At 35.5% G+C, this 56,285-nt stretch overlaps 1 protein-coding gene across 1 annotated transcript; it reads right to left on the reverse strand.

The window, feature by feature from the left end:
- Window positions 1–3,926: 3,926 nt before the first annotated feature.
- Window positions 3,927–54,744, reverse strand: WDR27 (WD repeat domain 27; the record flags this gene model as incomplete). Its single annotated transcript, XM_010023528.1, has 21 exons — window positions 3,927–4,025; window positions 15,043–15,145; window positions 26,257–26,354; window positions 31,388–31,509; window positions 31,804–31,901; window positions 35,923–36,056; window positions 36,647–36,768; window positions 40,823–40,912; window positions 41,286–41,389; window positions 42,124–42,195; window positions 42,733–42,811; window positions 44,456–44,532; window positions 45,865–45,998; window positions 46,943–47,010; window positions 47,519–47,622; window positions 49,727–49,859; window positions 51,216–51,330; window positions 52,197–52,267; window positions 53,376–53,427; window positions 54,032–54,145; window positions 54,620–54,744. Coding segments are annotated over 21 exons (2,114 nt in total), but the record flags the coding sequence as incomplete, so codon positions are not given.
- Window positions 54,745–56,285: the final 1,541 nt, after the last annotated feature.

Here is a 56,285-nt window from a genome sequence, read left to right on the forward strand (position 1 = left end):
GCTGAACCCATGACAATCTGAAACTAATGTTATTTGAAATAGCTGTACTTCTAAGCATAAAATCAGACTTACAAATTAATATAAAATATATGTATATTCTATTGAGTAAAAATTTTCATTAATACCTTCCACACATGTAAATTAGATATTTTACTGACAAACAAGCCACTAGCTGAACTTAGGTGGTAATCAAAAGATGTTTATGTATACTACATGGCAATTTTAAATTTTAAATTGCCATGTCTCCAGTGACAAGAGATTTCTGGAGCTTGGCTATATATCACAGAGAATAATTCAGTTTGCAGGGATATCATGAAATCTTACCATCCAGCCTGCTCAAAGTAAGGTCAACACTGAACTCAGACCAGGTCGCTGAGGACTTCCTACATTTTAGTCTACTTTTGATCTGTGGTGGTTTTTTACTCTTGAAGCTATTTCTCAGTATATCAGTTGGATGGTCACATCATACTGTCATATATTTACTTCCTTTAAATCTATAGACAAAGGGAACGGAACAGACTTGCCATATTTCATACAATGCAAATTATATTTTTTGTTATTTTTTATCAAATGCCCTACACTGACTTATTGAGCGTGTGTTTAAACATCTGTATACTTCAAACAGGAAGCCTTCTTGAGGAAATGGTCTCTTCCAACCTTTTACTCAAAATAAGGTCAATGCTGAACTCAGATCAGGTTGCCCAGAGCTTGTTCTATTTAAGTGTAGTTTCTGGTGGTTTTTTTTCTCTCTTTTGAAGCTACCTCTCTGTATATCAATATGGTGGTAGCAATTGCATACTGGTTTCGAAATCATGATTCTGTCATGAAACAATAAGTTACAGCACAATATACAGGCTCAGAGTTTGGAGCTTTTTTTCTTCTTTTTTTTTTTTAATTATTTTTCTTAAGCAGCTACTAATGAGGATAATAATATGCAAGAGTGTACTTGGATGGTTTTGCCATACAATATTTACTCAGCTTGTACAAAGATGGAACCAACACTCAACTACAAGCCACCAAAAACCAGCTGATGATGGTAGTATCCCCATTTGTTTTTATCCTGCTTCAAAAACATTTTGAAGAGAGATGATTTATTGTTCCCATATTTGGAAGATAAGACTCCCACCCTATCTTAACTTAGATTGATACAAATGTGTTATAGTTAGTTATTACAGTTAAACAGCATGATATACCTTAATGTATATTCCCTAAAAAAAATTGAAATTCAATTAATATTTTTTATAAGATAAAAACTTTTTGCTAAGTAAGTTTTAAACAATAAGTGAAAATGAGGAAGTGACAATGAGAAGCTAAAACTGATAAATCATAGAATAGATATGGTTGGAAAGGACCTTAAGATCATCTAGTTCCAAACCCCCCTACCATAGGCAGGGATACGTCACACTAAACCATGTCAATCATCTTGAAAATAAATCTAAGATAAATGCAAAGCTTCTATTTATTTCCCTTGTCCACCTTTCATAGCAACCATTTCACAAATCATTCCAGAGTACCATATGATGAAAGCAACAATGCCCCCCATCAGTTAAAAAATCACTGTTATACCCATCCAGGTTTTTTCCCTTTTCTGGAAGAACATTTATGCAAGTGAGAGTTATAATAATGGTTGGAATAAACTACCTCACGGGCAGGTGCTGGGCAAGCAACCACTGAACTGGAGTGCTGCCAGTACACCTCACTCTTGGCTGGATCTTTCCACAGCAGAAAGCTTAGCCATAATGTTTGAATTTCACTCATGAGCCACTTCCCCTTTTTCACCCCTTACTCCTTCCCTGCCAGTGTTTCCCACTGAATGCAATGGGGCTTTGTGCAGAGGTTATTCAGAATCCAATAGAATTCTTATTCGTATTCATTCAAACTTTGGATGAAACAGGAACAGTGTCAACTTTAAATCCCTAACAAGGGGTAGGTATAAAACTCTTCTAGTGTTGGAAACACTGGCTGCCTAATGAAAAGTCGTTCTTCCAAGGTATGGCATTATTCTTTTCTGATTTAACAGAGCTTTTCTTCCTTTCCACTCCACACGCTTACCATTTTATTTCTTAGCTTCTTTTCCGAACTCCATGCTACATCCTATGTTAGAAAGTCCAGGTGATTTTTTTTGTTTGTTTGTTTGTGGTTCTGCAACTCCCCCAGAAAGACTTATTTAGAAAACATTTTGGAGTGCTTATTACACAGATTGACTCGATTAACAGAATTTACAGTGCAGTTATAATCCTTCAGAGGAGCAGTTTCTGCACATTCTTTGCTTTTTAGTAAAGTCTTCCTGATAACATCAGCTTCAAAATCTTCCCCAAAACCATATCTATAGGGAAATATAGCTGGTTCAAATCCACAGCTCTGGCTTCCCAGGAAAGCTCTTCAAGAAAAGGCTTCCTGGTCCTTGGACTTCAGATTTGGCTCTTAATCAAACTGACTTTTCTTCATACACTTTAGTATTAAGGGCTTTGAGCCCCAAGGAACACTTTCCATTTAGACCAGTCTGGCTTGTATCCATAGCCACTGTTTATTTTATACCATTTATAGATTCTACCCACCTGATCAACAACTTATTTGCATAAACTCAGTTACTTCAAAGTCTTGATTCACAGCATGATTGCAATTGAGCCTCTAGATTTTTAACAGTTAAACTTTAATAAGATATTTTCCACCAAAATGCATTCCAACAGCTGGACCACAGATTAGGATGCTGCAAGACTACAGACAGCTCTATTACTCGGTATATAATAACATCTTTTTTGCAGAATTCTGCCCAGTGCTAAACCTCAAACTAGACTTTATCTGGGTGCAAAATTTAATAAACTGTACCATTTGATTGAACATAGCATTGCTGAATCCAAAGAACAGAAATACATAATGTTCACCCCAAGATAGCAATTAACAATTTCTCAGTTCAAACACATACACAAGGAATAAAACTTTAGAAATTCTAATATCACAGAAAGACTAGCATCTTTATTTACAAGTGGAAGGAGATATGTAAATGCAATAAAATTCCCACATGTGAAGAAATCATACTTACTCCATAAACATTTTTAAATAGTACCAAGTACGGTCAGTGTCGAGGATGTAAAGAGCTACTGTGTACTCTTTTGTATGTAATGACCACTGTTGTCTCTTTAAAATAAGTATAGAAAGTAGAAAGCTTCAATCCTTCAATGTATTTTCATGTTTCAACACATGAAAACAAAGAAGATAAGTCTATAGGATTCAAAACAATGTACAAAAAAAATCACGTGATAAGCTGTAAGAAGCTCTTGTTTCAAGATAAAACATATACACAGAAGTCTGTTTTCTATTGCTGCACTATAATTAAACCATTACGTTGAAATACAATGCTGTTAACACAGCTAGTATTAATGATCAGTAAAAAATAGGAACTGTCATTGCCTAATGCCTAACTTACTTCGAGTACTTTTTACCTACACAACAGTGATAGTTGTTCAAAAAATTGTGATAAAATTATTACACTATTTATTCTGACATAGCACATTTAAAATAACATTGCTTTTTAAACCTTTTAGGTATTTGAGTAATTACAGCACACTTAATCCCCTAGCCATTTCCCTGCCCCGACTTACTTCTCTTATATTCTCTGAATTAGTAGTCCAGTCAGGTAATTTGAAGTGGGTGTACATTTTCTCAACATTCAACAAGTACAGTTTTGCAATAGTTCTCATGCCAGAATTCTTCTTTGTAGGCAGTTAGTCAAAGCATTTGTCTCTGTAGCGTGAAGTATTTTGCATGAGTTTATAACTGACACAATAACCACACTGGAAGTAGATGAACAACCCTTACAGCTGCACAGCACTTTGGCAGATAAATAAGAGAGTAGTAAAAAGCAAGCTTACAGTGAAGATTTTACACTTTTTAAATACAAATAGGGGAAAAAAGCTATGACCTACCTGTGGAGATGAGGGACTAAAAGTCACATTGATAACAGATTCTGTGTGTCTCCCCAGTTTTTGTGAAAAAGTGCTTGAACACATTTCATATATGTAAGCCTAAAAAATAGTAAAAAAAAAAAATTATATTTTCATTTTAAAGAAATATATTTTGGAAGAATGAAGTTATAGTATACCAAGACTAAAGATTCAGCCTACAGAGAAGTTAGAAAAATTTCATAATAGCTAAACAGATTGAAAAAGTAACATCTTAGAATTGATTTTCATAATTCAGGATAATTTAGCAAATGCTTAAGTTAATTAAAAAAAAATACTCAGAAAGAGTAATGCAATCTTTTCTCCTTAAATAACAAACATTAGTTACATTCCAAGCAGGCAGGCTAAAAATACATTTTTAAAGGGTGTCCTTCAGAATTTAAACCCTTTTTTTTTAAAGTAGAAATATGTAGCATCTAAAACCAAGGTTTCAAAACCTTGGTTTCTAAATCAAAAAACTCTTAAGTTTGTTGCTACGTTAAATAAAACTTTTCAATCTCTACACAGGTCTTTGCAGTTTTTAATTAAACAGTGTAGAATTCACTAACAGGTCAATAATATTATAAGTGATATGGGTATCAAAAATGAGAAAAGCATACTCCCTGCTTTTTCTCCTCAAAGGAAAAAGAGAAAAGTACTTTCCAAGGAGTACATTAAATTTAGTAGCAAAATAATTATATTCTTTAATGAAAAAGTATGAATGCAAAACTGCATTAAGAAACCAATCCAAAATTCAGTGAAAGTCATAGACATACTGATACTATGAAAACAGTTGGATTGTAGTATTAAATTAGCATTATCCTACATAAATAAAACAGAAAATCTTTCAAAATAAATCCTGTAGTATAAGTCCTTTGCATAAGAAACACTTGCGAGAGTAACATACAGGCATATAGCATTGTTTTAGACTACGCCTTATCTAGTAAAAATAACAATTATTTGCAGGATACAGTCAGACAGTATGCATACACAAGGCATATCAAAAAAGACACATAACATGTATATGCAGACTTATTTTGTACATTATAAATAAAATGTGTCTCTAAAAATAATATTTTGTAAAACATTCAAAAAACAGTCAAATATAACGATCCAAACTTTTCAGTTGCTATAAAAAATTAAAATGTTCCGTTGTCTTTACTAAATCTCTGCAGTTAAGACTATGAACATGGAATTCAGAGCACAGCCTAACATAAATTAATCCACGCTGCATAGACACTATTATGACCATATATTACTCTGTGACACTTTTTTCGTCGATGCCACCCTAAAATTAGTTATCATTCAGAACCAAGGCAGCTGAGCTTCCCCTAGCTGATGGTGAACTACTACTAGATACGTGTCCCAAAAATTTGTGCACTCAACAGATAGTCTTCCAAATTTATTAAAAGATTCACGGACCAGTGCAGGTCCTGAAAAACACTTAATGCCTCCCTCAGAAAACAAATCTTATCAGTCAACTCCAAAGATTCTCCAGTCCAAGGCAGCACTGAAAATACACCAGATAGATAGTCCTCAGTGTCAAATATTCCATTCTTGACCATATTCACTGAGAGGTAAACCAACAGGCCAACTGTAAATCTACTTAATTGCATCCAGTTTATATACCTCACATATGCTGGGTTCAGTCCAAGATATGGAATTAAAACCATCTACTGGCATAAACGAAGTACTTACTTAAAAACAGACAGAAATGTAGGTATCCATTTTTAACCTCTGGATCTTATATAGCATTCCACAAAGATATTGCCATAATAACTGGGAAAGTAGCACAGTTCCCAGTAACATGTTAAAACCATTGCATCCTTCCTAAAAGGATACAGCAAATGCTTGGTAATTGGAAATTCTCCCTTAAAGAGTAAGACCCTCCTCCTTGCTTTTCAAACATCTCAGGAAACTGCTCATAATAATGAGCATTTGATTGCTAGTAATACAAAAGCAGAAATTTTTTTATGTTTGTTTTAAAGCGTATGGCCACACTACAGTGCTATGACTTACACCATTTGGGACATGATCACGGAACAGATAGGTAAGGGGAACCCCAACAAGATAAAAGTGATGTGATGCCACAAAGAAAAGCATTCTGCTGTGTCTATAGACATGAAATTATTTTCTCTGATGGAAAGTACAGAATTAAAAAGAATAGAACTGAATGAGGAAAATACTGGAGATAATTAAATCAAGTCTAGCATTCATAGATTTATGAAACTCCTATTGCAAACAATTATTTACCTTCACAAGCTAATTACTCTGCAATTGCAAGCTTTTTGAATGCCTGCATCGGTCCTTCTGCATATACTAAGACCAGTCTTTGGCAGAGAGGTATAGGCATCAGACAGCATTATGCTTTCTGTCACTCACCATCTTTTCTCTTTCTGGCCCCAAATTGCCTTACTTTTACTTTTGAAGCCTATTTTCCTCCCTCCTTTTCATGAAATAAGGCACAAAGAAGAGGGAAAGTCAAGGACAGTGAGAGTCAAAGCACAAAATGCTTTGAATCACAAATCTACAATGCCTTCCAGCAATTTCTGAGCTAAGAAGAAACATGGCTTCATGTTTTAACCAAGTGAACATACCACAAAGAGACATGGTTAGTGAAGCTGAAATTTTTCCATCCTAATCTAGTGGCTTATAGACCTTTGCCAAACATATCCAATAAAAATTAATTTTCCATTCCAGGTTCTCAGTTTAATTTGGGGAGAAGCACATTCAATTTTGGCTTAATCTCTATGTCCCCACTCCTCTCTGTAAAGTAGATGTGATAATGTTTCACTGTTGATTTTTTTTTCAAGACAAATCAAATGTTTGTGAAACCCAGGTATTCTAGTAATTTATGCTCTTCCACACAGTTCCTAATTCAACCATTTGGCTCATATCTTTCTTTCAAAAAATGCTATGAAGCAGTTGTGCAGCTTCAGTAGAATCTAGCAAGTGTGTATTCAGTTGTTGAAAAAGAGATGATACCTAATTACACTTCTCTAACTAAAAAGCATTGAAACTCTTACAGAAATTATTTCAAGCCCTGAGATAGAGGTCAGGCCGGGATGCAGCACTCCTTTGAATCACCACATTGTTTAACAAGATTCACTCAGTCAGAGAAAAATTATGACAAGGAAGTACAGAGAGAAGCCCACCTGTAGCTAACCACAGAAGCATTCATCAGCTAGACAAAACACACAGAACATGGCTGAGAACACAACTTTCCCATTGTACTTTATTCATACAATTCTATCCTAACAGAACTAGTGTTAGGCTTCTTTCTGATACTGAATTTCTAGCCCTATAAAACTTAAATATTTAGGGGGGGGTGGTTCAGCTTAACCAAAAAAAAGTGGCAGATTCCCTACCTACATCCCAGAATAGTTAATTATGTAGTTGCAGCTAACATCTCTTCCAATTATGGTGGCTTTAAGGAAAGTATAGCAAACATTTTAAACCAGAGAAATCTTGACATGTAACACAATAAAATGTGATTAGAAGAAAAACATCACCATTAAAAAGTATGTAAAATCAGCTTCTATTTAAGTAACTCTGGTCACAGATATTTAAGCTAGCCAGTGATAGTCTAAATTCTGAGAATAAAAGTTAACTTGGTGCAAGATTGAAAATAAACTTTTCAGTAAATTTATTTTTATCTTCAATAAGGGAAAAAAAAAAAGAAATTGTATTTTAACAGAAATTACATTCAGGTATTCATAAGAGGTGGAATAACTCCAGTATAAACATTCTCCTACTGTAGGCTGCCATCAGTGTAGTTCTACTACATTTTGAAGTCATTCAAATTGGTTTTCAATTCTATACTTACTAAATTTTTTTTTAGCATATTCTTCTTTACAAAAGAAAACATAAAGAACAGTAAGTGAATTATAAATGATACCATAACACTAGCCACAGAAGAAAAAAAATAAAGTTGAAAATAATAATTCAATGACAGAGGAAGAACAGATTTTCAGCAAACCAAATGTAATAAAAAAGAAAGCAAACCAGTCTAGGAAGTAGTCAGCAATCCCCAAAATGCATATGTGCACATAATCTGTTATAGACTGTAGCCAAAGTCAATCCCTTTTTTTTATATTAAGACCAATTTCTTGTAATAAAAATACTGCTTCAGTAGATATTGGTATTTCCTTTCCATTTCTGTCCAAGGGTCAGCCAAAAGGAAAAATCGTTTACCTGTATCAATAGCTTCCAAACAAGTTTCCTGCACCTATAACCACATACATACTTGTGTTTCTTTTCACTTCAAGTTTGAAGAAAATTTGAAGTAGTCAGTTTTCATTAACCCACAGTGTAAGAGTATATTTAGCACCTTACATATATAGACAAACTTGTGCTTTCTTCTTTAAATTTGTAGTAACAGACAAGGAAGAAGGGTGAAGGTCCCTCCTTAAGGGGAAGGATCTGTATCAAAATGGAAAACTACTTAATTCTACTGTACTGGTAGAGAGGCTGTGCTATATAAATTGACTCCTTATCTGCAGAGTTTCACTAGAAATTTTTTCCACTGTTTCTTATACTCTGTCTTCAAATGAAACTTGTCCCCATCTGTTCCCACTGCCCCCTAGTCCAGTCCATTGCTATATGCATTTGAGTTAAACTACTTGCACTCCTATTCCCTCTTAAGAAGGGAAAGAAATGGAAAGAAATCATAGAACCACAGAATCATAGAATGGTTCGGGTTGGAAAGGACCTTCAGATCATCTAGTTCTCACCCCCCTGACATGGGCAGGGATGCCTCTACCCCAGACCATGTTACCCAAGGCTCTGTCCAGCCTGGCCTTAAACACTGCCAAGGATGGAGCATTTATCACTTCTTTGGGCAACCTGTTCCAGTGCCTCACCACCCTCACTATAAAGAACTTCTTCCTTATATCTAACCTGAACTTCCCCTGTTTAGGTTTAAACCCATTACCCCTCGTCTTAAATCAATCAAAGAGAAACACTGAAAGCATAACAGAAAAATTCTCCTTTTTATCAGCTTTTTCACAGGGACCAGAAAAGCAACAGCACTTTCATAAAAAGACATTTGTAACTGCTGTGGCTTTAAATTGGAGCACATATTTTACAAACAAATCAGAGAAAAAAATAAAAGGAAAAAAAAAAAGAGAGACAAATTAGGTATCCAGGATACCTAATTTGACTTTACACAAATAAAACTTTTTTTTCTTCAGAAATTTTGCATCGATTAGCCAGCCATCCCTTTCCTACAATTATTTCTACTAATATTTCATATGAGCTACAGAAGATGGAAGCTTTAAAGCCTCTTGATAGAAAAATAAGTAAATAATTTTACTTACACTTTTATGAAAAGATATCTGGATTCACTAATAAGGCATTAGTCTCCATTTGCCTTCATTAATTCCAGCAAACCTGATGCACACTCCCACACTACGTGATATAATTGTTTGGCTTGCACTCCACCACCATCCCCTGTTTACACTGGGGCACATCTCCCACTGAACCACGTATTTTTCCTCAATCTCAAGGCGAAAAAGCACCTGAACTACTTATACTAAAATAAAAAATAACAATCAGCCTGAAGCAGACACCCAGCATGGAAAGTTTCAACCCAAAATGTTCTCAATTATAAGCAACTGAAAACAGAATTATAGTGGAAAGTGTTAGACTATGGTAACTATAGGCATCAGTGCCAAACCCACACATAATAAAACAGATTTCACAAGTATCCTAAGCACTGATTAACGTTCTTCGGTCCCAAGATATCTTATACACTTGCCACATGGTAGCATGGAAAGTCTATTCAACTCTCTCACCAAAATGTTGACTACAGTATGCCCTCTGAGAGGTCCTTCCCCTTCTAAATGCCACTCGTGAAGGCTTTTTCTGGTAGTCACAGGAAACTGCCCACTACACTATGATCCAAGTTTCCATCTGTGTTCTTTCAACATAACCACAAAAGGAGTAAGTGAATATTAATAATGCTTTTTATTATTAAAAAGCTAATATTATCAAGATTGGTCATCTTTCAAGTTGCAGGGGATACTTTTCAATTTGATCAGTGTGCTGGCAATTATAGTTAATGTAGTTTCAATTTTCCTTACTAAAAATAGATTACATAAACCAATCTAAACCATATCTCTGTAACCCACCCTTCTTAGAAGCTTCAAATTTATATTTTTATTGATTTTACTTTCTATATAATTAGCCAATTTCAAAGCCTCATGTATATGGCTGGTTTTACTTACCTGCCTGTGGAATTTGTGTAGCACTAAACACTGTTGTGTTTACTTTTGTTGATTTTACTTTTACAACATACTTAGGTTTGGCAGAGTGCAGAATTATTACTTGAAGATTTTGTTCTAAGGAAACAGAAAACTTCACTTCTCATTATGAAGCAGCATAGTTGGATTACACAAACTCTGGACATGCCTCTTTTCTGACTGCTGCTAAAACTCTTTTCTCTATTAACTGAACCAATAATTGCATTCCTTGTTTGTGTACGGCAAGATTCACATGATGCAGAGGGTCTTCATTCAGATCTTCAGGTATAATAGGGAATTTCATTAGCTTTACAAAGGATAGCCCCATCTTAATAAATTTGCAAGCACAATTCAATCAACTTGTAGATTTATAGGCATATGTACCAATGACACAAAATTCAACAATTCAAAGTTGTAGAGTAGGACGTGTACATATAGAAAACACAAGCCCGCTGGGTATAAATCTATACATATCTACTTTTGGCACCTCACTGCTACATGCATTCCAAAATGAAACTCGGGTATTCATACCTGCTTTGGCTTCCTGTTTTACCCACATTTGAATATGGGCTATTTTCTATAAAATTGTTTTTCTTTAGCGAAAAGGCTAATTTCTCATACTTTCACTCAGCTCTCAAAAGTATTACCAGAATTAAAGGTTAACATAGTAACACACTGCAGCCTCATAAAATTCAGTTTAACAGGCCACTAGAAAAAAGATGTTCTGTAGTGGTTAAATATGCACACATCCACAGCCAGCAGAAAATCCTCCCATAATTTCAACTGCCAGTCTGTTTTCTTGATGGTCACTTCAGAGGTGTAGAGGCTTAGATAAAGCAATAGTCCAAATTGACCAAGAAGCAAATAAGAACAGCTGATGTACGCATGCTCACATAATATCATGGTTCATAAAACAAACTACCCAGGCTAAGATTTTTAATCATCTCCAAAGATATACCCAAGAGACAACCAAGTAACGGCACACTGTAAAGTCATGACTGTATTAATAAGAAATCAATGTTTATCTCTTCCCTCCTAGGATAATAGGTCTAAGAGACAACCACAATACCAAAAAATCCAAGAAACTGAGGTTCAAGAATAACACAAAGTTGTGTTCTTCTTTGGCAAGGGATAGATTTTCTCCAGCTGGCAGAGAGGTATTCGCAGTGTCTGTCGTTCATTTTCTGCCATGGATTTCCTTCTGCCAAGCAATGTCAGTCCTAGTTTTTCCACAGTAAACATTACTAATGCTATTTTCTCCAGATGTTTTCTCTTAAGGCCTATCTTAGTTAAACAATATGGACATATGAAATAAAACTTGAGCAATATATCATTGGGATACCAACGACTCTGAAAACCAAAATACCCCAGATAGTCCCCAACACTGCTTCATACAATACATTCTGATCTGCAAGCCCTCTGGTATGAAGTGTAGACCAAGACAATATATATGACAACACCACTATCAGACATTTCTAAAAGTAATTTTCCACTAAAGAAAATATCCTCATAGTTTTCCAAACCCTGTATTAAAGTCAACACTACAGCACACTCTATTGTATCAGAGGGAAAGTAATAAAGATATTATGTGATTTGAGACACTGAATAATGAGACAACTAAATAAATATATGGTAGAAAAATATTAAAATATATTGCTCAGTAGGACTAACATTCTATTTGGAATATCAGCCCCTGTAACTATTTTAAACGAAGGTGTTAACTGTAAACAAATTCTACAGTTTGCATTATGCCAGATGCAGAACCTTGTATATGAAAACAACTGAGTCTGCAAGCACTATCAGGTCCAGGCTTGCATCCAGCCAGAACTCACAAGTTTGCAGAATTCTTTGGACATGTCCTCTGACTAGTATGTTTTCAGCATCACTTGCATAATAGAAATTTACTTTAAAAACAATTGTGTCCAGATGTTAATGTTCAGGGATTAACAAGTGGCTAGAACTCTATAGTGTTACGTATAAGCACCAAATTGCCTTATCCTGTCTCCTGTTACTTCTTTCAGTGTTGATGCCCTCTGAAGAAGAAGAAACGGTCTTCTTACTCTCTAGCTTTGGTGCCTTCACAGTTAGAAAGTATAAATTTAATCCTGGATTTAGAATGTGTTCCAAAGACAGTGTTGTAGGCAAAATCATATACTTTGATGAAAAGCATAAATAAAATGGAAGACAATTGCATACATTACCTGTTATACTCAAAAACTTCTGGGCTTGCAATATGGGTCAGTCAGTGTGAACTGTAAGGCCAGGCTTTGAGATTTGACGTGGACACAGTTTTATGTCAGCAAATTCCATTTCAGCACTAGGGTCAAATATGCCGCTTAAAGACTACAGTTCAAAGAGAGCTAGCAAGAATGAATATGAAAACAACAAAAGAGCCAAATCTTTATTTCTGTATTCCCTACTTTATTTCTGGAAACTTGGAATTTATTCAGAGAACCCTAAGGTCTTCAGAGACAGAAATGAAGAACCTAATTAGATATGAAGTAAAACAGCTAACTAGAACTACAAGGAGCACAGGAGTTTAGCAATTTCTATTTTTTAAAATAGCATTTAGCACCCTCCAGATATTTTTGTCCTTTTACACTAAGATTGCTTTGGCCAACAAATGTTTAGGTAAACATAATTGTATAGAGCCCAGGAAAATAGAAATCTAAATCAAGTTAGAGTATTTTTCCAGCATCCTTAGTACTATTGTCTGATAAAGAGAAACTTCACTCTGCCCTTTTGTAAAATGGTTAGAAATGAAAATATTATGTGTGTTCAGTCAAGAAAATGACAATTTATGTCATTTGTAACCTTAGGCTATTTACGATGAAGAGAAGATATTAGAAATGTCAACTTTCTCTGTTTTCTAATCACAATGAATTATGGAAAGGATAATCACAGTTCAAAGCCAGAATACTGCAGGTACCTGCTTTGATCATACTGTCAGGACCTACACGTGTCTTGACAAAGGTTCTCTTAAAGAACTTGTAGTAATTAGTTAGGGGAACACTTTTGACATATGAATTACAATATGTACAAATCTCATACTAACACACACAAAAGCACTTCAAATAAAAACAAGTGGCTACTTCAGCCACACAGAAGCTGTACCAAGCTGTTCTCATATAATATAGGTCATCTACTTTGTAAGTAGAGAAAAAGGCAGACAGAATTTACATCTGTTTGTTTACAACAGCATATTTCAGTTTATTAGTTTAGCGATATGAATGAACTATTCAGTGCCATGTTCAATTTTCTTTTTCGATAGGAAAACACAAAAGTGCATCCAGTCTCAACATTTTAAAGAGAAACGTCTGAAAATGCCCTTAAACTGTATTTTGTCCTAACAGTACAGTTGTAGCAAGAGTCTGAAACTTGGCTCTGTTTTCCTAAGGGGACAACAACAAGAACAATGAAAGTTCTCTACAGACATATGATGCAAATTATGCAAAATTCCAACCCAGGAGCCATACTAAAAAGTATTGACTGGCACTGTGCCCACCAGGGACCACATGCCAACTGAAGCACGATGCAGTCCAGCTATTCAGCTTCCTATGACAAGCAACCAAGTGCCAAGAATTTGGAGTAATGGCAAAATCAAGCTTTATGCCTTTCTTTTCTTGTATCAGCAGTAATTCCAAATAACCTTAATGCAAGAGAGGAGACAGAAGGTCTTGTGACTGCACCTCTTTATATGAATAAAAATCAAATTTAATTAGTAATTATATCATACATGTCATGAGCTGAGATCAATATTAGATGCATTTTGTTTCACAAAGCAAGCAAAAAGCCTTTCTTTTGTATTTCAAACTACATTTTGAAATGCATATTACCAAAAAACGTGAAAAAACTATTTTATCATGGAAATGTCAAGAACACATTAGGCATTGCCAAACCTCTAGCAATATGCCAATAAAATCTCTAATCTTCACACATGATTTGAGCCAGTATTTCAAAACTATCCACAACAGTAAATTCCTCTTGTTTTGAATTTGCAGAAATTCAAAACAGACCAGAAACCCTGTGACATGGTCCTGGTGAGTCACCTAGAAATACCTAGAAGTTAAACAGCTTTCCTACCCAGCTGTTTTGAAAGGATGCATTTACAATGAACCCAACCCCAGCACAATTTCAAAGACCTATACTACAAGCTAGCAGTCATCTACCTCTTAGCAAACACCAAGAAATTGTGGCAACAATGCAGGACTTACTTACTGAATTAAAACTAGGTGCATAGTCAAAAAGGTAGTAATACACTTTTACTCAGGACTCTTTGCTGAGTGTAATAATTTAAATACAGTTGACATTGAATGAGAAGAGAACCTGTCTGGGGAGGAAATACACACATAAAATTACACTGTGAATTATGAAAAGTTCTAATTACAGTTGATTGACTTTTCATTTTGTATTCAGCTGACTGGTTCATACAAAACCAGTAATGAAAGAGTCATCATGCTGCATTTGGGAGCTTAAGTAAAATAATGTGTAGTTGCTCCATAGTTCCTTAGTGGTCGGATATGTACACACTACATAAAGCTGTGCTACAGCTGTACCGTTCCCATCTTTGATGGTACGTGACAATTCAGAGTCAAGCACTACAAAAACATCCAGAAACAAGCTTTTAACAATTACTTTGAACACAAAGATTTGGTTGTTCAGGGATTTTTCAGGCAAAATAAAGAACATACATATCAAGAATCATATATAACTGCTACATAAAAACGAAGGATATGAAAGCGTAATAAACCTGTTTTACAATAAGCTGAATCCTAGAAACATGCATAAAAAGACCCCTTTGCATACAGTATGAGTAGCTCCTATAGCTTAGGAGGAAAATAAGGAAAAACATTACTTACGCATTTGTCATCTGATCCACTGGCTATAAACCGTCCACAAGGAGACACTGCAATTCCACATGGATAGCAGCGGCTACTGTGCCCTTCAAAACGACGTTCACACCTTCAGAGAAATTTCAGTCTCATTAACACTAACTGAAAACTCGCTCTTTACTGCCATTTTCAAGAAATGCTGCTGAAGTCTCATCCATTTTTCTTAGTCTACAAACTTACTGAGGCAAATTCGCAACTTAAGTTTTAAACATCTCTACAGTAGGATTCTGACAAAACTGAAAGTCATTAAAGAATATTAATGACTAAAACCAAAATGAACACACAAAACTACCCCAGGAAAATGCCCATAACCATGCTTGGGTGTTGTTTAGTTTACAAAGATAGAAAAATCATTCCCATTTAGAAATGGGAAGCTGCAATGCCTACCATTAAGTTACCACTAGTTAGCCATCACAGCGGGCAAAGCCAAACTCCCCTGTATTAAGAGGACGGTGCTGTGAAAGCCAGTCTGCTCTCTGACACTATAGAAATCTCCCTTGAGTAATTTATAATATCAAATGAAAATCCAGTATGTGGAATCATAACATAAATAATTATTGCTTGCTTTTCTTATACCCAAATCTGGATATTAAATCTGTGTTACTCTATTTACATTCCTATTCCATGCTCTAATTTATTTGATCTTGTAAATTCAAGAAAGGCACTATACAAATGACAATCAAACTGATAAATCTAGCTATCTACCCTACAGCTGTAGATAACTTCTTACCTACCTGTGTTAATATAGTCTAAAGGAATGAATGCATTTAAATTTAATGAAAGGAATTAATTTCCTACTTTTCATGTTAATATTGCAAGGTAGTATTGTGGAGTAACTTCTTGATAGCTGAGCACACTTGAAACATTTAAAACTAATGTTTTTAATAAAATGAAGATTAATATCCATCTAAAAAAATCCATGGTTGTAAAGATAGCTTTGTAGTCACTACAAAACTAAGGAAAAAAGCAGTATTTAGAGTTACTTCTATGTTAAAAGACACTTTAATACAAGTTTCAACCACATTCAAAATTATCATTTACATATGAATATCTCCTTTCAGAGCTTTATTTTTGTAGCCATGAGGTATCATTTCAAAACAGACATAATAATCTGTATTCTTCTTTTGCCTTTATTATGAATGTCATCAATGTGCCCTTCTCCTTACAAAACAAACTGATATACTTCACCATAATGCAGCTGTCACACATTCATTTTTTTTATGTATGCTAGGTCCAGGAACGAATCTGAGAGAGTAATATCTCCTGCCAACACCTGTGATACACACATTTTCCTGGCCAGTGAAATCACAGATGCTGTGTTAATTCAATTGACTGAATCCATATGCAGGAATCTCTAAATTTTTATACCACGTTGTTCTGTTTTAGACACACATGTATATGTAAGAATGCACTGAATGCTAAGTTGATTTTGCTCACCCAGGTGAAACAGGCACACTTCAACAAAAACATTATGAAAAATCCAATGGGTATCATGTAGTAAAGCATAAAAAAGGACACATCATTTTACAGAGTCTAATTCTGAACTTTCACTGCTAGTACACATTTGGCTTAATTTCTGTAACTAAACTACTAATATCAATCGACAATTTGAGTATAAAGTATACTTTCATCTCAGACTAGTTCTACACTAAAACTGTGGAAGAGAACACTACAGTTCAGAGAAGTAACTTATAAAGACAGTCAATTACTGTGACTAAAATGTAAAAACAATTCTTTAACTTCAGTTCGCACATAGGCTCTTGCATGAATATTCAGGGACTTAGAATAACCAATGGCTGCATTTGGCCATGGAATAACCTACTTTCATTCAAGCTTCCTACTGACACTAAAGTAGGATATTAGCTACCTCGGTCTCCTCTCAAATGCAGCATTCTAACATATACAGCTCCAAAGTTTAGGCAATGTATGACAAGCCAGGGAATACGTATGTGATTTATACTTTCAAAGAACCACACTTTTTGGAAGATAATTTAAGAGAAAACATAAAGGGTAGCACATGCTTCCCATATCACAGCTATCAAAGAATCATGTAATGATTGAGGTTGGAAGGCACCTCCGGAGGTCATCTCATCCAACCTCCCTCCCAACCTAGACTGCTACTGAGGACTGGGTCTGGACAGGTTTTTAATAACTCCAAGGTGCAAAACTCACCAACTATACTGGGCTACCTGTGCCAGTGCTCAGTTTTTCAGGAAATGTTTTTCAAAATTAGTTGTTCCATCACCTTCCCAGGCACCAAGGTGAAACTGACCAGTCCATAGTTGCCCAGGATCTTCTTCTTGGCCTTTCTGAAGATAGGAGTGACATCTACTTTCTTTCAGTCTGCAGATACCTCTGATCACCATGATCTTTCGAAGATAATTGAGAATGGACTCACAATGACAGCAGCCATCAATGAGCTGAAGGCAGGTTTTGAAGAAGGCTGAGGTAGGCTCTTTTCAGTGGCACCCAGTGACAGGACAAGAAGCAATGGACAAAAATTGAAATACAGGAGGTCCAGTCGTAGCATCAGGAAACACTTTCTTACTGTGAGGGTGACTGAGCACTGGCACAGGTAACTCAGAGATTGTAGAATCTCTGTTCTTAGAGATATTCAAGGGCTATCTGGGTATGGTGGCAGACGAACAGCTGCAGGGAGCCCTGCTTGATGAGGGAAGTTAGACAAGATGACCTCCAAAGGTGCCTTCCAACCCCCATCATTATGTAATTTTGTGATTAAGCAGCAAAGGTGTTATTGTAACTTTGGGCAAGTCTTTCTTTCAAATAACTTAAGCAGAAATAAAAATGAAACATGATGTGTATCATCTGTCAGCTGTTCCCCTTTGTGGTCTGATGTGGCATTACAAGATTTTGCCCTCAGGCTCCCACCAAATATTCATTGTATAAAGTAGATCTCTCCCACATCTTAGTCTCAAACATGGGTTTTTTTATTGTCTTTGCCAGAGTCCCAGTTGCACTACTTGTAAATTTCAGAGTAGCCCCCAAATTAAAGCCCTTTTCAGTGTCTTTTCTCACTGTCACATGTGGACAAATTCCATAGAAATGTTTGAAGGAAAAGTTTCTTTTTAATCTTACGCTTGTAACATTCAACGGCATCCCATGAAAGAAATTTCCTCATAAGAAAAATAAACAAAATTCATATATCCTCTGTCCCTCCTGAATATGCCTTCAGGATCACTGTTACATAGAGCACTGGCCAACAAGACTAGTTCTCAGTGTTTAAGACCTTGTTCTCAAGGCCTGTAAAAACTAACTTTCTCAATGAGGTGTTTCTTCTTCACAGAATAGTCGCCTAATAAATCACTGCAAACAACTTCCTTTCATAGGAGTTTGACTCCTCCGCATTTCTGACCAATAACTCAATTACTCCACCTAGAAAGAGACGTGTAAGAACTAACAGGATTCCAGTGCTTTCACTGGTCTTTTCACTGCTATACCACAGCAATATTAAAAACAATGTCTGAGTGACAAGACAGTGACACTCTTCCTGAGCTAGTATGGTCGTAGTAATAACTAACATCCTGGGTTCTATTTTCTTAATTGTTTTCCTGTTCAACTTTTCCATTATAATCAGGATGTGTGCATTTCAAGTATAGCTACAGCCCCACCCCATCAAAACCCTGCTTTAAAAAGACATTTAAAAAATTGATTCCAATTAAACTTTCCACAGAATCCAGCAGAAACTTTGTTATGCAATTAACTCCAGATACCTCCAGGATATCTGGAGCAATGGAAAAAAAGTGGATAAAATAGCTTAGAATAAATAGATATTATGTATATAATTTTAGCTTATTCTAGGAGTTCTCTTATTTCAAGCTTTTTTTTTTTCCCCCTGTTATTTTTTAAGTAGCAACAGGTGGTGATTGAACTTATTTTGGATTTTGCAAGCTTTACGTAGCCAACTGGCATGCTGTCCAGCCTCCTAAGAATGCTTCTCTGGTCAGAGCTTTTCAGGGGTTACCATGACAAACATCTGGTAATTGCATGGGACAACAAACAGCCAAGTTTTCCCTATGTTCTCCATTGTACAGCTTCTAGTCCACATTCCAAAATATGTATCTTTTTATGTTGCAAACAAGTTGCAGAATATTAGGGAAAAAAAAAAGTAACATGTTTTTTGTCTCTGTAAGAAAAGGATACTGGAATGGTGTACATCTTTACAAAATACTCTCACAGATAAGTCTGTTTCATTCTACTTGCTGCATTAAAAAAAATAACTTGACAGCAAACCAAAGTTTTCTCTTTTTTTCAACCAGCTTTCCTTGTATTCTACTGCTTTGTCCTAGTGTTCTGGTAGTTGTTCAGAGACCCTTCAGTACTAGCAGTTCCACTGAGGCTTTACAAAATCCAAGTATAACTTGACAGCTGTAGAAGCTCTGTGAAACACACATGTTTAATTTTAAACATACAGCAACCTTTCACATAGGAGATCAGCATGTTTTCACCAATGGCATCCATCAGGGACCGTGTGTTCCCCATCCTATATACTTTCATGCATCCCCAGTCCCAAAGTTGGAGGAACTCCAGCCACTGCTTTATTCCTTTTTCTGTCAGAATCCAGACAACAAGACTCAAAGCTCAAGGTAAAAAAGAGATGACAAATCATGGGATCCTCACGTTCAGAAAAAACCAAAAAGTAATTAAATTATGAGTATGTATATATGCAAATCTTGATAAGTATGATGTCAAGCACTCAGTTCACAGTGGAGATACAAACTGAAAAGTATCCGAAAATTTAAGGGCCATTCACTCAAACTGCATGTCTGACCCTAAGGCCCTCAAAGGGTAATTCTTAGAAAATGTATGAGATATGCTCCATGTGGCTGCAGGAATTCTACTAAAATATGTTGCCAGGGAAGTTTATAATCCAGTTGCACAGGATGATAATACAAGTTGGAGATTTTACCTTAATGTCTAAAACTATCTTTATATGATTGGCAATCCTGAGTCTGAGAAAGGGTGAAATTGATTTTCCCTGGGATCATGTATCAAAGCACTATCATGCATCACCTCCCTTCTCCCAGGGTATGCTGGTGCCTGAGGATTTCTCTTGGTGACAAGGGGACTTTGCACTTCCCCTTGCTGAACACACGAGGCCCCTCGTAGTCCATTTCTCTAGACAGCTGTGGGCCTACATCGCAGCACAACCCTCCAGTGAATCCCAATTTTGTGTCACCAGAAAATTTTTTACCTCTGCCCCATGATCCACATACTTAATGAAGATGTGGAACAGGATTGGTTTGAACCAGTACTGATTCCAGAGGTACACTGCTAAATACTGGCCTCCAATTAGACTTCATGCCTTTGAGCAACCCTCTTCAGTGTTTGCTCATCCAACCCATACTTCATCAGGTTCTCTATAAGGATGTTATGGAAGACTGTGAAACTCTTACTGAAGTCACAGTAGACAATATCCACTGCTCTTCCCTTATCTACACAGCCAGTAATTTTGTCATAGATGTTAATCTCATTGGTCAAGCATGACTTCCTCTTGGTGAATCCACGCTGACTACTCCTGAATAGTTCCTTGTTTTTTATGCGCCTGGAAATATTTTCCAGGATTAACTGCTCCATCACCTTCCCAGAGATTGAGGTGAGCCTGTAGTTCCTTGCATCATCTTTCTAGGAGTCTCTGAAGGGCCTTTTCCTCCTAAATTTAAAGAAACTATATCTTCTTGTTCAGCTAGAGATAGGAACAATTACTGAATAGATACAGTAAGGCAACATATAAAAAACGCCCAAGCTGCAGCTACAAAGACAACTTGTTCCTTGTTTCATCTCATGTTCTGCCAAACACGATGTGTCTTAGGTTAAGAAGTCTGCTGTTGATGCAGGTGTTCTTCAAAGGGAACAAAATGGCTGATAAGAGCAGAGATAGAGTATTTTTTTATGTCTTAAATATGAAAAGACCTGAGCAGCTCTTCACTCACCCAGAAATGTTTCGATGGGATAACCTCTGCAAAGTAAGTAAACCTTTCTTCAATTATTCACCTAGCTTAAATGATCAGCATATTCATATGCTGATTGTGCTCACAATCTAGCAAATTCATCAGTTCATGGCTCCCCTACACCGAGGTATTGACCTTGCATTATCTTAATCTGCTTATAAAACAACTTGCAGAGCTGTGTATATATTACCTACATTACTATCCCTTTCAGAAGTGGAAGGAATTACTTTCAAGTTAGGAGTATAGCTTACAACACTAAATAGCTTATGGGTTCCAATTAAGTACATGGATCACACACTTGATAATTACCAGGACCAACTTATCAGCACTTTTTTGGGAAGCAGATATGAAAATAATTTTGAAGACCTATGCACCAAGTGTGAGAGATAAATATAATGGTGAATATGCATGTTAGAGTGCAGCAAGAGCAGGGCTGCTGCAAGAGGAAAAATGAATGAGAAGCCAGTGGCGGTCATGGCACAGTCTTGTCACAGACTAGGGCACTGTCCCACCATATCTAAACAGGCTGGGCAGAGTAACATACTGATAACAATGTCCGTTGACAGTCCCAGAAAAAGTGAGGTGACAAACAAGGCCCATGGTCCATCCTAGGAGTCCAGTCAGGAGCAGCAGCAGATAGATGCAGATACAGGGCTGGAGATAAGATTGCAACATGGGTCATAATAGTTCTGGAGACAGAACTTAAGGCAAACTACCTACAAGGCAGATCAATGTTCATGCAGAAAACAAGGCCAGAGGCAAGACCTGAGACAGGTACACTGACAGCACAGTTCAGGCAACGACTAAATGTCTAGGCCCAAGCTTAAATGGAGTGTCTAAAGCAAGGAGCACGTGTGGGGTTCCAGGGCTGACCACGGCAATTAAGGTGCAGTAGTGGACTCAGGGCTCTCGGAGAGCAGTCTGTAACATCAGTAAAGATATATCTGAAAATCTGAGACCAAGGAGGCCATACAATCAGTGTCACAAAGACAGATGAAGCTTTATTGCACCATGACTGTGGTCACATTTTACTGATGAGCAAGGAAGGTCCACATCAATGCCTGAAAGCTTTGCAGAAAAACTGAAATCTGCCATGGGCAAGAAAAAGTTACACTACTACTGCACATTCTAGAACATCTCTTAGGAAAGTGGCTCTTTGGATGAATCATGCAAGGGAAAAAGCAAACTACTGCAGAAATCTGAACAGCTGATTTTTCTCAGTATCAGCCAGTCATGAAGATGAGGCTATTCATGTAACTTTGCCAGCAAATGTGAGCTGGTGCTATAACTAGGTGTTTAGTCAATATTCTAAATGCATTTAACAATGTGAAGAGGACAACACTTTGAATTTATAGTTTTCTCTTAACATAATTAATGAAGGAAACTTTCTTTCTTCTAGATGTTTTAATACACTGAATTATCTGATCAACAAGTGGGAGGAAGTGAGAAATTAGAAGGATCCAGACAAAATTAAAAACTGTCATGTGAAATTTAAGTGACATATGAACATATTACAGCAGCTGGTAATTAGTGTAGTCTGACATTTTGTGTTCTTACAGGTTTACTGTGTAAGGGAATGGAATTTTCCTAATCCCTAAATTTCTACATACTTTCTATGCATTGGTTTTACAGCACTAGGATGCTGAAATATCTGTCTCTCACTGCCCTACATGTTCATGAACATAGTCAATATAAACAGGCGGTACTGGCAGATAAGGAGGCTTAGTGATTAGAGATTTCTGATATATAGTCTGGGTGATCTATAGGACTCACTAACTTATGTCGTTCCAATCAAGACTTTCCAAAAAGATTAAAATTAATTAAGTGGCGACAACTGGTATAGATCCCTATGAATCATTGCCAGATTCCTGAGTTCAGATGGAGTTGTGATGTCTCTGAAAGACATTCAATAAACAGACAGCAGACAGAGGTAGAATGATAAAGTTTCTTGTGCCTTATGAACAATTAAGAGTCTACAATGATTCATCATACAGAACACAAACTCATTCACAACATGTAAGCATGCATCAAGCTTTTGTACCTCCTGATAATTAAATGTTTGTCTGACTCTTTCTTGGTAATCCTGAAGGTCATAACTGTAATGTTCTCTTTCAGTTTTCCATTGCACCTCAATCTAACTCCTGTTTTCTGCTTCCACCTTGGACCCAAGAGAAAGTATTTTCCTTTGTTCTCCAAGTAGCCATTCTTTTAGACAAGATAGACTTAAATTTCTCTTCAAAATTCTTTGGAATCTAGTCAAAGGTCATTATCTTACCCTAATGTATTTATTCATAAAGCCTTATAGTTTATTATCCTAACCTGGAAGAAGAGTAGCCAAAGTTAGTTCTTCTTCCAAAAAGATCTATTCTCCTTGGTTCTTTATTCATAAGTCTGCTTTGTAGATTGTCTAGAGCTTTTCTTAGCTACAGTTATAAATGAGGGGAATGCAGAAGTATAAAAACATTTGAAATCTTCAGATGAACCTTTACATATTCATGCATTTCAAAGCAAATGAAGCACAAGTCTGAGTAAATCCAAACGCCACTAGCAGTGTCCAAGATTCCCTCATTTATTGGCAAGATGACCTGGCTGCGTGAGGTTGGCTGACAAGATCAGAAAGCTAAAATGCCTTTTCTTGTACCACCTTCAGAGGAACCCGTAAGATTTTCTGGCATTCTCTGAAGCAATCTTGGAATGCCTCCAGATCATCAATAGTGAAAGAGAGAGACAGATTCATGGCTTTATTCAGTAAGGATGATGAAAATGGAAGTTGCAAAATACTCTCATATATATATATATATATAAAAGTTAAATTAATTCTCACTGGAAAAAAAAATGTAGTTTGATAATACAGACTGAGTGGAACTCAGATTAAAAAAAAATTGATATATTCAAAACCTATAAAGCCACAGGCCAGGATAACAACTCTGAAGATTTACTCTAAGCAAAGATCAAAAAAAATCCCTGAGCATCCTGCTGTGATTCCTGAGTCAATTAAGAGAACAGGAACACATGTCAGAAGAGTAAAAAAAGCAACCATCAATGAAATTGAATAAAGAAAAACTAAAGAGTCCCAGGGAAACTAAGCAGTGTTACTCTGAAAACTATTCCCCATGCTTTCAACTGCAGCTTTCTAGAGCACCATGCTGAAGATTTTTTTTCCTATTTAATCAGAATTTTGGACTTTACAGTATTATTAAATAAGGTAACAATGGATTGAAATCATGAAGGGCAACAAGCAAATTAAACAAAAGCAAAACAATTTTCACTGTGGATGTTTAGAGTAAATATTTAGAACAAAAATCAACAAACAATAAAGTTGAGATCCCACGATTAGTGTTATTATCCACAGCACTGCAAACAGTATAAATGAGAAGCTGGACTTACCTTCGCTATATTTCAAGAACACTGGACAAACATTTCACTAAACAAACCCTATTCTGGCAAACCCAAAGCAGAAACAAAAAGAGGTCATTCCACAGGGACCATTCAAAACACAGTAATGGCTGATGCACCAACTTTACAAATCAACAGCTTTAAGAGATTAAAGGTACTGGCCTACCATAAGATTGTATAGGAACTAATGTCCCCTTTAAGCACCCAACGGTGCAAGAGATGGACTGAATTTGATTGGACAAGACTATGAACAAAGAAAAAAAAAAAAAAGGCAAAAGTTTTCAGTAGTCTGTGTAACTGTATAGTAGACCTAACACTTCAGTAGAGACTCATTCCAAGTTCAGATAGAGCTTTCCAAACTCAGCCATGTCAATTTTATTTATGTGTAAAACACCTGCTGAAGAACACTTTTCTTCCTTCTGAGAACTCAAGAATAGATTTTAAAATACAGAAGACTCAATCTCTGTTTTGAGCAATGAGAGAAAATTTAATTTTAAAATTTTTTTTTTCCTGAAAGGTGAAGTGAAAGGGAAAAATAATGATTTATTTTCTCCATTTCTTCTCCACAACAGTTACTACCACTGTGTAATGTGTAACAAACACACACATATACATAATACCTAATACCCTTGAAAAAAGTAATTCAAGTCATTAAGGACTTGAGTTACTTTTTTGAAGTTTGGCTAATAGAACTCAGTGGACATAAGAATACATCAACTTTGCCAAATTAAATATAGAGCAAGAACATGCATAAATTATTCCTCTCTTCCCAGGACATATTCATATATTTGATTGCCCAGATTTTACACTTTAACTATTTTACCATTCACCTGCTCTACTTATATTAGCATTTAGAAACAAAGAGATAGATAAGTGATCTGTGAAAAGCTTTCTACTTTTTCATTACTCTTCAGCAACACAGTGTGAATGGCTTATTAGAAAAACATAAGAAGGTAACAGATTCCAACCCCTGCAGTCTCTAGTTTCATTACTTTTTGACATTCAGTGCAGGTAATACAGCAATGCTTTTGGCAAGAACATATATGCCCCCTATAGATTTAATGTATTCTTTCCACAGAAAGATGGAAATAAATGAAATATTCATTAAGCATTTCCTAAATAGAAAATTCAGTACTAAAAAAAAGAAATTATATCTTTCAATAAACATGTTTACATACACACAAAACAAATATAAAATTATTCTTTAAAATATAAACATCCTCCTATCCAAAACCCTTTGCTTTTAAACATAATTCTCTTAGCCTGTGCAACAGAGATTGCCCCAAGTATTTCCTGTCCTGAGCAATGTTCCCTTCCCACCACTATCTCCCTTTGTCCCACGGCTTTCCCAATTACAACACTGAAAGGTTTTTAGCAAGTATAACACTTTGTTCTGAGTTTATGATAATGTATTATGCAAATTCATAGCACTACATACATGATTTGTCATTACATACAATTACGTTTGTATTTTAAAAGCTGTATCATAAATTTTACCTCCTTTAGCAGTAATGATATGCCATTAGCATTCAGTTCAATATAATATTTTATATATACAATTAGATCTACAAAGGTAGGTAAACATGGGTGATAAATCTTGACCATTTAATGGCACAAAACTAACTACTCTTGAAGAAGCAGCATTTAGTTTGGTCTCTTAAAATTAGTAAATTCCAAGTAGCCTTTAATTTTCTTTTATAAAGACCTGACTGTAGATTTGATTCCACCTCCAAATTTCTAGTGGTATATCACAGCAAGGATAACAATTCTGAATAAAGCAAGGAGTTTTATTCCAAGGTACCTAATTCAGCCTTACCTCAGAGTTCTTAAATCCCAGAGTTTGATGCCATCACCTGCAGCTGTGGTCATGAAAAGATTGTAAGCTTCGGGTTGCTGAGTACTGAAGGATGACCCCTGTAAAAGGTGAAATCAGTTTCAGGTAACTATTCTTGTAGCACAAAATATTTACAGAACCAAAGAATCGTAGAATACCTCAAGGTGGAAGGGACCCACAGGGATCAACAAGTCCAACTCCCTGCTGCTCTCAGGACTATCTAAAACTGAACGATTTGACTACAAGCATCATGCAGACACTCCTTGAACTCTGACAGGCTCAGTGCTGTGACCATTTCCCTGGGGAGTCTGTTCCAGTGACCAACCACGATCTCAGTGAAGAATTTAGTCAATTCGAAAAATAAACAATAAGTGTTTGTTAGATTATGTGTAAAAAAGCTTGTTCACCCACACACAAAGGAGTGCAGAAGAAATTTGGCATGTGGAGGAACCTCTGTAACCCAGTCAGAGGAATGGAGCACTGCCTCAACTCCTTGCAGTGTTGTCCCACAACACCCATGTGAGCCATTTGGCCCAGGAGTGACACCCATCATGACGAGTCAATGGGAGAGGCTCTCCAGGTCATCTCATGGACTGCTGTAGATTACTACTTACTGGGGTATGGGATCCTTTATGGGATTCATGGGAAGATAATTTTGTGATTGGACAAGACAATATTTATTTAAGGTAGGAAATAAAGGCAGGAAAAGGGAGGGATCAAACAGTAGTTCAACATTTAATTATAAGCCATGTTTAATTTTGGCATAATGCATATACTTTTCATTGACTTCAGTAGCAATTACATTCATCCATAACAGAACTGATTCTGGCTTTGTACCTTTAAATAATTAAACCCAGTCTATCTTTAAAACTCTGATTTTTTAACATCCACATTGGCAAATCCTTCCCTCTTCACTGGCTACAAACTTGTTTCTCCAGGGAACTAAACGTAAACAGTTAGAACTCCTTCTTTCCTTTCCCCACCATTCACATTCTTGTTCTGGCTAAATACATCACAGAAACCTCAAGGCCATTTCCCGCAATCAGTGCTTGACTGCCAGGAATCTTCTATTTGTTATGAAAACTGGCATATAACTGGAAAATGCTTTAGCATTTAGTCAATAGAATTTCCCAAATGGCAAAACAAAGTGGGGCACTCAGCATTAAAAAGACTATAGGATCTTCCATTTATTTTGCTTAAAGTGGGTTTCCTTCCTAAACTGAGGATTACCACAGCTGCTCTCACAGATGAACTAAAATGCACCATGTAACAAATTTCCCAACAAAGTCTACATAATTTCACATTAGCTGTAACTATTAAAAAAAAAAAGAGTAATTGTAAAAAAGAAAGACAGTAGGTGTCTAAAGGATAGTATTCATTAAAAGTTACAGAGCACACTTTCTTTTTTGCTTTTGAAACTTTTGCTCACCATCCCTTTCTTCAGTCAGCAATGATCTCAGAGCCTAATACAAAAAGTTCTACAGATACATACACTTTTACTTCATGCACTAGTTGGAAATCACTGGTTGAATTTGATTCTATGAATAAAACAGCTTAAAGGAATGTCAACACCAGCCTATCACTGAAAAGTGGGAGATTTCCACCAGTTCCCTTAGGCTAGAGAAGAACAATGAACCTCTTTCCCCCAGCTCCTAAGCACACACTTTGAAAATTAAGCTATTAAATGAACCTGCAGCAGTATCACCACCACATCTGCACAGGACCATGTATTTAGCCCACTTTCCCAATGAAATTACGCTTATGCAACCGTACCGCCTGCTGATTCCCAGCTTTTAACCTGCTTCACTATTTAAATCCAATCTGACAGAGAGATAATGGTCTTATGATAATTATGTTTCCACAAGATACATGTAAATGAGTAATTAGCAAACAGAAATTAAAACTAGCACAGACATTAAGAAAAGTGATTTGCTTTGGCAAGTCATTAAACAGCCAATACAAGAGTAACCTAGAACACACATGGAGTATGGCATGCCTCTCAGCCAGCTAGTAATAAGGACAGCACAAGAAGATAAGGCTGTGATAGGGGAGGAGTCCTTAGGGAACACAGGGAACAAAACTGAAAGTGCATGCGGTGGGGAGGTGAAGGTTATAAAGAACACAATAGTCAAGTTTCCATGGCGGATTTGGAAGGCGATATTTAAGAACACAGGATTTAGAAAGGATGCTCAATTAGTTTTGTTACTGCTGCAAGAACCTGCATAGAAAGACAGAGAAGCTTTGTATTATCATCATATGGTATGTCCTATACTTCAGGGGAAACTGGTGCCAAAAAGCTTTTTAAGGAAACCAAAATACACTGAGGTTTAGAATAATAAACATTAATATGCTCAATTAGATCAAGATTATAGATGTTCTAAACAAGCAGTGTAAGGCCTAAAGTTCTGCAAGCAATTTAGTTGTGTAAGTTTTAATCAGACATAGAGGTTCAAGGGTTAGGCATGGCTTTTGTGTCTTCCTCTGCTGGACTTTGGTAAACTAAATTGCACTACTGTACATCCAGGATTAAGCGTTCTTTATATATTAAATCCTAAATAGCTGTACTAATCTAAAGTAGATGGCAAATGGGAAGAAATGTGCCACATGTAATACAAATATATAAACAAAAATCTGATGGTAAGCATACTACCCAGAACAACCTCTTCCCTAGGTGAGGGGGGTTTTCTTACAATTTTGCCCTACTTTCTCTTTTCCTTTTACTGATTTATTTTGTCCAATACTTTAGATTTGTCATAGCCCCATAAATGTAGGTCTAAAATGGCCTTTTAATAAGTTTCAGAATATCTATCTCCCATCAGAGAGATGCTTGCTGCATTCTTGCTCTGATTTCCCTTCCCTCATGTTGACAAAATAACAAAAATTCACAATGCAAAATACTGTTCTATAGAATATAAGGCAAGACCTGAATAAAACATAATCAAGCCACTGGAATACTATAGATGGAAAGGTATAGTCTGAAAATATTTATATGTTGTTGGCAGACATACATATACAGTGTGTGTATATAGACACACATTACTTTTAATCACTGCTGCAATTTAAGGGTTTCAAATTAAACAGGGTAGTATTAAAATATTTGGCTGTTCCTACAGTTAACAGAGACACAGAAGAAAAGATAAAGTACAGCAACATCTACTTTCCATCATGATGCTGTGTTAGTGTACAGATATATTTTCATTGTATTCCTTATTCTTCATCTCACTATAAATATGTAACAATATAGCACAGCTTCTTGTGCAAATAAAGAAACTACTGATTTTAAAGATTTACCAGCCAAGATTTTTTCTTACATTTCTGTCTGCTCAGAGTCACAGTAACAACTATTTTCCCCCCAACTTCCATGCAATTTTTATAATTTATTTTCAGCATTATACTGTTGATTTTTTTATTTCTGAAGTAAACCTTTGCATTAAAAGCTGGGTTTAAAAGAAGACTTTCTAACTGTGCTATTGCATTTAATTTAAAGTTGTTTAGAATTATTCTTCATATTAAAGCAGAATTCCCAGCCTTCCACAAGTGAGCTTCACTGATGCTGCTCTCTTTGCTTCCCTGCATCCTTCTTCTTATGTCCATTACCTCCCTAAACCTAGTTTCTTCCAGTCTTTGTATTTAACAGGAATTAACAAGAATGTCCTGCTCTTCACCTGTTTCCAGAATATCTTATTATTTATTTAATAATTTGCTAACAGGATTCTCCCACACTTAATCAGAACATATCTTCCTTAGCGTTTTACAAGACCTTCTAAATAGATTTCCCTTTTTTTTATTTATTTAAAGAATAAATCTGATAATCCTCACTTACTACTGTCCAGGTAGCATCACAAAGTAGTCTTGGAACATTGGAACTAATTTTCACAAATCTAAACGAGAAAATGCACTTCAAGAATATATATATTGTAATCGCCTATGAGCATTCAGTCCACAAGGCAAAATTAGGGCTAGTCCAAAGGAAAGCCTTCATAAATTTTGTTGTGTAGGCACTGGATCTTCAGTATCAACTGTTTCACTCCACAGATTTGCTCCTATTGTACCATCCCCCATGAGTAGCTAGCCTTAGACTCCAATAAGTTTTACGCTTTAGACAGAACATAATTTACACACAGCATTCTGCATATTTTTCAAAGTATATAAAATTTTTAGGGTATTTTCTTAATGTAAATGCACTGGGTTATATTTACTCTAACAGCTACAAAGTATACAACTAACAAAACAGTTGATGTGTAATTTTCCTATTGACTTATCTAAAGTATTAATTTCATATAACTGAAAAAAAAATAGAGAATCTTGATCTGTAATTTTAAAAAAAATTGTCAGTTTTCTTTGCTATACCACATACTTTTAGGCTTTTTCCCAAGTGAATACTTGCCCATAGCTTTAAAGTTTTTCTTGATTAAATAACCTGAAGCCACTAAGCTGACCAAGCAAAAAGAAAAGCCAGAACTTGAAGCCTATATGTGTTACAAACAGTACTGAAATAGTTAGCACAATTTTAAGTATTTTACCAGATCACAACTCTCAGGAAAACCCACAAAGAGTTCTACAGAATAGTAATAAGGAATTGTTTTAAACCCACAGAAGCAAAGAATTTCCAACTGGGGATGAGGGCCCATATTCAATCAAATCTAACACAGTAGGCATTCCAGTGTGTATGGTACCATAAGACCCCCAAACATTCAAATCAATCTTCAAGCAATTAAAAAAAAAAAAAAAAAAAGCAAGGATGAGGGGTTTTAAGTCTGTTCTGGTGCAGTACTGATCAATTTATTTTTTTTGTGTTGCAGTTTCTGAAGTTTCAGAGTAAATCAGATGACTTCAGATTGAACTTTAGAAGAGAACAATTACATTAGGAAAAGTTCCTGCTGCACTACAGTATTACAGTCAAGTAAGGCTAAGGGTAATATACAGTCCCCTGATAGCAAACTTGTTCATTCATTCTAACAACTTCCTGCTTTCCATTAGATAACAAATGAGACCTTGCCCATCCTTCCCAACATATAAATATCCTATTACTATCAATAATATTTTTAGCCTCCAATTTCTTTGTTGATGGAGTTGTAGTGGTACTACAAATAAAATTCAGTAAAGTATATACCTTATTTTGGCAGATCTGATGGACCGATCTAGTATGAACTTCTGGTATCACTGCTGTGCTGCAGCCTGCATTGAGGTCAAAAACTTCCAGTGCTCGGTTGCTACCAGCTGTAAGTACAATATCTGCACAGTTCTCTGTGTTAAAGTTAATCTGATCTAAAGGTACAAAAGCACAGATAGAAAAAAAGACAGATAAATAGCTAACAAGACTCTGCTGTATTTACTGCTCTATGAACAGCATCAAAAATTTTACAGTCTGAAAAAGCTTATGTCCAGGTCTGAAGTTCAAGACTACAAAAAAATACAGCATTTTTACTCTGATAGAAAAAGCGTAGTAAAGAATCAAACGTTAATTACTTTATTTCCATGAAATTAAGTCCAAAGAATTATTAAGAAAATAAGAGATATAAAGGATACAAGAGTAGAATTCATTTACAGCTGAAAGGCTGGTAATCTCCATTGTTGAAGCCATGGGAAATTTCTGTACCAATTTGCAAACGCTTCTCTGTTTATATCTGCAAAAAATACCCAATATCCTATGAATGCTAGTGTTAATGAAATAAGTTATGATTTGTGGCCACCAGTAAACTCCTACTGGAATCACAAAGCAAAACAAGATGCTCTCCATTATCAAAAATAAAAGCCACAAATCTTTTGACTTGTTGCTAAACTCTATTAAAAACTTGGTAACAAAACTCATTTGGATGAAAAGAAACATGACATTTCATATACATAAGATAGGTCTTCCATCAACATGAAACACTGAAATAATCATGTATGTATATTGTATATTCAATACACCAGTTTCAGTTACATAAAAAGGAAAAGAATCACTTCATCTTCTGGAATGCTTAGAATTTATCATAATTGAAAAATATTATCTCTCTTACACCATGGATGAGAGTGGATGTCATTCTATGACCCTATATAATGAATCTTATCTATAGGAAAATATGATAAACACCAGAAAATCTAAAGCATTTAGAGATGGTTGCTGTTAGAATCTTATAGAATCATACAATCATAGAATGGTTAGGGCTGGAAGGGACCTTAAGATCATCTAGTTCCAACCCCCCTGCCATGGGCAGGGACACCTCACACTAAACTATGTCACCCAAGTCTCTGCCCAACCTGGCCTTGAACACCGACAGGGCTGGAGCATTTACCACTTCCTTGGGCAACCCATTCCAGTGCCTCACCACCCTCACAGTAAAGAACTTCTTCCTTATATCTAACCTAAACTTCCCCTGTTTAAGTTTGAAACCATTACCCCTTGTCCTACCATCTTGTTAGAATTTGTTTTTTGACTTAGGTACTTCTCATCTAGTTTCCATTCTGTTTCTGATAAAAAACAAAGAGTGTTTAAGTTCTTTGATCTAAATGCTAAAGCTCAAAGGAACTAAGCTTAGAATATTTTTATTACCATACTGCCAAATCAGGTCTGTATAGCCCATTTGCTTAAAAAGTTTAAACTGGCCTAAAGTGTTTTGGATGAAAATAATTATCTTCTTAAACATTAACTTTCCAGGAGTACCTGAAATAATCACTCTCCTATATATAATTAGCATGCATTTTAAACCCACTTAGCATGGCCTTTGCTCTATCCATCTACAATACGTTCTATCATAGTTTCCCATTTAATCAGCATAGGCATTTTATCATTACTTCCCTTGCTGTATGTATAATTACTACAACCAGCTGCTAAATATAATGACTTTTAAAGGCATTGTTTCTGTTAATGGAACACATTTTCTCCTTTTCAAACTCTTTTCAATTTGTTCATGCTGATCTTTAAAACAACATATAAAACTAAAAATGAGGTAACAACCCATACATGTTTTGTTCTGCTTATATTCATACGTGAATTAAAAATAGTTAGGAAACAAACAAAAAATAAACAGCACATTATACTTCATATTGGCATGCACAACTACTGTTGTGCATGGAAATTCAATAGTAATTTTGGAGAACGTAAATAAAATCATTTAGGTTGTGGATAGTTTTCAGATTAATCATAGAAGCGGGACTCAGGATATCTGTATCTTATTCACAGGACTGCGATAAATCTCTTCTATGGCATTTGTAAATAAGGATATATTTAAATAAGCCAGTAAGGAATATAACATTCTTTTTAGTTATTTCCACTTCTCAGTTTTACCTTTAAAACTGAACCAATATTTAACCATTTTATTAAGTTGTGATGCTTAGTTAATTACTACTTATGAGTTCTTTGAAAACTCTGCACAGAGAAACAGTGATTTGTCATTGTATTGTCTTCACCTCTGAAATACAGTAGCAATCTATTGGTTAGCCAGACTGCACTGCCATGCCCTTCTAATTAAGGGTATAAAGCATACTTTGGGTTAGAACTAGCATCTTCTTGAATCAGTTCCATTCAAGCATTCTTACAAACTTAACTCAGAAGGCAGAATGAAAGAGTTGGGGCGGGGGGGGAGGAGGAATGATGCAGCATTCCATAAAAGAAAGAAATGCTGGGAAATTAACTGAATTCATAAGAAAATGTCAAAGCAAATTAACTTTTAATACCTTTTTTATAGATAAACATATATAAGGCCTCAAACTGTTTTGTGGATTTGTTGTAATGTCTACAATTGTGTATTTGGTATTTTGGCATTACACCAATATCTCAGAGAATGTAACTGCACTTTTTTGAGTTAGTATTAATACATCAAGAAATACTGAGGGCATGACAACAAAATTCTGCCATAAGTACAACCCTCCATACATACTTTAACAGCTTTAAACCAGGATATTATATGCTCCTAACAAAGAAATTGGAACAGCACAGAACACCATAGAAGTTCACTGCTCAAGTCCTTGGAAATTACATGAAGTTCCATATTACTTTAAGTTTCTGAACTAACTAGCTTAAAAGCTGGTTCAGACAAGTCTTCCACAACAGTAACTGCAGTATGGATTTTCTTCAGGTTACTGGATACCTCCCCCTGGGAGGTATAGGTATTTGTTAATAAATAAATAAATAAATAAATAAGGCAATATCTAGAGCTGACACATTATATACTGCAATATCATTTCCTTACTGAAGCCTAAGCCCCCACAAATACAAGCGGAAAAAAATTAAATAAATCTTAAACACAAAAAATATTCTGATCTCAACGATCAGAATGTGGTTTTCCGTCTTCTTTTTCAAACTTCTTCCACGATTGCCTCTATAAATTTTAAGAGTTAAAAGTGATATGACAGAAGCAGTTGCTTGCCTCAGTTTCTAAATATTACTTGTCTGCACTATGAATATATTTCTAGCAAAACTGGGAAAAGGAACCGCTTTTCCTGCCTTCCAGGTTCCTCCTTTCTGTTACACCTTGCTACAGGGTAAGCATTTCAGAATGTGAGACCTCTGTTGAACCAGTTACAAGAAAAGAAAGTAGTCAATGGGAGGAAAAGAACCCCAAAAATAAAAAAAAACAAAACAAACCAAAATAAAAAAAACAAACCAAAATAAAAAAAACAAACCTAACCAAAACTTTCAAAAGAACTTGGGTCTTTATTTCAGGGTTAGGTTGTGTTGGGTTTTTTTTTTCATTTTATTCTATTAGTTTTATCCTCCTGATGTAATGCATATACTATAAAATCAAAGCAGGAAATTCTGTATTTCTTAGTATTTAGTTTTCTATTATATTTGCTATATTTCCATTCCAAATAGAGTATACAGCTAAAGTAAGAGCCACAACAGCCCCCTCCATTAAGGATTTTGACCAGAAAAGGAAGATAAAAAGTCACAACTGAGAGTGGATTAACTGAAAAACCAACCAGGTGTCTGAAAATCACAATTAGTTAACCATTTTGAAGAATTTTTAAATAGAACTTAGACCATAATCCATTAGCCACTTTTTCAATTAAGAAGGAATTTCTGCTGCTTAAGAGGTATATTTTAAAGGAGAGACAAAATTTGGCATTTTTTCTCCTTTTGTTTTCTGTATGAGCATTTAACGTAAATAAACAGAATAGTAACAGTAAAAAGTGCATGAATGGTGACTCACAATCAAGAAATACAGGGACAAAATAGCATAATAACTAATCAGATATATCAGTTGGAAAGTCAGTGAAAGTTACAGAAAAGTGATTACATCCATTTGACAGAGAAGGAAGAGAAGTGCCAGAGCATGTTGGTGTCTCTGAAGGAAAAAGTATACAGAATATTCCCACAAGAGAAAGATTTGCAGTAGCTACTCAAACGTAACTTCAGACATTAATTCACACTGGGATGTAAACAAGCAGAAGGTAAAGCTCAGAAGTTTCCAAATGGTAACAGTAATAGAAAAACTGTATTTGCAGCAGTTAAGGTATGCACTATAAAAAAAAAAAAAAAATTATATTTTTTTTCTATTATGCCAGAACAAATATATTTTTACAATTAGCTTTTACTATTTTGGGGTGGGTTATTTTTTCCTTCTTTAATATTTTTGCCCCCCCAGCTGATCTCACCACCCACAAAATCCCAGATCAAACAATATAAGTACTTTCACTGGTCTGTTAATGAGAAATTGTACTCACCTTTTGAGGTCATCCTTGGTTGTATCTGGATGGAAACTTAATACATGAAATTCAGCTCCACAACACAGCAATATAAATGCATCTATAAAATAAAATTGTGCAAAGCGCACAGTCTTATGGAACTTTTCTTTGTCCTGAAATGCAAAGAAAATTATTAAGAATGGATTCTAAGATATTTTTTTTTTCTTTCTGAGATTCCGGGTGTTAAGGCAGTTTCCCTATTTATCCTGATCATATGCCAGGAGGCTAACCAACTGTGTAGTGGCCCTTCCTATTTCTGACATATGTTAATCTCAAAATAAGGTTTTCATCCTACTTAAATTAGTCGGCAATAAAGTTAATAGTATCTAGAGTTTACTGAATCTAATAAAATCTAGCTTCACACTCAACTTGCATTTGAATTGGGGAGTAGACTACAAAGTCAAGTAGAGATGAGCCAATGAATATAGAATAAACAGAGCAGAAAATAAACCCAAAACTTCCAGACACGCCCTCTAGTTTTGTCCACCAAGGTTGGTTTTTTGTTTTCATAAATTATCATGATAAAAGCTTAATTTGAAGCCAGTGAAGACCACCTAGATCATAGTATCAGTTGGATACACCACCTTCCAGTAGCTCTGAAAATGAGACGGCATGTTTCTTCTACAGAGCTGTTAAAATGGAAGTAGATGAAAGTGCAAAACAGTGACCTCTGTGAACCAAACCATGAGAAGTCTCTCATTACCAGAATTAAGGCAGGTTCATTATTGCAGACTGACCAGACTCTTAAAGTTCTGTCTTCTGATGCAGAAACTAACCACTTCTTGTCATGACTCCAGCCAACAGAGTTAACTGCACCATCATGACCTAATAAAAATAATAATGGAAATATCATAAAGGTCATTTCTTGCATTTATGTTTCTCCAGATTTAATTACATTGTTTTAATATAATTATACACAATAGTAAAACACATTTTAAATAAAGGCTTCAAATGGTTGAATTAAAACTGGTAACGCTATACCAGTTTTTGATTTTTTTCTTCCACCAAAAATCATGGAAAAACGCCTCTTGTTAATAACCAGACAATGATAATTCTGACATTTTCAAAGTTATTGGAAGAGCATTTCCAAGAAACATCCTTGGTATTCAATTTAAGCAAAGATACATTATTGAAAAGAGAATCTGAGTATTGTATTATAATGAAATTTTATATTAAACATGATCTGGAAACAAGACTTTGCAAATAGTTGCAATACTTTATTTTATTCATCAGGTTTTTATTACTGAGTTGTCTGCTTTTTTAAAAACACTATGAACGTGCCACTACAACAGCTTCTGCAGGACTTTCTCATTAGATAAAAAAATAGAAATGTAACTGCCTGTTTAAAACCATACTTTAAAATATTATAATCTCCAGTTAATAGCAAAAAGCTTCTACAACAGACTTTTCCAGTTTGGTGTCACACAGTTAAAAAAAAAATTAGAAACTTACAAAGAAAGAACTTCAAATGCCAGAAACATCATCCAGAAGCTAAAATTATTAATGTGATATAAAATCATATTGATGCTGATCAAAAAGGTCAAAAAGAACAACATATGTTAAACAGTTTAACGAACTTTGGCCCATATTATTCAGATTTGTCCAGATGAAGTCTGATGAATTTCATCTAGACTTAAAACATTCAAAGTTCTTATGCTGCCCTCTTGTGCACATTTTCTCTTGACTCAACTTAAGTTTTATATTGCTTTAAACTACAAGAAGGCAAATCGATTTATCTCAGAAATTAACATCTTCTATGATAATAAATATCCATAAAAAGGCTTATAAACAAGATATATTAATTCCCAGTTACCAAAGTCCTGTAGAATTTTCAACAGAATACTTACACATGTAGTTATTGAGTACCTATGTAGTTCTATACAAGGGGGTAATGACAAGGCGTAATGGCTTTAAACTTAAACAGGGGAAGTTTAGGTTAGATATATGGAAGAAGTTCTTCACAGTGAGGGTGGTGAGGCACTGGAATAGGTTGCCCAGGGAAGTTGTGAATGCTCCAACCCTGTCGGTGTTCAAGGCCAGGCTGGACAGAGCCTTGGGCAACATAGTTTAGTGTGTGGTGTCCCTGCTCATGGCAAGGGGGTTGGAACTAGATAATCTTAAGGTCCTTTCCAACCCTAACTATTCTATGATTCTATGATTCATTCTATACTTATTTTATTCTCAACACAAACATCTATTTGAAGGCTTTGGTTTTGTAAAACCATCTGGAAGCCTTGAATCATCTGCATTAAAGAAAAAAAGTAAAAAACCCAACCAGGGACAACAAAAAAAACGCCTTACCAATTGTTTTTATACAAACAATTTTCCTAAATGGTAAGGAACATGAGAAACTTTAGGAAAATATAAGATTTGGAAAATTGGAAGAGCCATGCAAATAAAAAGCTTAAGAATCTCTGCACTCTAGGCCCCCCAGTCCCAAAGCACAGAGAGGGAGGTGCCAGCTGGCTTGCAAGAGGCCAGTAAGCTTCCAAACAGGCATTACTCAGGGTCCCCCATTCCTGAAGCACATTGAGAAGGACAGCAGCTGGCTTTGTAGAAAGACTTCTTCAAAAAGTCCATACTGGCTGTAACACTTTTAATGCTGGTCAGCATTACCTGCACTTCACTATAGGGCACAGACACTTTAAGAGCCAACACTGAATAGGAGTGCAGAACTACTTAAAACTGTAACTGAGCACTTCACAGAACAAAACTGAATAAATTAGGCTTATAGCAAAACTGCTGTTGCTATACCCCTGCTCTCGGATGGTGCACTATAAAAATTATTTCAATAAACAGCTATATTCAGACGTTAATGCTGTGTTGAAACTGATCTTTTTTAACAGAATACATATTAGCCATTTCTTGAAAAAGGAAAGTTTTACATTACCACTGATAGCGGCTCTGAATGAGAGTAATGCATTGTAGTTTTTAATGAACAAAAAATACATTTATTATGACACTTCAAAACCAAAAGCATCTGAAGTAGAAAATAAAATAGGTGATTTCATGATAATTTGAACTATACATAAGAACTACATGAATGAAATAGAATCACAGAATCATAGAATAGTTAGGGTTGGAAAGGACCTTAAGATCATCATGTTCCAACCCCCCTGCCATGAGCAGGGACACCCCACACTAGACTATATCGCCCAAGGCTCTGTCCAGCCTGGCCTTGAACACTCCCAGGGTCAAAGCATTCACAACATCCTTGGGCAACCCATTCCAGTGCCTCACCACCCTCACTGTGAAGAACTTCTTCCTTAGATCTAACCTAAACTTCCCCTGTTTAAGTTTAAACCCATTACCCCTTGTCCTACCACTAGAGTCCCTAATGAGGAGTCCCTCCCCAGCATCCTTGTAGGCCTCCTTCAGATACTGGAAGGCTGCTATGAGGTCTCCACACAGCCTTCTCTTCTCCAGGCTGAACAGCCCCAACTTTCTCAGCCTGTCTTCATACGGGAGGTGCTCCAGTCCTCTTATCATCCTCGTGGCCCTCCTCTGGACTTGCTCCAACAGCTCCATGTCCTTTTTATGTTGAGGACACCAGGACTGTACACAATACTCCAAGTGAGGTCTCAGAAGAGCAGAGTAGAGGGGCAGGATCACCTCCTTTGACCTGCTGGTCATGCTTCTTTTGATACAGCCCAGGATACGGTTGGCTTTCTGGGCTGCAAGCGCACACTGCCTGCTCATGTCGAGTTTCTCATCAATCACCACCCCCAAGTCCTTCTCCGCACGGCTGCTTTGAATCTCTTCTCCGCCCAAAATAAGCATGTAACTGATGGTTTGCAGTTCCTACAGCCCTACAGAACGGTATCTGACAAGGTTACATTTATGTTTCTTTTGAAAAAAACTATATGCACAGGTTGCACTCTTATGCTACTTAAAGAGCACAAAGAACTTGGTTTACACCAAATTTATGTTCTACTTACTGTTCAGAGTAGCACTGCTATAACCAAAAAGACAAAGTTCTTGAAAATCATTTACATTTTAGTTTCTTCAAATTACTTAAAAAGATGTGTTAATAATCTGAAGAAACAAAAAATTCTTTGGGCACGACTGTTAATCTGTTGTGTGCCAGTACTATATTATTAGTTTTACAGATGCTTGTAACAAGCAAGGAAAGGAAATACAGAATTTTGATCTCTTTCGGTTTATTGCTTTTTTTTAATTCTGATTTTCTAAAGTAATGTTAAATATATTCAAGATATATGAGGTTCCTTTGGATAAAATTACTGCTTTTGTTCCAATAAAACCTCACAACACTATTCCTGTGTGCTGTTTATATAAATTGCACTATGAATTTACTCAAATTAGTCTGTGATACATAAAGAAAAATAACTTAAAATACTCTAATTCTATACTTGTTAAGGTCTGCTAGTAAATTACAGTCATCTTCCATTATGAAATTCCACAGAAAATTCATTTAGCAGGACTCATTTAAAACCATAAGATTTACCGTTATTAAAAATTTCACAGATAGTTCTTGCAGAAATTTAGAATTCATTTTTTAAGGCTTATTTGCAATGCTAAGTAATGCAATATATACACAAGCATTACCATTACAACTGCCTTTATTATTTCTATTTAATTATTATAATATACATGCGCAAGGCAGACTGCAATATATATTGTGATAGATTATTATTTACCTCCCAAAAAATATGAAATGGGAAAACCTAGTAAGCAGTTTAATTCTAAAACAAAATTAACCAATCACAGTAATTAATTCTACATCTTGAATTAGCAGTATCTCCTCTCCCTTGTTCTTCTCAGGGTGATATAAATGGAATCTTTTGGTTACTATGCTATTTTAGGTTAAACTCAATCATATATTAAATAATTTCTTAAATAATATAGTTCATAAATCTACCTGAAAAAACATTATATGTATCAGCGAGATTGGAACTGAAGATCAGCACACTTTTGTCAGCCAGGCCGCAAGCCAGCATCTCTCCATCCCCTATAAAGAAGAGTGACGATTTACATTTGAAAGCAACAAGGACCTACATAATAATGCTGTCTCTTTTAATCATAAAAATGACACATCACTTCAACAAAATACAAAACAGATACTCATTTCATACATTTAACACCTATTTTGTATGGACATCACAAACTCATGTTGCAGAATTTGGCAGGAATTCGTACACAATTAATTACTTGACCTGGCATATTCTGAAAACAGTTATCCATCACAAGGTAGAATTTCACTTTTCACCAAAAAAAGGCTACAAAATCTAAGTTCATTGGTCTTAATAAACCATGTCACATAATTATCTTTTTTTCTTTCTGCACACTGACACAATTGTACATTTTATAAAACCTGTACATACCAGAATACTGAATGCAACAAATTGGGGTCGGTTTACAAGTTACAGATATCTCTTTCTCATATTTGATTGGAGGACAAGTTTCCAATGGATATTCTTTATTTTTACTTCAAAGATGGAAAAAAGAGAAAGAGAGGAAAAATATTAAGATATCTAAACCCAGTACCTTTGCATTTCACTTATGAAATAAATGTGCTTTGGGTGTTATTCTAAGCATCTTTGTATAAATATTTCCTGGAAAACATATGATAAATCCAACATAAGAGGCAGGATTAATTTTAAATCATCATAATTAAATTACTTGTGTTATGAATTCATGAGATTAAGAATTAACATAGATTGGTACATAAAATCAAACTTCTTAATTTGCATACCTATTTAATAAAAGTATTTAAAGAATGCAAACTGTCCCTTGTTGTGACAATAAGCAATATGAAAATATCTTCATATGTGAAAATAAGAATTACATTGATCATTTATTTAATCAAGATAGATACTGAAAGAACACCACACAAAACTTAAAATACTAAGTAGCTTAACCTATCACAAAATAGCACAAACCAATCTTGAAATTATCTGAAGTCTTCATCTAAAGTGTGCGAGGATTACAAAAACTTAGTTTTAAGACATTGAGTGTTTTTTAACACACTAATAGGTATGTTTTTTTTAAAGAGAACAATGATGGCATTAATTGTTCTTTACTTGTATATTTGTAGTACATGGAACAAAGACTATGTAATACTAAAGAGAAATTAGAAGTTCCAGTGAGACCTTCGAACAGACCTGTATTTATCCTCATTTTAATTTTTTCCTTCTCTAATGGAGTTGCTAGATAACCTACCATTTACAACTGGTCTTCCACTTAGATACCTTATTTTTCTTCAGATTATTAACTGGGGAAAACATGGTCATTCTACAAAAAAAAAGAACACAGATTCTCCTATATGAAACGTGAAATGTTGTATAAGAGAAATAGTTTATTTCAAACAAAAACCAGTCCAGCTTCCTTCTTACTATTCATGTCTACATGCAATGTCAGTAATTAAGATAATGCACACATTGATGACAACGTAACTTTCTAATGATTTAATGCTCAAGTTTGCACCCAAGTTATGTTTTCTGTGTGTTATCTGTTGAATAATGCATTCTGAAGGTCAAAATCCATTGACATGAAGTTCTCAGATACGCCTTTCTGCAAGCTGAAGAAACAAGAGTTTAATCAGATGAAAGAGACAGAATGCCTAATACAGATATTGAAAGGAAGTTGAACACTGGCCAGAAGCTGTGAATATTATGGGGTTTTTTTTACAACATACTTTTTAAATTGTTTGATAACATCGTATATGTTTTTCATGAGTGATTAATTTCACAGTCATGAGACTATGTGTCTCTTATGTGACAAAACATCACACACCAATAAAATAGACAAAATAGTAATGCATCTACTCACCGTGGTGCTGCTGTATAACCTGACGATTTAATTTTATTATGGAAAACTAATGGCTGATCTTTCACTGTGCTTTTCACTCCTGTAGTAAAATAATTTAAGTTACATTAAAATGGGGGGGGTTTTAACATCATATTTTTACAATTATGTAGATAGGCTAGCACAGGAGAAATACTTGATGTCTCCTTACATTATGAAAAATATTTATTATCAGTCATGCTAAAATAATGATTTCTAAGGAAAGGAAAGAAATATGAACTGTTACGTTGCATAACATCTCTCCTCCAACAATATCAGTGAGAAAGAACTTCTTTAAACTTTGAATTAACAAGAATATCATTCTGAGGAAGTTTTTTCAGCATTCCTTCACAAATGTGTTTTCTCGAGGCCTTTTTTATGCTTTGACTTTATATGCACTACCCATACTGTATTCACACCTTATACTTGGAATATGGGATGCATCTAAAGATCCTTAAATACTGTTGATGGGTAAACATAGATGCTTGGGGTTTTACATGACTTAAGTCATTAATAATGTCTGCATTCACATTACTGTACTAAGAAGCCTGAAGGGAAGCCTCTAGCCCAAAACTAATTATTAGTATTTCATACCAAAACAAACAAACTAATAAAATAAATGTCGTAAAGGGGGAAATCTTGTTCATTCCCCGGGAATACAGGGAAAAATTTCAGGTGCATTGGGAGTGATCTCATGGACATAGTTATGTATGCTGAGGATAGAAGCTCCTTCAGCTCCTACAAGCTATCCTTTCTCTTTGAGAGTCAATGAGACAGAGAAGTGCCACTCCTGGGAAGCTCACAGTACCACTTGTCATAAGAGACCACAGAATTTCCTTAGAGCACCTAATCTATCTGAGCATGAGGTGTCATAAAGGGTAGTAGTACAGGTATCAGTTCTAGGTGTCCAAAGCAGCTGTATTCTAGCTAAAACACCATAGATGCATTCTTGGAATATCATACAACACTAATGATATAAGCTTTGACATTCTACCAGGTCCAACAAGTACAATCAATATAGTAAAAAATTATTTCTACATGTCGACAGTTACCAATATTTTTATACCTTTCCTAAAGAAAAGGTGATGATGGAAAAATTATTTTGTAAGTGCTTTTTGGACTTTGCTTAACTGCTGCAAAACAAAAAAGCTACAAGTGCTTCAACGGCAACTGGAAGTCAGATTTGGCTGGGTTTTTTTTTTTGTTTGTTTGTTTTTTGGTGTTTTTTTTCTTTTAACAGTAGGATACTGAGGCAAAAATTAACTTCTTAAACTTGCAGATATTGACAAAAGACTATTCAGGACAATAAAATTAACCATAACAGGTAATCAAAGTTAAGAAAGAAACAACAAATTATACGGAAAAAATATAGTGTATGCTATGGAAAAAGAACAACTTATGAAAAATTTAAACATTCTACACCCTAACTCTTAAAATCCACGTAAAGTTCTTACAGTATTGTTTTTCAAATAAGAAAAATACCTTATTACCATCATTTTCACTACAATTACATATGCAGGCTATGAAACACTGCTAGAAGTATAAAATTCTTCCAATTAAAATAAAAATATAACGCAATATATATTTAAAACAGAAACAATATCCTAGTTGTATTAGGCACCAGCCAGTTGTGAGTCAGTTACTTTTAATTAAAAGAAAAGAAAAAATACAACTGTATTAGTTAATTTCAAGATTGGTTTACACTTACCAAGTTTTTTACTAGAAGGTTCTTTCATGTTTTTCTTTAAACCTTTACACAATGGAGAACTTTTCAGTAAAGAACATCTAAGTTATAAAACCAAGCACAAAAATCAATCAATGCAATGCATGAAAGTATCATATTAGGAAAAGGTGTCAAAAATTATTTTTAGTTATTTGTGTGTTTGTGTATATGTATATGTGTGATATCAGTGAGATTTTCATTAATATGAACAAGACAATGGATTAGTTATCAGCTCAGATACCCAGCTGCACAGGCAAGCCGTGGCCCCAAGTAAATTCATAACTATTGCATTTACAAGTTACATCCCATTTCTGTGACTACTACCTGATGATTTTATTATAAGCACCAAAATCTGCACTTCAATGTATATTGTAGGGTTTTTTATTGTCATCAAGATGTCAGTATTTTCCTACAAGTCATAAAATAGTTTGGGTCGGAAGGCAGTAGTAGTCAGCATGGATTCACCAAGGGGAAGTCATGCTTGATCAACTTGCTATACTTCTATGATAAAATGACTGGCTTAGTAGGTGAGGGGAGAGGGATGGATATTGTCCACTTTGACTTCAAGAAGGCTTTCCACACTGTCTCACATAAGATCCTCATAGAGAAGCTGATGAAGTATGGGCCAGAAGAGCACACAGTGAGGTGGACTGAAAACCAGCTGAACAGCCAGGCCAACTGAGATGATCAGTGATACAAAGTCTAGTTGGAGGCCATTAACTAGTGGAGTACCCCAGGTGTCAATACTGGGTCCCTCACCATGTTTGCTGATGACATAAAACTGAGCAGAGTGTCTGATACACCAGAATGTTGTGCCACCATCCAGAGGGACATCCACAGGCTGAAGAAATGGGCTGACAGCAACCTCATGAAGTTCAACAAGGGCAAGTGCAAAGTTCTGCACTGGGGGAACAGCCCTATGCCCCAGTACTGGGCTGTAAGGAAGACTCTAGAGCCAGTCTCTGCGCTCAGTGAAAGGACAAGAGGCAATGGGCAAAAACTGAAAAATAAAGGAGGTTCTGTCTGAACACCAGAAAACACTTCTTTACTGTGAGGGTAACTGAGCACTTGCACAGACAGGTTGCCCAGAGACATTGTGTTGTCTCCCTCCTTGGAGAAAATTCAAAACTCATTTGGACATGGTGCTGGGCAACTGACTCCAGGTGGCCCTGCTTGAGCAGGGCAGTAGGACAAGATGACCTCCAGATGTACCTTACAATTTCAACCATTCTGTGATTTCTCCCACTCCATACACCTAAAGCACGACAGAAAAAGTAGTAAAATAAAACCCTGTCAACAAATAGCACTGTACAAAACCATCCAATGCACTTCAGTGTCAGGAAAACAAATGCATAACACAATTTAGAACTAAAAAACATTTAGTTATTCTGTACCTGGCAATAACTGATAGACTCTTCTCATTTCCACATGGGAGAAAATTCCTCTGCTGAGTTCTCACCAATGCAGTAAGGTTAACTTCCAACACAGCAGTCATATCTTCAAACACTGATGTGACCAAGCATAAAACCTGCAGCAATTATATCATCAAATAACACTCTAATTCATAATTGAAGCTTCAACACTGAAGTATTTATAATGGAAAATTAAATCACTTTCTGTCATTTATGAAAATTAGTAAAAAATATCCATGAGTTTAATCTTGCAAAGCATGAAAGAGTAAGAAGTGGTTAATGCTGTTTTTCAAAAATATGCTTATGATGCTTAAATGTGTATTAACAACCTTACCTACGTAAGTCTCAGAAATTTCAATACGTTCTACAATAGAGATTTCTGCAGTAAGAGTTGTGAGAAAAGCAGCACACGTGGAAGAAAGACTGGTTTCAGAGACATGCTGAGAACACCCTGAATTTAAAATAAAATCCTTCTTTAAAACAAAACACTGCTGTGTTAAGTATGTAGAAAGGCCTAGATTGAGCTTAGTTCTGTAGGAAAACTGTAACATCAAAAATGGAGTAATCAGACAAAAATTACTTTCACTTCCTTAAAAGCACTTTTAGTCACTTTCCACAAACATTTTTTCACAACTTAAATAGTTTTCACAGATTTCTTGGAAGGATTCAAAAGCAGTTCATCCTAATATTTGCTTGAGAAACAAGGTGTAACAATGCTTGTATCTTTTTTCCCCCTAAAAGATTGCTGCTGCTTCCCCAGTGGTCGTTCTTGAAACTCAAGGTACACACTGAGCACTATAAAAAAACAATACACCTTTTGCTTATTAATCACTTTAGACGGTATGCAAATTATGAGAGCTTTAAAGCTACACAGCTATTTAAATTAATAGATCCCATAAAGAAGAATCAACCCTTTCCAGAAAAACTACTGTGTAATTCACATCAAGAAAAAGAAATGTAAATGTGTACATCAATCTGCAATCAAAATGCATTTTTAGTATTTATTGAAAATATTTGAAAATGTAAACATTCATTAAATCTATGTTTACTGTATACTCACCTTTCCCTTGACTGCCTTCCTTGTTAATGCACACGATCTGACAAACTGAATGCTGAGGTCACTGAAATCTTTACCAAAAAGAACATAGTGCTATAAAACTGTATTTGCATTTCAAAAGAAAAAGGTATCAGCTCTAACACATGGAGAAAACAAAACAAACTCATCCTAATTTGACACCATTATAATCCACCATCTTCAGTGTTTATCCATCTAGCTTACTCCCACATTATAAAGCAGTAGAATAACATTCCTTGTGTTTAACACTCATGAACTGCAAAATCAAATAAAAATTCATTGCTAGCCAGTACCAAAATTTAGTGACAACGCATCTTCTGAGACAAGTCAGCAGTGCCAGAAAAACACAGAAATTAATTAGAACGAACATTTAAGGGAAAAAAAACCCCCCCCACACACAAAACAAACAAACAAAAACAAAAAAAAAAACCCCACACCCAAACACTTTCTACTGTATTCTGCTATTTTGCTATTTTACAAACCAAATTGTTATACTATTTATATCAGGTAACAAAGGAAAGCAATCACATTATGGTATGGTCAGATATCTTATAATCGTACCTTTGTAAGATAAAAAAGCTTCTAATTCAAAGTTTGCCAGATTAAGTATTAACAAGCCAGTAGAGCTTCCTATCCAAAAATAGCTAGTATTCAGAGCAGAACATCTATTAAGAAAGGAGAAAAAAAAAATATCTGAGTATGATGCTGAAGCTTTCCTAATTACCATATAAGACACAGCAATTCCTTTTTTTAATACTTGCTACCTAGTCCCAGTACAACAATAATAAACACCAAAAATGGTTTCTAAATTTACAGCATTTTTACAAAATCTGTAGCTCAAAATAAAATCTTTCAATCAAAATTGGTAAAGTTTTGAAAACTAAGAACAAGACACAATCCTTGCTTTTATGTAAGTGCTCATGGCAAGTCTAAAACAGCATAGGAAATATTTTTCAAAAACTGCTGTGGTTTATAACAGTTGGGAGGTGCTATAAAAGCACCGTATACACAAAGAGTAAATTCAAACAAAGAGGCAAGTCTACATATTTTCTTACTTTTACCACCAGTAATATGAACACATAAAAAATGGTGAAATTTAAGGTGTCTTTGTACATAGTTAAAGTACTAGTGAAAAAAACAGCACAAACTACAGGGGAAAAAAAAAACAGGCAAGCCTGGAACGTCTGTCTGTCTGTGCTTAGTGGCAGTAGTATTGCTGTTAAGTAATGAAACCCAGTCTTCACAAACACCACAGAGTAGACCAACTGGTTACAATTTTGGTCAACACCCTCACAGAAGAAAAATGTTATCGAGCATAAGATGATGATAACAAAGTAACAGTTGTCGTTCTCAAAAACCAAAAATGTTTTGATGCCACAGCAAATAAAAATTGACATTAACATTTTAATACATTTTCCAAATCAGAGTGAGTAAACTTATTGGTTTGGTTTCTGAAGTCAGACCACAAGAGCTGACGCAAGGGTATGGAAAAATATAAAGCTGAAACTTGGCATGAAAAGACTCACCACAGTGGCTTTTTTTTTTTTTCTTATATTTTAAAAAAAGGGTATAGAAACAGTCAAATACTTCATAAAGCAGACTGGGAAAGAGTTTCAGTTCTGGTTTGTGATACTTATATGTGCTCTATATAGTTTTATTTGTGGTTTGCGCTACTTTCATGCATGGCGGTAACAGACTGATTTAATTTGTGAATTCTCTGAATTATTTCAAAGAAGTGGCACTATAAGGTTATTATAAATAATGATATCAACTGATAGATACAGGAAGTTGATCTCACACCCGCTTTACAATAATAGAAGGCCATCCACTGCGTCGAAATTACTCAATGTCAAAAAGCTTATGGACATATGAGACATAATTTTTTGGACATCAGTGTCGCACAAATGTTTCACTGTTGTACTTCATTTCAGGCAGGAAAAATGTTAAATCAGGGATTATTCAGTTGTTCAGAAGAATCTGAACCACCTGCTAAAACCAACACATGGTAATTTTAAAAGTGAACAGAAAAATACTTCTAAATATAAAAATATAAACCCAAAAGATAATGGAACTGGATTAATAATAAGAATTTAATGCTCATGGTTGTTTATAAGCAGAACAAAACCTCCAACTGTGATGCAATAACTGAAAGAGTAAATAGTCCTTAGATATACAATGCAGTATCAGATGAGTATTAGAAATCGATGTTATCTGAACTCAGAAAGTTATTCCAATTAACCTATTACCAGGGACCCATTTCAGACAACCCTGTCCAAAAAAAGGCATTGAAAAAGAAATGAGACTGAGTCTCTCAGCCAAAAGTTTGGCTAGAACAGGTTATGTAATTCAGAGATCATTTAAATTTAGAAAGCAAACAGACACAGGCACACAGTGACTGCATCAGACGTATTTCCACAGGAAAGCAAACTAAAATAAATTTGGCTTTTTGATTCCAATGGGCTTCTTCATTTTTTTTTGACTGATATTTCCCTGATCAACTGGCATCAATAGATGCTAGAATGAATATTCCCAATGCCATTTTTATAAAATTACTTTTAAGACAAGAAACCAGTTTTAACTGTGTATCACTTTATGTATATTATCTGCCTAAGAGGAGGCCACCAAAACTTGCAGATAACTAAAAGTATTCTTTGATTCTCCTATTGTATGTTTAAAATAGTAAGTTGCAGTGAAAATAATCCAAGAACCAACAGGAACTCCTAGGAATAGATTCTGTCCAAATATTTGGTGGTATTTTATGGGACTTACCTGTTTTCTTCATTATGGAAACACACTAGAAAGTCACAGTGTTCAATTAAGAGGATAGGAAATGATGTTTCCACTGATCCTTCTGGTCTCACGGTTTTTGTTTTGCAAAGCTTGGACATATTTTGCCCTTCACCTAAGAAATACAATCAACAACACTAGCTATCAAAAAACCATGAAATAAGGGAAACAGGATTTAGTAGAGAATTTGAAGTACTATAAATAAATACAGTACTATAAATAAATAGATAAATGAATTGCTATAAAGTTTTAAAGTAATAAGGTAGCATGAACAAACTCCACACTCCCAAAGTTTCTATTTCAACGGACTGATATAGACTAAGATAGCCCTCTTGAAATATCTTTCCTGATTATTATGTTATTTTTAGTACAGTCTTCTTTCAAATTCCTAGAGATAAAAATCTAAAGAACCTACTTATGGACTTAAAAGGAGTTGGCAGAATTCAGATGTGTCTATACCAAAAAGTGACTCTGAAAGCCATATTCTAACAACCCTTAAATATGCTGGGTAACTTTCCACTTAGTCTGAAAATTCCCTTGACCCTAAAGTTATAACGTAATCCAAAAAGAAGATGGAAAGCCACCTCAGTTTCATCCTCCCAAGAAGTCTCCAATCCATTATGCACGTGTAGTTAAAACCTAGGAATGACTAGCACTGAATTCATCATTAGGCACAGACTCTATATCACTCTCTTTCAAACATCCAAAGGCTAAAATGCCATCCATATATTTTAAGTAATAATGAGAAATGTAGCAGTCTTTCTCATTAGAATTACTGAAGCTGGACCACTAGGCATCTAAGAACACAACAGTCACTGAAGCCAGAAAAAGAGCAAGCAAGGGAAACGAGATCTCTCCCTAAAGAAAGTTTCCTCTTGCTTGCCTTTGGGAGGACCTCATCTTGACTGGGGTGCAGGTAGCCTGCATGCCTCATATGGGAATGTGGAATCACCTTGCTGAGGTGACCAAGTGCAGTCTTTTAAATTTATAAGTACTCTGTGTTATAACACTGGAAATGCCACAGCCAGAGAAATATCACATCATGGAGGCACCAGTATGGATTTAAAAAAAAGAAGAAAGAAAGAAAAGATTACTAGAAGTAGCAAAGGTACCCCACTTAGACAGCATATTCATTTTTAGGCACCCATTCTGTTCTCACTGAAGTCTTGGGCAATGAATTCAGTGAAAACCAAATACTTAATAGTTCACATCCTGCAATGCTTTATAAGCAGTTGCATTAGCCAAGATTTTATTACACGCATATAAGCATAATTCTTTCCAGATATGTCACACAATTCTTTCCTGATATGCCAATACCCAACTTCACATCAGCTTCAGTAAGAATTCCATGCCACAGTCTGAGACTCATAACTCTATCACTTATAATAAATTCTCGTTGTATAAAAAGCATACACTCAGTAGCCAAAAACTAGACTATACCATAAACAGTATTCAAAAAACAGTGTGCTACCTATTTCTTTTCCAGATTTCAACACTTCATTATAGAATTTCTCTTGTTTTTTCTTTAAGTTGATACGTGTTACACAACGATAATTATGATCACTGATTAAACTGAAGATCCAAAGCTGCAAGAAAAAGAAAAAGCAATTGCAATAACCTTTTGACAGTAAACATGAAGTTTACATGAATACAAACTAAAGGTCCAATATTTAAAGCTATAAAGCTGTTGAATTTTTGTATCTGGAATCTCACCTTGGACCAAAAATTCACGTACATGCATTTCTAAGATTATTAAAGGATATATTCAATATTAGCAAAACCAGCCATTATCAATTTGAACTGCACATCTAATTCCCATATTTGAAGAAAAAGCCTCATAGACTATTTCCCACATTAAAAATAACAAGTAACCTGCATGTAATTGCTCAGTGAGTCATGTACATTAAGTACATTTATACCTCTCTGGTTTTAGGCAGCACTATAGTTAAATCTTTAACTTTCTTCACAATTCACTAAGCAATAACACTGAAGGAAAGCAACTGGAAAATCTTATGTAAATATAGTCTTAACAGTAAAGAGCAGGTAAAATGCATCTTCATATTTATCATATATTTATTAGAATTTCAACATGCTGAAATCATAGTCTCTTCCATTTATTGTCCTGTGTTTCATTCCTTGGCCAGAAGAGAAGAATCCTATTTTCCACCTTTTTTACTTTGAAACAGACATTTATAGCCTCACAGTGTACTCTTCTTATGTAATCACTGATTGTGCTCTTAAACACTTCCCTGGTTTTCAGAAAAAAGTTTGCATTTTGTAACAGAAGTCTTATATACCATATATGATTTGTGCTCAAAGCATTGAATTATACTTATTAAAATAACTATTGTAACAATTCAAAACAAATACGCAGATTGTGAAGCTTTTTTATCAACAGATACATTAACAATAGATGACTGTTTTGACAGAGTCTTTTATGGGTAATTCTCACCTGTCCCTCAGAACATCCAGTGATAATCTGTTTATTTTCTTCATCAACCAGCAGACTTAGCAAAGGAAATGCTAGTTCAGAAAAAGATAAAATTATTTCCAGAGTAGACACAAATCAGATATGTAAATCAAATTGAATCCTCCTATTTATAAAAGTGAGTGGGAAAAAAACCCTTACTTAAATTCCTATGGTTGCACAATACTTTCTGTGGCTAAGGGCTTCCCATCTACAGGTCTGCAGCCTGCCTTTCACCTACACTGATGTGGTAGTGATTTTCTGCAACCTTTCACCCAAGCTGCTGTGGGATGGTTTTCAGAGCCCCATGTGGCAGTTTTCCCTCCTTCCCATGTTGTTACTCCCATGGCCTTGCACCTGCAAACCATGACTGTAGTTAGAGAAGGTTTTCAAGGGAAGCAACTGCCACAGGCAACCAGGGGAGAATCACCCCTTCTTCCTCTCCTTTCCTGCCATGTGGTTTTAGCTTTTAGTTTACATGAGATAGTTAAATAATACATATGCACAAAGCCTAACAACCAGTCTCCTCACAGCTCATGCCCCCAGAGTGTGCTCCAATAACCACTAGCAGCACCATAATCAGGAACAAAGGGGAGCTGGAGCAAGTTCCATTGAAAACTATATGTTTCTTACAGGGAAAGTACTATTGGAGGAGGAAGCTCTGCTGCGCTGGAGACAATGCTTGCCTTCCTCCTTCTCGTCTCTCCTTTTGCTCTCATCTTGCCACAAAAGTATCTTTCATCTTTAAAGTCAACATATGCCATAAGCTGCAGACACTACTAATAAATCTACATATGGCATAGTATTTCTTTCTATGTCATATATAATACTAGAAAGAAAACAAGCACATAGTACTCAGAGACTGGAAATGTACCTACAAAACAAGAGCTCTATTTGCTCATCTCAGTAAAATGGCAACAGTTACATACACACCCTGTACAAAAAGAGCTGTTTACAAAAGTAAACTAAAACTATCTAACACATAGAAGTACACATTAAAGGAAAATATATTTACTACTGGCTTTAAAGGATATGTTTACTACTAACTAGTCTACTAGACTTATTTTCACTAAATCAGTTAAATACTTCTATAATAATTATGTGTTATTGTTTAGGGAAAGGAATTTTTTGCTATGAAAATGTATATATAAAAATAAAGCTTACCTGTTAATACTTCTGACTGATGAATTAACTGGCCGGTAGCATAGTCCCACACCTTTAGGAAAAAAAAATACACAGTCAACTACTTAGACCTTTAAGGAAAACAAACTTCAAAGGCCATCATGTGGTGAAAACAGAGAAATACAGCCACTAAAAATGATGCAATATGGCAAGGATTTCTTTCAGCACTTTTTTCTAACTACACAGAGCTTTGTTTAATTGGTAAGTATCCATAGTGAAAAAGGTGAACTCACCTGGTATGGATACACAAAGTACTTAGAATACTTATCATCTTTTCTAAGGCTGATCTCTTAGTGACTTAAACTAAACTAATGAAAATACATACTTGAACTGGTTTTAAATTTCACACAGGGACCTTGCATAATTCCACAGTTTTCATATTGAGCTTAGGAATAAGAGGTCATTATAATAACAGTAGTTATTATGATCTATAGACCCACATATAAGTCAGCTTTCATTATTAACATGACTAAGTGATGAATTCTATACCAAATTTTTCCTCTCACGTTGTTACTTCTATGAGCCTTACTCTCCACAAATACTTTCACTACATTATTATAGTTATCACAGCTGGGATTGAAAAATACGCAGCCAGACAGTCCCCACTTTTTTAAAGTGCAACTCTACAATTTCCTTGCCTTAAAGGTTCTGTCTTCTGACACTGATACAAGCATACTTTTCTCCCATGTGCAAAACTCAGCAGCAGTCACTGGAGCCAGGTGGCCATCCAATTCAGCTAGAACAGCTTCCTTCTGTGATAAGTCAAAATAAAAACAGATTATATTTCAAATTAAAAATTACAATTAGTTAAACATTTTAATAATTAATCACTGTTGCTAAAATTTGTCAGATTTGGATCCAAAATATTATTTCAATAAGATTTTTCTTATTGAAACTGCAGCCCTATATATCATCCTGCTGGCAAAACCACCACACATTTACATTTGCTTCTTCAGAATGAATGATATAGGAATAACTTTTCAGATGTCCTCAGAATGTTTTCTTCTTGTAAGTGACTGTGACACCATTTCATTTCAATTTTCTAATCTAGTCTTCTACGTGGTGTATGATGCATTATGAAGCATTAGTTCATACTTATTGTCATCTATATGAGAAAAATTAATGCTTTTGCTTAACTGTACTAATATTTCTGTATCATGATTTTGTTTGAAAATTAGTAAGTTAAAAAAATACCAGCATCATATCTACAAAGAATGGCATCTCACCTTCGCACTTAACATGTAGATCTGATTTCCAGCACATACGGCCACTTGTTGATCATCTGGACTAAATTTTACATGAAGCACCATTCCCAAAAGAGTTCCAATAACAATTCCTCGAGGTGTTAACCCTGCAGCAATTTCATTGTTAATAAGACTCAGTGAAATATAAAACTCTGATGCAGTAAGATTCCTAGAAACTTTTGTCTAACTACAGTCCTATCCCAGTGTCTGTCAGGAAGCTTTACAGAACAATTCACAGCTTTATTGTACCAGCTTATTGGAAAGCTAAGCACAGAACTGTGCACCAGCACGATTCCTCCATCTGCCTTGTTGCCTAGACATGATGTGGTACTCTTTGAAACACTAATAACTGTGCCCATCAAATCATACTTCCATGGAAGACTGTCAGGAGTAGGGTTATTTTTGGAGTAGGGTTATGTGCCCAAGGAACCCAGTAGCTCCATGTTCACTTTGAAGGCAAGAAATCCTGACTGGTGTTATCATATAAAATGACTGAAGCCCAGGAAAACAAGAGTTTGAAAAATACTTCTTCCAGGACAACATCCCAGACATTCAGCCATCAAGCAAGGGGGACTTTCTTTTTTCCTGGTTTTAATTCTTCTGTGGGATGAAAGAGGAAATACACCACTAAACATAATTACAGAGTCAGATGGTAAGTCTAGCTTTGAGAACAGGCTCATATTTCATTCCTTTCTTCACAATTGCATTATGGTCATCTCACTGCTTCAAGCAGCCTGGTTTCTGTAGTTCCCTGTTTTATGATGCTACCTTTAAGAGTGTGAGAAGGTTTTGGACATCTCATTAAATTTTAGGATTCCGTAGGCAACAAATTAACTAGAATACAGGCATAACAATTATAGGTGTCCTTTTATAAATTTCATTCTAGATGCTATGGAGTGTTTCTACAGCTGATTAATGTGTCAAGATCTAGCAGGATGGAGAGATGGATCAAACACCTTGATACAGTTGTTAAGAATATGGTCAGAGAAAACATGCCAGGACTGGGCAGAACACAGTCTGGGGAAAAAAAAAAAGACTGTACAGAATCTGCTGAAAAGCCTGCAGATAGAAAAAAGAAAGAAGTCCAGAAGCAGAGAATCTGGCTTTCAAAAGTCTTTGTACTAAAACTACACAGGACTCTGGGGGTTGTGCTCCTTTTCTTTGTTTTTCAGTATTCCACTATTTTCCAATCAATTTAAACTTGAAGAAGGGTTAGCACTGCTCCCTAGAATCTAACTCCATTGGTTGAGGCTCCAAACCAAGACAGTAGTCACGATACTAGATCTTCTGCTTTCTTTGTATCATGCCATCACAACTCTCTTTCATACATGCATTCTCCTCCCAGATCCTTGCATTGCTCACACACACACACCAGTGTTCCAGACAGAGGCAGAAGGAGAGGCAAAGCAGGATGTAAAACACTAGTTCTACAGATATTCCAGAAAAGGCAGCATTTGGTTATTCTGTCATTCTATGTTTAGTTACGCAGTGCTACTGCGATCAATTTTTTTCCCGTCCATGTTATACCACAGTGGCAGAACTTCTGCCCTGCCTTTCCCCGAGGTCTCCAGCGCTCGCCTGCTCCCGCCCAGCACCTAGGCCAGCTCCCGGGGCCACCCCGGCCCTGCACGGCGTCCACCGCGGGGCT

Source organism: Nestor notabilis, unplaced genomic scaffold, assembly GCF_000696875.1.
Source record: "Nestor notabilis isolate BGI_N333 unplaced genomic scaffold, ASM69687v1 scaffold7941, whole genome shotgun sequence".
Taxonomy (NCBI): domain Eukaryota; kingdom Metazoa; phylum Chordata; class Aves; order Psittaciformes; family Psittacidae; genus Nestor; species Nestor notabilis.